Source organism: Diaporthe citri, assembly GCF_014595645.1.
Source record: "Diaporthe citri strain NFHF-8-4 chromosome Unknown scaffold_9, whole genome shotgun sequence".
Classification (NCBI taxonomy): Eukaryota; Fungi; Ascomycota; class Sordariomycetes; order Diaporthales; family Diaporthaceae; genus Diaporthe; species Diaporthe citri.
In genome coordinates, this window is record NW_025064854.1 from 384,364 (window position 1) to 450,968 (window position 66,605).

Genomic DNA, 66,605 nt, shown 5'->3' on the forward strand with positions numbered 1-66,605 from the left:
ATATTAAATTTTATATAATTATATTATAAGTTTATAATGCAAGAGGACTTTAAATATATATTATAAGCTAGCTTTAAATTATTTATTATAAGGTATTTAAATAAGGTTTTTATTTAAAGTATAAAGGAAAAGGTTTATTCTTTATTTATATTCACGCTAAAGTTTATTTTTATAAGGCTAAAGCTTATTAATAAATTATAATAAGCAAAGCTTAAACTATAATATAAATAAATTAATAAACTTTTATTATAAATTATTTTAATTTAAAAAGTTTATTAAAATATACTTAATATAATTTATTACCTTATATTTAATATTACCTTATATTTAATTTTCATTAAATTTATTAACTTTAATTAATCTTAATATTTATTTAATATAAAGAAATTAATTAAATTTAGCATTAATTAATATTAATTACTTTTAATTACTTATTTTTAATTTATTTAATTAATTTAAAGAAATTAATATAAGTATAATATTAATTTAAAATAAGCAACTTTTAATAAGAAATATATATTTAATATTAATTAATATTAATTATATTATTAAAAAAGCAGTTTATAATAAATTAATTAAATATATATATATATATATTAATATTAATTAATATTAATTAATTTAAAGAAAATATAATTTATTTAAACTTTAATTTATTAAAGTTTTTTATATCTTTTTTATAAGTTTTTATATTATATTTAAGCTTATTATAATTATTATATTATTAAATAATTAATTTGCTATAAATTACTTTCTTAGCATTATTGCTTATTTTATTAATTAATTGCTTCCCCTTTTATTTCTTTTAAATAAAAACTTAAAGTTCTTTAATAATAAATGCTTTTTTAAGCTATATTTAAGTTCTTTTAGCTTTTTAATATTTAATAAATATTATATTAGCATTTTTAAAAATATAAACTTAATTTTTTAAAAGTATAATTTTATTTATTATTACTTATATACTTTTTATTATTTAATTAATAGCTTTTATAATTAATATAAAAAAGCTTTCTTAATAAATAAAGATTTTGCTTTTAATAAAACTTAATTATTAAATAATTTATTAAGTATTTAATAATATTTAAGATTTTTATTTTTAAAGAAAAATAAAAAGAAATTATATTAAACTTTATTAATAAATATTAAGCTTAAAAATTATAAAGTTAAGATTTTAAAAAGAAATTTTAACTTTTTTAAATATAAATTTAATATTATTTTTTATAAAAGTTTTATTATAAGCTGCTTTAAATATAAGAAAAAACTAAATTTAATAATATAATTAATTAAAACTTAAATAAAGAAATTAATCTTATTATTATATATATATTTTAAGAATAAATATAATGCAATATTTAATAATTAAAATAAGTAAAATAAATGCAATAATATATTAATAATAATAATTTTATTATCCTTATAATATTAATTAAATTTAATTAATATATAACTTTTATAATTATTTATAATTAATATTTAATAATTAATATTTAATAATTAATATTTAATAATTAATATTTAATAATTAATATTTTTCTTTAGCTTAATATGCTTATTAAAATATTAAATTTATTTTAAATTAATTTTATTATTTATTTATTTATTAAAAATAAGCTTAATAATTTAATTATTTAAAAACCTTAACTTTATTACTTAGCTAATAAGGTAATAAATACCTTAAATAATTATAAATAATAAAATTTATAATTTATTTATATTAATATATTTAATAATTATTATTTATTTTTAATTATTAAGTTAAATTAATTTAACCTTTTTATATTTATTAATATATATATAATAATTATAGCTAAGGTAATTATATTTATTATAAAGCTAATTTTATTAAAATTATAAAAGTTATTATTAATAATTTAATACTTAATTATTATATTATAAAGTAGCTTAAATTAATTTTTAATAACTTTTAAATTTTTATAAAAAGCCCTTTAATAATTATAAGAATAATTGAACTTAATTTTTAAGCTAAATTATATATTTATAAAACATTAAGCTTAATACTTATTTATAAATTTAGCATTATATAAAGCTAATAAAAAGTTAATTATATTTTTTATATTAAAAAGTTATAAAGGAAATCCTTAAATATCTTTCTTAATAATATATTAATTAAATATTTGCTTTTTAATTAAGTTAAGTTTATATTATTTAATATATAATTCTTTATTATTTTATTAATTATTTATTCTTTTATATAAGGTTTATTTAAGAATATAATAAATTTATATAATATAAGTAATACTTAAGGGTTTTTTATTATTTTTTTTAAAATCTTAAATAGCTTTAATAATTAAAAAGATTTAAGATTTATTTAATAAGAGAAATATATATAATTATTAATTCTTAGCGCGTTAAATATTTAAATAAATAAAGTAATATAAGATTAATATAAAAAATAAAGATATAATTTATATTAAAAACAAACCTGCTTATTATAAGTTAATTACTTTAAACTTTAATGCAATTATATTAACCCTTTTAAATTAATAAAATTAATTAAAAATAAATAATTAAGAGTAATTAGCATTAATTAATGTTAAATTTAATTAATTTCTTTATATTAAATAAGTATTAAGGTTAATTAAAGTTAATAAATTTAATAAAAATTAAATATAAGGTAATATTAAATATAAAGTAATAAATTACGTTATATTTATTATTAAAATAATAATCTATATAATTATTTAAATATATTTAATTTAATTTATTAAGTAAATTCTTAATAAAATTATTAAAAGGTTTTTAATACTTTATTTTATTTATTAATAATTATATTTAATTTTATTAAGTTTACTTTATTATTTAAAAAAATAATATTTTAAATATTATTAAAAAATTCTTAAATATAATTAAAACTTAATTTAATATAAAAATTAAAATATTTAATTTAAATAATAAAGATAAATATATAAATAAGATAATTATTATAATATTTTAAAAATATAAAATTATTTATAAGAAATTATCTTTTTATTATTATAAGTTAAATAATATATTTAAAAAATGTATATATATTATTATTATTAATATTTATATAATAATTTATAATAAAAATTATTTATTTTTATAGCTTAAAGTAATTTCTTATATAATATATTTATAAAATTAAAAACTATACTTAGCCTTATTATATTAAATAATATTATTTAAGGCGCTTTATAAATAAAAGCTTAATATTAAATATTTTTAATTATATTTTTATTTTATATATCTTTATATCTTTATTAAAACTTATAAATTTAAAATAAAATTATTAAATAAAGTTAAAAAGATATATTTTATAAGATTTAAAATTAAAAATAAGATTATTTTTTATTTATTTATATTATTTTAAAAAGTTATTATAATTATAATATTAACTAATATTATTTAATTTAATTTAATAATAATAATTATATAAATAATTAATTAATTAAATAAAACTTTATTACTTAAAATAAAAATATTATTAATATTTTAATTAATAAAACTTATTAATAATATAAAATTTATAAATAAATTACTTAAATTTATAAAACTTATATAATTATATAATTTTTAAAAATAATAAATTTAGCTTTTATAAAAAGTAAAAGAAAATATAAATATTATTATAAATTATTTTAAAAATTTTAATAACTTAGCATTAATTAATATTAATTACCTTAATTAAATCTTTATTTAAGCATTATTTATTAATATAATAAATATTAATAATATGCTTAATATATATATATAAGTTATAAAAAATAATAAAAGAAATATTTAATAATAAATTATTAAAAAAAGCTTAAATTACTTTTAAATATAAATATATAAGTTAAAGTACTTATTATTATAAATTAATATATTATTAATTTTTATTAAGTATATATAAAGAAATTTAATGCTTTTAATAAGTTTATTTATTATAAAGCTTAACTTATTACTTATAAATATATATAAATTTATAATATAAATTATAATAATACTTATAATTTAATAATACATTATAATAATTTAAAATTAATTATTATTATTATCATTATAATAAGTTAATAGCTTTAATAATTTAATATTAAAATAATATATTTATATAGTTATTTAAAATATAATATTTATATATAATTATTATAAGGGTATTAAATATTATTTAATAATTAATAAATTATTTTAAAACTTTTTAATACTTTATATAAACTTAAATAATTAAGTTATAAATAATTTAATATTCTTAAAAAGAAATTAATTAAATATTTAATAAAAATAATATTTAATTCTTATATTTTTATTAAAGATTAAATTATTATTATTAAAAGTCTTTCCTAAGTTAATAAATTTTGCATTAAGCTTATATAATATTTTAAATATAAAAATCTTAATTTTATATAAATATTTATTTAAATTAAAAATTATATAAATTAATAATAAAATTTATATTTCTTAAAAGAAATATACTTAATAAATTTTAAAACATTTTAATATATTTAATTATAATTAAATATAAACTTTTATAAATTTAAACTTATTTTTATAATAAAAAAAACTTAATAATATTATAATAAATATAATAATATATTAATTATTTATTAAATTTATTAATTTTCTTATTATTAAAATAAAACTTAATTTTATATTTTTATATATAATGTTTTTAATATTTAATATAAAGCTTATAATTTATTATTTAAATATTATAAAGGGAGTGCTTTAATATATTTAATATATATTAAATTATATTTTAAGATTTTTAAAATAAATATTATTATTTTAATTTATTATACTTAATATATATATTAATGCTTTTTATAATATTAATTTAAATAATTTAAAAGTATTTAATAAATATATATAATTCCTTAATAATAACTTAATTACTTAATTATTAAAGCGTTAATTTATTATTATAAAATTTACTTATAAAATAAAATATATAATATATTTCTTAATATTATTATATCCTTATTAAATAATTTAAGCATTAAAAGATTTAAACATTGAATATATTAAATATTTACTTATTTTATATATTAATAATTAATTAATATTAAACTTTATTTAAAATTATAAAATTAATGCTTAATTAAAATATATTATTATTTATTATTACTTTATTTATAAAGGAATTAAAAAATATATAATGTTTATTATATTATATTTAAAGATAATCTTATTAATATTTATATAAAAGCATTATTTCGCCTTATCTTTAAAAAGGCTTATATAAAATTAAAATTAAGATAAATATAAAGTTTATATTATTAAATAAGTATTTAAATAATTCATTAATAATAATATAAGCGAAATATATAAATATTAAATAATATTTATATAATAATTTTAATATAAATTATAATAAAATATTTAAACTATATTTTAATTATTATATATTATATTTCTTATTATTATTAAATAATAATACTTGTAATAAGGGATATATTAAAAGGTGTAAGGATTATATACTTATACGCTAGCGCTAGCTTATAAATAAGCTCCTTTTAAGCATTTAATAGCGGAAAACTTCTCTCCTTAACACATAACAATCAATTATTATTTGCTTCATTGCTTCATCAGCCTTTGGCATTACACATCCCAATTTCAAAAATCTGTTTAGTGCTTGTGTTACACTTAAGATCTAAAAATCTAAGCTTTAATTCATTGATATTTCCTGCCTGAATCAATAGTAAGAGGTTAAACACAAACAGCACAAACTCATCTGCCACCCATGTATTAGCCAATATCAGGGCTAAGTTTTATATAGTCTGCAAATTTAATCGAAGAGCTACGCAACGCAAATAAGTAGTCTTTACAAAGCCGTGACTGCTGGAAAGCAGGTTGAAAGCAACTCTTTTCTAAGCAGGATTAATCTTAAGCTTTTCTAAGAAGATTGTGCTTCTTAAGCAGGCAATGAAAGACATAGTTTGTCTTGCATTAAAAGCATTTAATAGGAAGTTAAAAGCGCTTTCATTGCTCTGAAACCTTGATTTATATTATTATGTAATCAAGCGTAGTCCCGGTTGGACACACTATAACATACCCTCACCCGATTCCAACCACCCCTAATTCCAACCGCCCCACACCCACATATACGCATATACGCGTTAGGACCCACCCTATATATACTCCTTAATATCTTTATAAGGAATTTTTCTTTAATTATTAAACTTCTTCCTTTTATTCATTTAATTATAATAAAGCTATATTTTAAAGCTAAGTTACTTAAAGCAATTATTATAATTAAAAATAATATATTAATTTAAAAAGCTTTTAAAAAATAATATATTTTTTAAATTATATTATATAATTACTTTATTAATATATAAAGTTATTATAATGCTATTAACTTTTAAAGGCTTTTTTTAATATTAAAAGGATTAATTAACTTTATTTATATTTAATTAAAATATTTTAAAGCTAGCATTAACTTACTTTAAAATAAAAGCCTTTATAAGTTAAATAACCTTTTCTTTCCTTAATAACTCTTTCCTTAAAAAGTAATAATTTACTTTCTTTTTTATTTATTAATTTTAACTTAAAAGTCATTAAAATTAATATATTAAAGTTAAAAGATTAAGAGTATTATTAAAAGTTAATATTAAGCTTTAATTTAACTTTTTTAAATTATATATTATAAAGTAATTAAGTTAAATAATTATTAAAATATTAATAAAAAAAGTTAATAAAAATATATTTTAAAAATTCCTTTATTTTTAATTATATAAATAATAACTTTATTTATTAAGAAAATTATAATTTAAAAATATAAACTTTATATTATAATTTAAGCTTTAACTTTATAAAAATAAGCTTTAATATAAATATAAATAAAAAGCGCATTTTTTTATACTTTAAATATAAACTTTATTTAAGCACCTTATAATAAATAACTTAAGGCTAGCTTATAATATATATTTAAAGTTTTTTTATATTATAAATTTATAATATAATTATATAAAACTTAATATAATAAAACTTAAAAAGAATAATAATAATTTATTAAGCTCTTTTTTATTTTAAAAATATTTAATAACTTAATTAATAAAAATAAAAATAAAATTTATAATAAATAAAGAGGTAATTAATATTAAAAGAGCTTAATTTTTTTATATATTTAATTAATTAAAAATGTTTTATAATTAATTTTTATTTTATATTAATTTTATAAAAATATTTAAAAAATAATTAAAAAGCTTTTTAAAAAAGGTTTATTTTATATTTAAAAACTTTTTTAAATAAAAGTATATTAAGCTTAGCTTAATTATATTATAATAATGCTATAAAAAGAGAATAATAAAATCTTTTACTTAATTTAATTAATTAATTTATATAATAAAGGCTTAAAGTTAATTAAATAAATATAAAATATTATTAATAATTAATACTTTAATTTTTATAATAAAACTTTAACTTAATTATAAAAAATAATTAAAAATATTTAAAGCTTTTTACTTTACTTTATAATAATATAAAGATATTTTTAATATTATAATAAAAAAAAGATAATATTTAATTTTAAAATAATAAAGTAATAAATATATATATTATAATAATTTTAATAATTAAAGTTAAATATTTTATATATAATTAATTTAATTATTATAAATATAATTATTTTAATTATTATAAAAAAATAAAGATATAATTTTTTATTATTAAAATTAATAAAGAAAAAAAATGTATTTAAAGAAGTATAAAAAATTTTCTTATAAAGTAAAGCTTAAAAATAATATTAATTTAATATTAACTTAAATTTAAAATAAGTTAATTATATATTAATTAATTTAATATTATAAAATACTTAAAATTTAAAAATCTTTTATTAATAAAGTAAATTATTTATAATTTATTATAAGCTAGCCTTAAGTTATTTATTATAAGGTATTTAAATAAGGTTTATATTTAAAGTATAAAGAAAAAGGTTTGCTCTTTATTTATATTTATATTAAAGCTTATTTTTATAAAGTTAAAGCTTATTAATTAATTATAATAAGTAAAGCTTAAATTATAATATATTTTCTTTTTTTAAATTTTTATAGCAAGCTTTAAAGAATAATTATATAATAAAAAATAAAAAATATTATAATTTAATTATAAATTAAATATTATTTTTTATTTAGCTATTTAATTATATTTTAATACTTTTTAATTATATTAAAAACTTAATTTATTATTTATAATTAATATACTTTAATCTTTATAATTTAATATATTAATTAAAGTAAGTTAATAAAAAATAATTATTTAAATATAAGCTAATAATTAAATTAATAATATTCTTATAATCCTTTAATATAAATCTTTTATATAAACTTTTTTATTTAAAATCTTAAAATTATAAATTTATTATATAATTTATAATTAATTAATACTTAATTATAAGTAATTTACTTTATTAATAAAAATTTCTTAAATTTTAAGTATTTTTATAATGTTAAATTAATTAATATATAATTAATTTATTTTAAACTTAAGTTAATATTAAGTTAATATTATTTTTAAGCTTTACTTTATAAAAGAAATTTTATATCTTTTTAAATAAATTCTTTTTTTCTTATTAGCCTTAATTAATAAAAATTATATTATTCTTTTTTTTTATAATAATTAAAATAATTATATTTATAATAATTAAGTTAATTATATATAAAATATTTAACTTTACTTATTAAAACTATTATAATATTAATATTTATTACTTTATTATTTTAAAGTTAAGTATTATTTTTTCTTATTATAATATTAAAAATACCCTTATATTATTATAAAGCAAAGTAAAAAGCTTTAAATATATTTAATTACTTTTTATAATTAAGCTAAGCTTTTATTATAAAAATTAAGTTATTAATTATTAATAATATTTTATATTTATTTAATTAATTTTAAATCTTTATTATATAAGTTAATTAATTAAATTAAATAAGAAATTTTATTATTTCCTTTTTATAATATTATTATAATATAATTAAGCTAAGCTTAGCATACTTTTATTTAAAAGGGTTTTTAAATATAAAGTAAATTTTTTTTAAAAAGCTTTTTAATTACCTCTTAAATATTTTTATAAAATTAATTATAAAAAGTTCTTAGCTAATTAAATATATAAAAAAATTAAGCCCTTTTAATATTAATTACCTCTTTATTTATTATAAACTTAATTCTTATCTTTATTAATTAAGTTATTAAATATTTTTAAAATAAAAGTTCTTTAAAATAAAAAAGGGTTTAATAAGCTATTATTATTCTTTTTAAGTTTTATTATATTAAGTTTTATATAATTATATTATAAATTTATAATATAAAAGGACTTTAAATATATATTATAAGCTAACCTTAAGTTATTTATTATAAGATATTTAAATAAAGTTTATATTTAACATATAAAGGAAAAGATTTGCTTTTTATTTATATTTATATTAAAGCTTATTCTTATAAGGTTAAAGCTTATTAATTAATTATAATAAGCAAAGCTTAAACTATAATATAATTAAGCATTAATTAATTATAAATTATATAATAAATATATAATTTTAAGTTTTTAAATAAAAAAGCTTATATAAAAGCTTAAATTAAAAAATTATAAAAATATTATTAATTTAATTATTAACTTATATTTAAAAAATTATTTTTTATTAATTTACTTTAATTAATATATTAAATTATAAAGATTAAAAATATATTAATTATAAGAAATAAGCTAAGCTTTTAATATATTTAAAAATTTTTAAGATATAATTAAATAATTAAATAAAGAATAATATTTAATTTATAATTAAATTATAATATCTTTTATTTTTTATTATATAATTATTTTTTAAAACTTATTATAAAAACTTAAAGAAAAAAAATATATTATAATTTAAGCTTTATTTATTATAATTAATTAATAAGCTTTAATTTTATAAAAATAAGCTTTAATATAATATAAATAAGGAATAAATCTTTTTCTTTATACTTTAAATATAAACCTTATTTAAGTACTTTTTAGCAAATAACTTTAAGCTAGCTTATAATAAAATATAAATAAAAAGCGGATTTCTTTCTTTATACTTTAAATATAAACCTTATTTAAGCACCTTATAGCAAATAATTTAAGGTTAACTTATAATACTTTCTTTATAAAATATATATTTATTATAAATAAAGCTTTATTACCTTTTATATTTAAAATATTAAGTATATAATAATAATAATTTTTAATTATTCTTAAAAATTATAATAATTAATAATTTATAATAATAAAAAATATATAAATAAAAGAAAGAATTATTATTAAATAACTTAAAAGTATATTTATTTTTTAATTAATTATTATAAACCTTTTTAATTAATATTTACTTATAATTAATAAATATTATAACGTAGTTTATTAATAAGTAAAACATATTAATAAATAAAATATTTTTTAATTTTACTTAATTTTAATTAACCTTAATATTACCTTAAAGCTAATAAATAAATAAAAAGTTAATATTAATTAATATTAATTACTTTTAATCTTTTATTTTTAATTAATTTTTTAATTTAAAGTAATTAACGTAAATATAATATAAGTTTAAAATAAGTAACTTTTAATAAAAAACTTATATTTTATATTAAATAATATTAATTATATTATTATAAACATAATTTATTATAAATTATTAAAATAAATATATTTATATTAATTAATATTAATTAAATTAAATTTATTATAATATAATTAAAATTTAATTAATTAATTCTTTTTTTATCTTTTTTATAAGTTTTTATATTATATTTAATCTTATTATAATTATTATGTTATTATTTAATTAATTCGCTATAAATTACTTTCTTAATATTATTATTTATTTTATTAATTAATTGCTTTTCCTTTTATTTCTCTTAAATAAAAGCTTAAAATTCCTTAATTATAAATATTCTTTTAAGTTATACTTAAGTTTTTTTAACCCTTTAATATTTAATAAGTATTATATTAACCTTTTAAAATATATAAACTTATTTACTTATAAAAGTAATTAAATATATTATTACTTATGCTTTTTTTATTATTTAATAGCTTTTATAATTAATATATAAAAGCTTTCTTAATAAGTAAAGATTTTACTTTTAATAAAACTTAATTATTAAATAATTTATTAAGCATTTAATAATATTTAAAACTTTTATTTTTAAAAAGAGATTATATTAAAGTTTTTAACCATTGGGCAGTTGTCATCCCAGCAAGGTATAACTCGATTAGGATGTGTCTTGTGAATTTATCTTTGTGAATTATCTTCTGATAACGATATAGTTTCACAACCCTTGTGGCTATAATGCCGGAAAAGCAAGTCAGGGTGCTTCCTAAGTCTATGCAAAGATCCATGGTGAAAGGTTTGGGAAGATCTTGCTATAGTGAAGGACGGGGCAATGCCAAGCTTTCTGAACATGCATTGTGCACATGTGTTCCTTCTTGTCGTCGTTGGTGGCAAAGCGCTCATCACAGTTGATGAAATCACACTTATAACGTGGGTATTCAGGGTGTTTCTTGCATAAATGCTGCATTCTTAGCTTAGGAGCACTTCAAGAGCTGCTTTGCTTATTACAGCCTCGCTCAGGGCATTTAAAGATCTAACCCAATGGCTTAAACGGGACCCGTGGTGGCTCTTCTGTCTGTGTCTTCTTTCTGCGTTTCGCTGCGGGCAACACAATGTCAACAAAGTCCATAGTTGACGTTGCCGCATCAAATCTTAGGCGCTTGGACTTATGCACATGAGCGTTTGTCATGTGTTCTGGGTCTAAAGTTAACTTACTTTTCTGCCTAACTGCGGCTCCACCATTATGAAAACTCGCGTTCCAACAGTTTGAGAGTAGGTTAAGGGAGAGCTTTGAAGGGCATTTTGGCTTCTGTTAAGTTAGCTGTAGGCTTGTATGTAGGCTCTGGTACTTACCTACGATGGCCTTCATGGAAGCTTATTATATGTGTGTTGATGTATATGGGGCAAGTTTTTGGCGAGGTGCTTGTGAAGGATTGCTACGGTTTATGTAGGGACCATTTAAGACTATTTTAGTCTTTGCCATACAACTATCTCGCCGACTTTCTAGTTAACGGCGCCATTAGAAGTGATTCTCGCTAGCCTTATCTATGCGGCTGCCACAAGGCTTTTTAGCCTTGTGCCATACATTGTATTATTATATACTGCTATTAATCTTGTGTTTTTTTTTAAATTTTTTTTTTAAATGCTGGGTCTTTAAGCGTTTAGTACTGTATGGAGGGACTGTGTATAGCTTTGATGTATATGGATTGAGAACAAAACCACTTAAGGAAAAGGTTGGTATAGAAAAGTGCTGGAGCTCAATACATATCGACTGCACTTTGTGCGGATGTTGACTGCTGCTCCTATGATTTCTCTGAATTGATGGCCGGCCGAAGCAGTAACGCCCCGCTTTACGTGAACTCTCCCCCCACCAGCTCTCTGTTTTGGCTATGTCACTGCAAATCACAATGAACAGCTATCTAAAGTAAAGCTCTCGGAATAAGTAAAAGGTCTTGCTGGATTTAATATTACTTTATTCACTAAAGACGGCCTGTGCCTGGGTCTTGGCGCACAGTAATCCATCCTACCTAGACGCTCAGCTCAGGGTTTAATCACCCTCGTTTGCTCAGGGTAAAGCAGCGACAGCTCAGGCTTGGCGCTAAAATTGGATTGAGAAGCTAAGATTTGTTAGGTATAATTGTTGATATCATATATTAGTAAGATTAATCATCTTGTAACCACAATCCAGGACTCGGAGTACCTCTGTCCCTTGTCCGCCAGGAAGCCATGCATCTGGCCATGGGATAGGTCTAGTGTCGTCTGAGTCATTGTTGGCAATCTACACAGTAACTTGGCCCAGGATCCGGGCTGCCGGCACGTCCCAATGCCAGGCATGCTTACACGGGGCAAGTCTAACCGGGTCTAGCCATATTCAGTCAAGCTCGCTTTAGACTCACCCCCACCTCACTTTAGCACAGTTGTGTTCTGACCTCGTGGCTATTCCAGATTTAGGGGCAGCTCAACAAGAGGGGTGAATATACAGGTAGGTAGTGGGGGAAGGTGTCTATGCTTTGTTGCATGTGAAGTGTAGAGCCATCACCTTTGGCATTTTATGCACCAAACGCGGCGTTGTTTTGCTCGAGTCAGGGAAGGAAGCTTGGGAAACAGCTGTGAGCTGCAACGACGCGTTTGTCCTCCGCCCTGGCCCAATGACCGTTGGCACATTCAAGTGCTTTCATCCTTTCAACCATCCAGCTACGCGACAAAGCACCTCGGTCTGATCACACTTCCTTACACATCAAGCTCCCACCCCTTTCAGCTTCCGTCCCTCCTTCTCCCACTTTGCCCACTGCGACAACCACCTCCAAACACCCTCCGACACCGAGATGACAGACTACGCGAGCCTCAAGGTCCCTGACCTCAAGAAGTTGCTCCAAGAGCGCGGCCTTCAACAGTCGGGTAACAAGGCAGATCTCATCGCGCGACTGCAGGACAATGACAAGAGTACGTCAACCCTCCATACTACCACCTCTGTGCCTATCCTCAACCCTCTTGTTCGTGCGCCCACGGAACGTGCAAGCTGACCAGAAATCTGCGACTCCAGACCAGGCCGAGGACGTGATTGACTGGGACGACGATGACACTAAGATTGCCTCTGCCGCCACCAAGAAAGAAGAGCCCAAAGCTACCGCTCCTGCTGCTGCCAACGCAAAGACTGACACTGCCGCTGCTCCACCATCTGCGCCTGTCGAGGCGGAGCCCGCCAAATCAGTCACTGCCCCTGCTGTAGAAGCCCCTAGCAATGAGGCAAAGAAACAAGATGATGCCTCAAGTGCGCCTGCAGGGGCTGACACCTCTGCCCCAACCGAGGAGAAGCCCGCTGAACCCTCCCAGAGCTTTGCGATCGGCCTCGAGGCCAGCAATGCCGACGAGGAGCTCAAGAAGCGCGAGGCACGTGCCAAGCGCTTTGGCATTACCACTGATGCCGACTCTGAGGAAGCCAAGAAACTCGAACGAGCCAAGAAATTCGGCACCGACACCGCAGCAGTCGTCAAGGGTCTTGATGCGGCTCTGCCAGAGCGCCGCCCGAAGCGTGGTCGTGAGCAGGGCGACCAGGCCGAAGGTGGAGGGAAGAGACAAAACTCAGAACGGCGCAACGGAGGACACAACAAGCCTAGAGGCGGTCGCCGCGGCGGTGGTCGTCCCAACAGGCACGAGGGCGGCGGCGGCGGCGGAAGCAAGATACTTGCCGACCCGTCCGAGAAGGCGAAGGCTGAGGCCAGGGCTAAACGTTTCGGCGGCGGCAATTAGGATATGTCGTCACAAGGCGTTCTTTCCAGTGCTTCTGAGCAGATCAAGGCCGAGGCTAGAGGCCGACGATTCGGCAGCAGTGCCTACTACCAGCCGACGGGAAGCATCTTGGATGACCCTGTGGAACGAAAGAAAGCTGAGGTTCGAGCCAAACGATTCGGTGATGTCGAGTAAGGGGCCGCGCTGCGCTTCTCCCGATGGTTCCTGGTCTTTTGGGTCTGGCGGCAACAGCATACCGTCGGACGCCTTTGTCAGGCGAGCTCTCCGACTGGACCATGCCACGGGCCCGGCTCGGTGCGACGATACCAGATTTACGCATCAAGAAGGAGCAGCACCATAGGCCTCGTTGAGAGATGCCTTTGTACTTTAGAAGGATTATCACGACTAGGAAAGACGGCGGATTCTGTGGGAGTTCGGGTTTCGCTGGCGTAAAAGGACCGCGATTCATTTTTAAGAACCATGGACAGGATCAATGATTATACCCGTTACTTTACTTTGGCCCCGGCCTTTCCACAATGTCTCCCTCTGAGAGGAACCACCTTCATTTCCCCAACTACCCGTCATAAACCATTGCTATAATCGCCAACCAAGTCCTTGAGGCGGGACTCACATCAGAAATACCAAAAGCCGCTGGTGATGAATTACCGGGGTTGAAGAATCAGCATGGACCAGACCAAAGGTCGCGAGCTTCATCGATGCCCCATACCAATGGCGGGATCCAAGCCGCACCTTGACGCGGGAGGACGGGTGGTGAATCTATCCCATATCGTTGAATACGCTCATTGAATACGCTCGCATCGAGCAATGACAGAGCTCCCTCTCGCCTCCTGATCAGCAGCGAAAAGCTGCAGTCAGGTGAGGTCAGGTGCGGCTGAGCCACCAAGCGCAGAATGACGGGCGCTCGTGACGGCCAGCTTCAGCCAAATAACGGAAGCCGTCTGCTACCACTCTATGCTTGCGCAAGAGGGCCTCCGTATCCATTGGGAGGCGGTTGGCTACCTATGGCGCCCTCGGGATTCCAAAGGGGTCCCGGGGACCAGCTGGTGCCTTCTGTGCAATGAGCCAAATGGCACTTGACTTTCTTAACTCAGCGACCTCGAAGGGCATTCGCTGTAAAATTCAATCCCTTAGGCCTGGCTAGGGCGTGGATGACGGCTTTGGCGGCGCCTTGTCCACCTTGGGGACGGGTCACCCCGAGGAGGCAACCTCCACGATTCGAGATATGGCTGAATGCCTGTAGGACTCAAGCTCTGGCAAGGGCATTTGTGATGTTTCCAGGGCTGTGTCTTTCTCACCTACACGGAAGCAACCATGTTCTGTCCTCTCACATATTCGACCGAATCGGTTGGCTCTGCAGGCTTCCGCGATGCGGCCAGGAGGGAGCTTCATGGGTTACATCCCTGACAAACTTCAAGTCGTCAAAAGACTGGATCTGGTGACTTCATGTGATTTCAGCACAAACCGTTACTCACGTAGAACAGGCTGGGAATGATCGCGTGCCCGACGGAAAATTCGTACAGCTTTTCACGAGTGACTTCGAAGCTACTTCGACAGCTTTCCGCCCGTTCCGACGTTCCGATGCTCATCTGCTTCAGCTTGATAAGTTGAGCAAATGGCCACGACCTACGCCACTATTGATGAAACCCGGCATTCTGGGTTAATCACCTGGCAAGACGTGCGAAGGGCAGGCCGTGAATGCCCATCAACGAGTGCATTCACTGTCAATCTCTTTCCGTCGCATAGGATAAGAAAATGCCGACCAAGAATACGATCACACAACTAATTGCTGTTACGAACGCTAATCTTTGAGAGACGCCAAGCGAAGGGCAATAGGGACCTTGAGGTCGGCCACCAACAAGAAGGACCTGTTGAAGCCCTCGTGGGCGTGAATGCTGAAGCCAGACGGATACCCAGGGACTACAGGAGGTGTTCCAGAGAGGCCGAGGGACGCGGCGCCAGATCTAGTGGGCTTTGCGTATCCCACACTGTGAGTATATCAGCGTGAAATCCGTAATTCTCTCACGAAACCACGATGCCTCCGATCTCCCATATGTCGCGGGGGGCGCGGATACAATTTCCCTCGCTTGACAGGCCTGGACGGAAGTCATCTTACACGATGGAGTAGTACCCACGGCTTATTGACGTTCCTTCCAAGCAATAGCGAGTCGCTAGTTTGCGCTCGACGAAAATACCCCGTCGCTCATGTGAATCCATGTCGCAGCCTATGAGTAAGGCTGCAAATCCCGTGACTGCACACGCGGGCGGGCAAGTCGTGGGGAGCATGCAGGACTGGTGGACACAATTGCAGTCAAAGTCAAGTTTCTCCACCTGTCACAGCGGATCCTTAATATGCCTTGAGCAGAAACCACCATGGGAAATGACCAGAGTCTACTTTGTGAGTGCATGCTTGCCGTGTAGGCGCTGCCCACACAGGTCACATGTGGGATACGCAGTCGATCTCTAGAGTCGTTCTCAATCTCCGACCCAGGAGAACCGACATCGGACTCTTCTCTGTGCGAAAGCATCGCGCAGGAGGAACATCAGGATCCAGAAGGCCAACCGGCAGATGGGAGATTGGCACACAAATAGGTGCCATGCGCGCAGCAGGATACCACCGTTGGCCACAGACGATATGAGCGCAGGTGGGTAGATATGCTCGATCTCAATCTCAAGGGTGCCGAATCAGGTGACCCAACCTTCATGTGGTGCGCAAGCCTCGTCACGCAGCGACGTGCGTCCCTATCACACAAGTTCGAGAGAGAAGAGGGTGTAGTGTGGGCAGGGTGGGACATCCGTCGGCAGCGACTTATTTACCTAAGCGCTGGGTGTGGATCACCACTTGCATGCATGCAGCCAGCCCCGCAGCGGGGCGTCGTCGACGGAAGGGAATGTGGGCTGCCCACACCCTGTCTAGTCCGGATACTGTCTGTTGATGGCCGTTGGTGTGTGTATGGCAATACGATAGCCCTGGGGAAGGATGGTGGGCCTCGAGATGATGCTATTCGCAAGAAGGGTGTTGGTAATGGGAGTGTGGATACCCCCCAAACGTGCGGAAATGATCGGTGCCCACTCACACACCCAACGGCATCTGCCACAAGAAAACCCAGAGGAATCCCTGCCGGGGCCAGCTGAGGGCCCGGGACCTATCAAAGTGTTCAGATGGCGCATCTGAGATCTCATAGGCCACTAAGCGGCTGCTCCCATCTGCGGGTCGCCCCTTTTGGGTCAGCCGCTGTCAGAGCCAGGCAAGACCCGAACTGTAGGAGATTTGTTGACATGTGGGGAGTGATGAGGACTGATTGCGAATCTGTTTACTCTTGGCCAGCAGAGTGGATATGATGGTAGGAACCGCGCATGGACTGCCATCAGTCTCCACACGTGGAGGGCCATAATGTCTTGACTGCCGGCGTGCAGAGTATTGAGGGTAATCCAGCAGGACTTCCATATCCAGTAGTTCCACGCCTACTGGGCGCAACTGATCCCTCGCCTCACTTCAACATCCCGCCCAGTTTCACCCCCACGGCCCCAGCGTGGGAAAATGACCTCGGAGAAGACACGGTGACGCCAGGCTTCAGTCACCATGGAGGGGGGCAGGATGAGACTTCGGCGTGACTTCGGACGAGCCTGGACGGTCACGTTCCAATCCCCATATCGCATGAGGTTGTACCCATGGCATGCGGTCGCGCTTCGCTGCCGTGGAACACATGACCTCCAGATCTCTGGGAAACTCACCGCTCAAGGATAGGTTTCCTGGGTGTACAGAGACGATCATAGTCCAGCCCAGGGACCAGCCGAGCCGAGGTGAGGACGACCTGCGAACGTGTCTCAGACAGAGAAGCTCGGAGTGCGTGGATTGGCGAAAATGACGCATGGGCTGGACCCTGCTCACCGAGATTGTCCTCGTGACACCGGGCTGTGAAGGAGCGGCGGCAGCAGGAGCTGTACCACTCACTGCGCGCGCGAGAGGGGCCTCGTCTCATCCTTGGGTCCCGCTACTGCGGTCCATATTTGCCTCGCGATACACGGCAGATCAGGGCAGCGACGTTGCATTAAACGTGCTACAATTCTTTGCGGGAGAAAATTTGATGTTGCGGGTGGCGGTGGTCATCACAATGCCATATTGCGCATGCCTGGCCGGACTGAGTGAGGTTGAGCCTGTCCCCAGAATGACCACTGCTCGGGAGGACTCCAACAACGGGGACACCCATGCCCGGGCGCTTAAGTTCGGCTATCCAATGGATTGGGCTTGACAACCCCTGCTGGCGGGAGAGCTTATGAGTGGGGACAGGCCCCAGCTCGAGAGAGACCAGGATCGCCAGTCGAGATCTTGTTCTAGTTTTTCGAGGGGTTCGGGCCCTGGGAAGGGGCTGACAAGAGGAGCCGGACTCAGAGGATCAGGAGACGAAAATGCGCATGATGATGGCAAGACGTGTCATCATCTCAGAAGGGAGTTGAAACCTTGATTTCTCTTGCCTTGCCTCGCTGTTTCTCTGGATTTCCCCTGTGCCACGTCACCAGCCTCAGCCTGGTCAAGTTCCGGCTTTCAACTGTGGCGGAGCAGAGAGAAGGACCCCGGTAGTTGTCAACTTCTGGTACTACCATGCAGTGCACTCGCCACAACCCTCAACCCACTTTCGCCGGCTCCGACGGCGAACCCAGGCTCATGCAAGACGTGCACAAGTGCTGAATTGCCATGCAGCAGGGCGTCGTGACGGTACGGCAAAGCCTCTGATCTGCCTTAGTAGCTGCAATAAGGGTCCCATTTTTGCAACCGAGACTGCAGAGATTTCTTTGGTTTCTTCTGCCTGTCAGGCCTGCCTGCCTGCCCGTCTGCCTAGGCGCAAACGGCGTGTTGCCAGCGCATCACAGTTGCCACGGGCTATTGAACTCACTCAGCTTTCAGCTTGCCTTGCTCGCTTGGCCTGTCAGGCGTGGCATCCTGCGAACCAGATGGACCGGTACCTGCAGATCATGAGGCGTCGAGACCCATTCAGCATGGAGCGTCAACATGACAGCCGCGTTGGCTTGCGAGCGCTGGCCTTTGATCTATTGGCATTTGATGACACAGATAGACCCAAACAGCTTGCCGCGCTTGACTGCACTGCCCAGATCAGTTTTCCAAGGTCGGCAGGCGATCGATGGATCTATTCTATTATTGTCAATTGTTGCAGGTCGGCACATCGCCCCCTATGACAGGTCAGATGTGGCTAAGGAGATCACGCCTAGTCGCGATCCACCGGGACGAGTGGTTCGAAACCTCAGACTGTCCTTGACCATGATCAATGACATGTGCAGGCTTTCGGCAGCGTCCCCCGGGGTGCCTTCGTGTGAATGGGCGGTAGTCGCGTACATGGTCCTCCACGCCAATATCACGCCGAATTCTGGCTCAACGCGTGTGGGACGCCCGTCGCTCCCACAGACCTTCTGCGAGCGAGAGAAAAGGGTCATGTCCACACCCTCTTCGGAACCCGGGAGAGTGCTTCCAAACCGGTCCGCATCCGCGGTGGGTGGCAGGATGTTTCGATGAAGAGTGCGAGAAGCGATCCCCGGGCTTCAGTCACGTTTGACTAAGGTCGTCAAACTTTTCAGGTGCTGTGCAACAGATCGCTTTGGGAACAAGAGGGGAGCCTCAACAGGAGGTGCCAGGGACAAGAGCTTGATGTGAATCGCCCGATTTGGCACAAATCAGGGGTGGCAGGGGCCTCTAAAACCTGTGATTGGAGGCTTAATATCTCCTGCGAGCCAACCAGAGCGCGGGGTTGCTGCCTTAATTCGAGCTTGGCTTCCTCCAAATCCACGGCGGCGTCTGGCTCCTCCTTCCGGAATGACGGGTTGTAAAAGGGAAACTCGAGGGGAGCAGTTCCGGTCTCAAGGAATCAAGGAAGCGGGCTGGGTGAATTCGTGTATGTACCGATCAGGGGCTCGACAGATGAGTCATCCGCATCTTGATGAGATGGAGCATCTGCGATGCCCTGGGCTGGAGATGACGAGCGCTCAACGTATGTCAGAAGCCCTGCGGCTCCAGGTCTTCCGCAAAATGGGGCGTGCCGCGGGAAGCGCCAGACGGACAGACGCACGGGTGCGATCGCATTTCCTGAAGGGCTGGTACCTGCTGGGCCACAGATGCCAATAGGGATAGCATGTCGTGTCCTCACGCTGCCATCCCGGGTCCTCACACTTGAGTGGTGACCGAGACCTGGAGTCCCCTGAGTGAGAAGACGAAGACGGTAACGGCTCCCGTCTCTGGGCCGCGCTGACCACCCACTGGACTTCCGTGGACCGCGGGCCTTGTCCTGGTCCCGCAGCGTGCGAGCACATGTGTGCCTGGTATTGTATTGTGTGTTAGTGATGATGCTAATTACCAGCTGATAAGAAAGCCTCGGGCTGCATCTGTCTTAGACCCTCCCAAGCAGCCGGGACAGGCAAGGAAGGAGCGAATCTCGAAAGCTAACAGGCAGTGACCCCCCGATCTGGCCAAGCCACCAGGCCACCTGCAGGAGCCAGTCTCCAAGTCTCTCAGTCTGCCAGGCTGCCAGGCTGCCAGGCAGTAAGGCACAAAGGCAGGAAGGCAGGATGCGTCGAGGAAAACCCTGTGCTCAGCCGGGCTGGGAACGCCGTACAAATGCAGCGTCAGCTACCGAGGATCATCCTAGCATCAGTCAGCCATCGATCATCAGTCTCTGTTCCCGCCGGCGGACTAGTCTGCTAGTCTACCCGTTGCGAGACCAACTGCAAGAGTCAGAACACGACAGGCCCCGGCGCTTGTGGGTGGCCGTTGACTGGCGCGAGTCCATACCCAGCGATTCCCCTGCAACGGGCGCCCAAGGATCGCCGTCAAGGGTGAGGGAATTGACCGATCGGCGTGCACAGAGTGAGACATTGTCTAAGACATGCATGCGAACTTGCTGACCTTGCCGTGCTGAGGTTGTTCACGGTCTTTGGGCCCGACCCCTGCGCACGTTTTTATGGCGTTTCCATGTGGCTTCTCGACGACGTGATCGGGCTCTCTTCATCAGCATGTGGTATGATACTGTATCACAGCATCAAGCGTGTCATCATCAACATGCTGCTCACGACTTGAGCACTGCTTGTGGTCAACCGCCGTTATCCGTGCGACTGCCCCTCACCGTTCGCCTCTCCCCTCACCGACCCCGGCCTCGTCTCGTCTCGTCTCGTCTCGTTTGGTAGCAATTCCCCTCCTCGACTGACCAATTCTCTCATCGCACCTCGCTTCGCCTCTATCCAATACCGCAATCAAGCGAAGCAGCAAGGTCCATGATGATCGGCGCCACTCACCAAGCACAAGATGGTCACGGGTCTCTGGACCTCCGCATTCTCCTACTCCTAAGACTGGGGGAGAACAGGTCGACAAGGACTGGTTCTGTCTGCATTATGGACTCTAGACAAGCCCCGACAAGACCCAACCCAGGGGACCGTCGTCTGGTCGGCCGTTCGCCATCCTCAGAGGCGAGGGCTTTTGTTGCCCAATGGCAACACCAATCTGCAAACTCGGTGCTCCCATAGGGCCTCGCCTTATGCACAGTCCAGGGCCTCTCCGGGGGTCCCTCTTTTTACGCGCATGGCGCAGCGTCTGCTTTCTGCAGCAGCAGGGCCCGCCCTTTCAACCGGGACCAGGATAGGCAGGATGCGATGCTGCTCATTCTCGACTGTCGCCTATTACCGCCCAACAACCGCTTGCCCTTCACACCCGTCCCACAGCCGATCTGTCTGCCCTGTCCAACTGCTTTTTTTCATTTGTGGCCGATGGAACCCCGCCACGGACGGACATTGAGGAAGAGGCAGAGAAAGAGAGGGAATCTTTTTGCGGCCCACCTCCAATGGTATCTAAATGGCTCAGCCAGCACGCAGCATGTGACGTTGTCCAGTACATTGTACACACACATGCACACAAACAAAGTACAGTACATCGCACAGGGCAGTGTGCGGCGCGCCGGTACATAGGGAGGCCTACACCGTGTCTCAGTCGACCTCACCGTTCGACCCGTTCCGTGGGCTGCCGGGTGGGGTTTTACGACAGCAACTCGCTCGTCACTCAATAATCGACGTGCAGCCTCCGAGGTTCCCTCTCGGATCATCGCTCAGAGCCTGCGCCTGACCCCCACTGCACGTCACGTAGCAAAGTCTCTGCCCAGCTGTGCCCACCGCGCATGCCAGATACTCCATCTCACTTATTGCTACGGATGGGTTCTGGCACAGCACAGCAGCCAACCAGCACTTCGACGCCACCTCGAATGGTCAAAGATAGTATACGGGCATGCGGGACAGGGCAGGGGGCTGTTAGCATCTTCGCCTGCAGTTGGTGGGGAGTCATTTGATCTTGCGTTGCCCGTCAAGAATCCTGGGCCGCTTCCCCAGCTCTGACGACCCCTGCATCCTGGTGCGGGTTATCGTCCGCACATCCCTCATATTATTATCAGGGTACTGCGACCCAGTCAGTCATCCTCCATCGGCACCGGTATGGGCAGGATGCATACGGTCGGCTAACCTAAATACCTCGTCTCCTCGAATTCAGCACATTTTTAAACGCCCGTCTGGACTGCTCCATCACAAAAGGTGCCACCACCCACCCCATCACCCTTGGCGAGCTTGCACACGCCTGTCGCTAGGGACATCCTTGTTTTGCTCACCACCCTCCAACTCCCTCCACCAAGCCCTCGGATGTTACCCCATCCCACCATCTCGACTTCTTGTTGACATTTTACCCTTTCCTCTTCGGTCGTGCGCGCTTTTGACTTCAATACTCTTTATTAATCCCGTGTGCCACCGTGGTGGGACATTCAACGCCCTCGCCTGCTCTTTTCGGCTTCCAACCTGCTCCACTTACACGCACATGTCTGGCACATAATACGCTCACCTCGCATCTGTTTTGGACATTTTGTGGGCGGACTCGCCACCTCTGGACTGCGTTAATCTGCTCGGGACTCTCACACAAACACGGTGAGTGGGTTTCCTCGCGGCACGTCAGCCTTCGATCTTGTCTTGTACGACCCAAATCCTTCCTCCCATCTTGGGGACCAGGGCCATGTGCTGACTACCGCCACGGCATGCTTTGAAACAGATGATGGTTGGACCCCACGGAAAGACATGATGTGTGATTGAGTGCAACAGCAAGTTGACCTGACATGGAATCCTCGAGATCGAGGATGGCGGGTCATGGGTCGACAGGCACAGCAGCCCAGCCTAGGCGTATGGGCGCCAACGTGACTACGCCTCCAAGTGACTTCACACCTTCACTGAGTCGAAGGGCCCGGAAGGCGGCAGAGAATGCCGCTATGCCTCCCTCGGATGTCCCATCTCGGAACGCAAGCAAGATACCCCAGACTTCCTCCATGCGGACACCTGCTCAAACACGTGGACGGAAACCAAGCCTTGGCTCACATGGGCACTTCTGGGGCTCTAACTCCAGTAATGGGTCTGAAGATGCCCTTTCAAGCGTTGCCAGCTCGTCCGGTCCCTCGAGCCGATCCCAAGAAACATCGAAACAGTCCAGGAATGTCCTTCGGAGAAAGCATCCCAGAGTGACCCCGGAGCCTCCCAGCATGCCTTATCATTCTCGCAACAGCTCCATGAGGACCGACTCATCCTCTTCAGTCCCTCGGTCAAATGTCTCACTTGATATACCACAAGACGCAAACATGGACCGCAAGTTTACTCCTAGTCCAGCAGGATTCACAGCTCCCCAGAGACCCGAGCCTCCAGCAACAAACGCGCAGCCTGCCTCAGTCTACCCTGAGCTTGACCGGTACCGAGACTTCGAGCCTCAAGAATCCTACCGGAACTACTATGCTGAAGTGCCCTACCCAATATCGACCGATTTACCCCCGCCAACGCCACTGTTTTCAAGCACGAGCAGCCAACACAGCGGCTTCAGTGGTAGCCCGTCCACCAGGTATTCCGAATCACCGGGAGGCGGTCCGTACAGTCGAGACACGACCCCAACCTCTATGTCATCTCAATCGCCCGGTCTTGTTGCGCCCATGCGACTCCCCACTTCAAGGCCTAAGCAGAGCAGTCCTGCGGATCCCAGGCCACCTGTGACCCGTAGGAGAGCTGGCAGTGCCTCCAAAGAGGTCCGAGACGAAAGTACGGAACCGGAAGGCCTCTCCATGGTTCGGGAGTCTGTGAACTCATCATCGTCAACCTCCACGGTACGAGATGCTACCCTCAGGGAACAGAGACAAAAGAGGCTCCTTGCATCCCGCGCTCCCAGTCCGCCTCCGCGGATGTCCTCTGAGAACTTCAAGAAGACTAGGGACCCGGAACCAGCACCCACCAGGAAGACCCACGAGCCAAGCAAGTCCGTTCCTGTCATCTCACCCACATTCAGGCTCGCGAACAATGCTCGTCAGACTGGCGAATCGTCAGGCGCTCCTACACCTCGACCAACGCCACCTATGAGACCGAGCAGGGAGGGGACTCCAGACCTACATTCTCAAGTAGGGTTGCCAGTACCAGTTGTCCACAGCAATCTGTCTTCGACTCAGCTATCGGAAAGGAGGCGAAGCGGACTGATCCCCTCTACCAACACTGCTCCTTCCTCCCGTTCCAATACACCGTCACAAAGCGATCGACCACAACAGTTGCCCCCGCCCAGGGTTGGCAGGGAAGCGACTCCAGTCCCTCAAGGTGCCGGTTCAGGTCCGACAACCCAGACAGCCAAGTCAGACCCTCGCAAGCCTCCTCGCACTCCGAGTCCAAGTGTATCCTCGGCATTCAAGTCCCGATTTCCTCTGTTCAGCCGCAAGAATAAGTCTATTTCAGAAGCTGCTCCGACCAATGTCTCCGAAAAGAAGGAAAGACCACCTCGAAAAGGCCCCGCCGCAGGAACCGGCCACGAAGGATATGGGCGGCTTGGCCACATTCGGCGACGAAGCGGCAGCATGACTAACAATCCTCGTGCAATGCCTGGGACCATGTCTTCACAAGAGAGCCTTGCGAGCAGCCAGTCAGTTGACCCATTTCTGGCCGAGCGCATGAGTCCTGTTGTTATAGCAGGCGGCTCGATCATCGAGAACAGGAATGTCAGCTTCGATGCCAGTCGCACAGCGAGCGAGCAAAACCTGGCCTTGCCCCGACCTAGCATTGGTTCAAGGAACAATTCGGGGTTGTCTCTATCGTCCCAAGAAGACCGCAACACTCTTTGGCCCTCCGCAATGCCCCACATACCCGTACCAGGGCCCTCCATGGGACCTCGGCGGCCTTCTGATAGCAGCGACTCGGAGGGTCTCAATATGAAGCCGACTTTGGCACTCCGGCGATCACTTCAGAGACTTCAAAACGCGGATCAAGGAAACATGCGTCTTCCTCAGCCCCTCGTTGTACGATCGGGAATGAGCACACCGGCCATGACCAGCCACGATACTTCCATCTTGTCGGATGATTCGCTATACGACCCACGAAGAACGCATGGCCTAGCTAAGATAGACGCCGCACATCCACCACCGAAGAAGTTGTTGAAGAAGCCGAAGTCACCCCGTAAATGGAGTTTGTTTGGTCGTTCGACGGCCCAATCTGCCAGCAAGACCAAGGAGTCAGAGACACCAAAGCCCGTTGCAGCACCAGCAGGCGGGCAGAAGAAGTCTGTGGCATTCTACACGATGATGGATGCTTCGGAACAGGAGGAAGTCCTTCCGGATGTCAAGCAGGTGCTTCGTGAAGCCCAGGCTCCAACAGCATCTTTGCAAGCTCCGCAGGTTCCAAACCAGCAGCGACCTCCAGCGCTGCGAGAACAGCCTCGTGCTGATAAGGAAAATACGGTCCAAGCCAAGCCCCCCAGAGCACCGCAGGTCTCAAAGAGCATCCCGGCTGTGGCCCCGAAGGTCGAACCAAGAAAGTCTTTGGGCCAGCCGACACGGACAACACCGGCCCTAACAACAGCAGCATCATCAACGAGGCCCCCAACCACTCGCTCGAATCGTTTGCCCCAGGTTGGTCGTATTCCGAAGGTCGCTAGCACACGTGCAGAATCAAGCAGGTCTTTCTCCCGACCGTTCAATCGCACCAGCATGCATCAGCAGCCCCCACCCAGCGTACAGGCCTCAGCCGCAGAATTCGTTGCGAAAGGGCCCAGCCCTGCGCAATCTCTGACCTCAACCTCAGAGCCCAAGACTGAGGAGCCGAAGACTGTTGAAAAGGGAGAAAATAAATCGTCGTCGGCCTACAGGCTATCCAGGGATGTTCCGTCCGAAGCAAGCCGCTCACAAAACGAATTCCTGTCTTTCCCTCCACGCAAGGATTCTGAAGGCACCTCGACCACATCTTCCAGCTGCTCAGGCCTCCTCAGCTATTCTGACGCCACAGCCGTCATCCCAGGACCAAATGCTCCTCTGGCTGAGGATGAGGTGTGGGACGAGTACAATGATCTCATGGGCGAGGATGCCCTCAGAGTGCCCCCCTCGGCAGGCTCATCGCAGGGCAAGCCGTTCCATCTCGAGATGTGGGCAAGACACCTTACCAACGAGAAGAACACTCAGCTGGAGTCACCAACCATAGACGCATACGTGGAGTCGGACTGCGAGACAGAATTCGAGGCGGAGGCCCAGGATGAGCCTGCGCCCATGTCCTCCAGCGGTTACAGCTCCGGTCTCACTGCAAAAATTGACGAGACGTTGGAGTCAATTGGAGGGGCGGCTTCTTCTTTCAGCATTAGCGACTTTGTCAGCGGATACGGCGATCGCAACAACAGCCTCAACTCTCAGTCTCAGCTCCAACGCACAAGCACTGCATCATCTCAGAAGGCACGGGTTATTCGAGATTCTCACGCCAGCGGGAGCAGCCAAGGGTCCGATGACAACTCAGCCGTGTCGCAGGTCAACCTTCGTGTTGGCTCGATGACTGTGAGCAAGTGGCTGACCTTTGGTCATGTGCTCTTCAGCCCAGTCAGGGACGAGCTGATTCCGATGACGGGCTCTCTCAAACGACACTCTATCCTGGTGATCGACGGGCTTGGAAATGACGACTGGTCTTTCTACGCGGCCGAGACGTACCCTGCGGCTACGTTCTTTAACCTCTCTCCCCGCTCACCACTACCGACCGAGAGCCAGGGTCCATCATCCAGCGCTCCTCTAAGCCCGCCAAACCACCACCAGATCCAGTACAAGTCACACATGGACAGGTTTCCCTTTGGCTCTCAGAGCTTCACATCTGTGGTGTACCGATTCCCCTCCGCTGTGCCCGAGTCTCACTACCGCAACATCGTCTCCGAGGCTCGTCGCGTGCTGAAGCCGGGAGGTTATATGGAGCTGTCGATCCTTGACATCGATCTGAACAACATGGGGAACCGGGGCCGCCGTGCCGTCCGGCAACTCAAGGAGCGTGTGCACATACGCTCACCAAACGTCAGCCTCGCCTCCAGCTCGGACCTGCTACTACGTCTCCTCGGTCGCAAGGGTTTCACCGACATCAAGACCTGCCGCCTAGGCGTGCCTGTGGCGAGTGCTCTCGCGCCGTCCGAGTCATCTACGTCGGCCTCGTCCTCTGCGAGGACCGGTACCAGGACCGGTCCCACCAGATCCACGAGCGGCAAGGCCAAGAGGGACACGCGAAGTCTCGCCGAGATCATAAGTGATGACGGCCCCATCGCCGACGAGAGCATCACCAAGATGGTTGCCAAGGTCGGGCGGTGGTGGTACGACCGCTGCTACGAAAGCGTCGCGCCTGCTCCTGGCGGCAGGAGCATGTGGAGTGACCCAGCTCTACTTGCCGAGTGCGAGGAGTGGAGGACGACTTTGAAGCTGATGGTGTGCCATGCACGCATGCCAGATGCCCGTGGTCGCCTCGCAAGCATCTGAGAGCCCATCTCACTGGGCCGTCCCTCCCGCTCTCAACTTACTTTCATTTCGAGCGTGCATAGCGACACTTTACTGTTTTTTCTCTCTCTCGAATTCGCGCATGATTTCTTCCAGGCTTTCAACTCATTTCGCCACAGCACTGCGATAGCTGTGGCACCCTCCAGTCCATATCAAGCAGTACGGAGTATCACCAGCATGCGAAATCAAGAACCTGCCATCGCAGGAATTCATAATTAATTCCAAGGGGAAATAAAAACACAAACCAAGATCAAGAGGGCGCGAGCCCGCAAATTACTACCAAGGGTTCACTCTGCGAGGAGTGAGCCTATTTCATGGTGGGGAGTTGAAAATTCACGCCGAGGGAGCGGTTGTACGCACAAAGGCCACCGGTGACACAGGACAGTGGACCTCGAGGCATTGGCAGGCCAACGAACTGAATATTTCCAACCTATGGGCTGGCACCAATACATATTTGTGGTGCGGCAGTCCGTCGAGGCTCGTAGCTTGACGGTACCACCTTCTTTTCATTCCTTTGCTGCAGGATGGCGGGATCGACTTCAGCTGGATTGAGGATTATAGGGGGGCTGTAAACAGACTTCCACACGCCAAGCAACATGGTGTGGAGATGTGGGAGTTTGCACGGCAGGAAACAATAATGATGGGTAATATGATGGGTTATGGGCTGGATCCGTTTCACACTCTTTCTCCCCCTCAGTCAATCCGGTGCCATACTCACCTCGTCAAGACACGTTCACACACACGAGGAAAACCCAATGGATGGCCCAGGGATAGGACAAGAACACACGCTCAGGATGAAGCTACGGATTGTATTTTGCGGTGTGACTTTGTTCACTTGAACAGAGCAACGGAAGTGATCGTGCAAGTTGTTATTGGTCAAGCAAAGTCGATAGAGATACCCCAGTCATTCAATGCAACTGTCTTTACAGTCTCCACAAGATTACCCTACCATCACATCTTCCCATGTGTGTCGTGTCAGAGAATCGCAGTGAAGTCAGGTAGGTACACACTGATGAAACCACATACAATGTAGTCAATTTAGTGATCCCTATGCCTATCCACAATAACACTGTCTCGCCGCCCGCGCCAACCCGATCCGTCTCACTGATACACGCTCCTCCTCCTCCCGCTCTCCCCATCCCGCCGGCCCTTCTCCCTCTCCTTTTCCGGGCCGTCCTCGCCTCCCGCCAGCGACATCCGCCGCGACGCCCTCCAAGCCGGCCGGACCTGCGGGAGCATCTGCTTCTCGATGAAACTCCTCGATACACCCAGGGCCGCCGCGTCTGCCATCGCTCTCTCCATGCGCGGCACGTACCTCGCCCTGATATCGCCATCGCGCACGTGGACGGTGCTGGCGTACACCAGGGCCCACACAGGCTTGACCCCTACCGCCCTCTCGCGGTCCCGGGCGGGCGACGGCGACGGGGCCCGCCTCGTCCTGCCGGGGATGCCGAGGAGCCCCAGGATCGAGCTCCTCCACCCGCCGCTGCCCACCGCCGCCGAGGAAGAGGACGTGGGCGGGTGGCCCACGCTGGCCGCCCGCCGCCGGCTACGATCCTGGTGATGACGACTGTCCCGGCGCCGGCGCTGCTGGTCCCCCTCGCCCTCGCCCCAGGACCGCGCCCGCCTCTCCTCCCTCTTGATCCCTCCCTCCTCCTCGCGCTCCTCTCTCACGGCCTTAGCCACGCTTGCCGAGGTGCACCGCGCGAAGACGTTCCCGCGCACGGGCTCGAAGTCGACCCACAGGTTCTGCCTCTCGTACCGGCCCTTGGCGACGCCCTCGTACAGGTCGAGCTGGCGCTCGTCCTCCGCGCTGATGGCGTATATGAGGCCCTCAACGACGGCCGCGTCGTCGTCATCGCCGTTGCCGTCGCGCCCTCTTCTTCTCCCTTCCCTGTCCTCCTGCGCTGAACGCCTCGGCACCCGCACGACGTTGGCCACGCCGCGCTCGTTGACCTGCCACCTGTGCTCGGGGAGGGTGGCCTTGCCCAGGAAGATGCTGTCCGGGCAGCGGTGGGCCATCTGCTCCGGGCTGAGGTTGCTGCCGTAGGCGAAGTAGAGCCTGTCTGAGGCTGTGATGAGGGGGAGTTTGGATAGCATTGTCTTGTCTTGTTTTTTGTTTTGTTTTCACACCTTGAGCGCGTCTTCCTAGGAGAATTGCGTACGGCACGCAGACAGGTCCCAGGACTCCTCGTGTGTTGAAACAATATCTCGGCGAGGCGACGAGGGTGGGCGTGAGACAACACTGCCGAGCATACTGTATGATATATGCGTAACACGGGGGGCGCCTGCTGAGGGTGTCGCAGAGGACCTCATCGAGCGACCACTGGAGAGACGTGGTCCAGCCCGGCGGCTTCAACCCACAAGCTGTTTCAGGAGCCTCGCATGTGATGGCATTCATCAAGCGCGACTTGACTTCTGACGCTCGGAGGGCTGGTCACGGCCTGGGCCGGCCGGGCCCCGGCCCGGGCTGACTGCCACCCATCTGTGACGACAACGCGGAGCGGACAAGTGCCGCAGTCGAAACGTGAACCAGGTAAAGCTGAAAACCAGTTGCAGTCAGACGTGAAGACGAAATAATGCACTGGTGTGGCTGGGCTGGCTTGGGCCATGACGTTGGTAGCTTGACAAGGTTGACTGACAGCGAGATGCCGTGACCAGCTCCTACCTCTCCAAAGCCCCTCCAAGAGATTATGGGTCTTTCCTGCTTGGAGAATTCAATCAATAGTGGAAGTGCTAATATTTTGGTTGGGGAAAAAAAGCCCGCCTTTTCCTCCAGTCAGGGGCGAATCCGGATGGAAGCCGCCTACCCGTCCAGGGGGCCGTCAACAGACGGCCAGGTAAACGATCAAGTGGACACAAGTGCACGAGTCTCTGAATAATGCTTCTCTCACCGAAGTTTTTTTTTTTATTTATTTATTTTCTGTTCTCCTGCCATGCCTGGCCAGACCAGCATGTATATCTTCTCGCTTTCGACTTGGTCTCATCTCATCAATCATCACCAAGCCTGTGAAAGTTGAGGGACCGAAGACGAGGAAAGGGTGCTGCAACGCACCTCCAAGTTCTTGCAGAGAAGAATAGTCTGTATCATTGGTATCTGGAACGCCGGGCTTTTCCCGCGCGTCCCGCCAAATGCCTCCTCCTTGCTACCCATTAAATATCGCTGCCACTTCTTGTACGCTGGAGCCGATATGTCCTAGACAGGAAGATTCGAACGCGTGAAACAATTGCGTCCCAGGCTAGGCTATGAGGAAATCCCACCTCAGCTGCGCCAATATGATGATGATGTCCCTTCTGTAGTCATCGTCTTCACAAAAAAGTTCCAGAGGCTCATGCATAAGCAAAATAATAAGACGGTTCAAACATGACAGCCAAAATTCCTGCTGGGGCCCCCCTTTGCGCCGCAAACTCCGTTGTACTTTGCTTGGTCCCGCAAGAGAAAGTCAAACGAGTCATCGCATGCCGCGTAAAAGTGTGGATGGATCCACCGGGTGTTTTATCCGTCATCTCGCCAACCCGCTCAGTCCTCCATGGGCACCGTAGGCTTCCCCGCATCGACGATGATCTGCTCGTCTATCTTTTGCTTCGTCTCGCCCCACTCGACCCGTTTCCAGGTCGTGATCCGCCCATCGTTCAAGTCGAGATCAAAGATCCTGATCTTGCGGTGGAAGCCGCCGTACCCTCCGTAACCGCCGAAACCAGAGCCGCCCGCGTAGCACATCCAGAGCTCAGGCTTCTTGGTGTCTGGGTTGGCAGAGAGGGCGCAATATTCATTGGCGTGGTCGCTACGATGAATGTCAGTCTGGAGTTATTGGGCGAACATGAACACAGTAACTTACTGTCCACAGCTAACCATGCTCACGCCCTGCTCGACCAGGGCATCACGGAAGCCAGAGTTGTAATTCGGCGCAGTCACGCCTTCCCTCCACTCGCCCTTGAAGTACTGTTCCGTGTCACGATACTCTGGCAAAGGAATATGAATAAACGCAATATTCAGGTGGAAATGCGTGTACTCCTTGTGCTTCTTCTTCAGGCCCTGCGCCGTCTGCCGGAACCAGTCGATCTGATTCTTCTTGATCCAGTCGTAGCCCTTGAACCGGCGTTCGTCGGGCGAGTACGCATGCGAGTCGAGCAGGTACACGGTCACGGCCGAGTGCTTGGAGCTGCCCTTTGCTAGAATCTCCACGTAGTAGTTGCCTACCCCGTCTATATCTTCTGGCCCGGACTTGGACAGAGAGTAGGGCAAGGTCTCGACCAGCGCCATCTGATTTGCGCGTGTCAAAGCGCCTGCTGCGCCTTCGTCGTCGTGATTGCCGAAAATAGTGACATATGGTACCTTGTGCTTGATCAAGAGCTGCGCGTACTTGAAGATGGCCTTCCAATAGTGTCAATCAGTAGCGCTAACAGTGTAGGTGAAATGGAGGGCCCAACTTACCGACTGCGCGTCTGGGGCGGTATCTCCATTAATCTGATCACCGCTCAAAACAACCAGGTCCGGCTTCTCATCCTCCAAGACCCTGGTGACAAAGTCCAGCGTCCTCGGGTCAGCCTCACACCTCTCACCCTCCGGGCTCTCCGGCATGGCTTCTCTGCAAACCCCGACCCCAGTACTCAGGTGCATGTCCGACACCTGCATGACCTTGAATTTCCCATTCTCTTTTATCCTGGGCTGCGACTTGTACGGATCCTGCTGGCTGCCTCTCCTCACTGTGATATGCGCCGAAGGCACCTTGGGGCCCGCGTCCAGGAGCAGTGGCGTGCCCTTCTCAGGCATCTCCCAGCCGTCGCGCGCCTCGACCGCATCGTCGCCAAACAGGACATCCACGGCGGTGATCGTCCGCTTCGAATCGATGGCGACCTTCTTTGCTGATCTTTTGATCCATAGCCCAGCTTCTCTGGGCTCCCACCTCTCGTCCGCCTGGCCCTTTCTGTTGGTGCCGGGGTCAAGCCGCCCAACGTTGACATCGATGATGACCTTGTCGTCCGAGGTAAGCTCCTCCTCTTTCTTCCTCCTCACATGGATATATGCGCTCGACACCACTGTCCTGCCCAGGTACAGGTCTTTCTCGATGCGATGCCACACGTCCGGGTCGAGGCGACAGGAGGAAAAGACGTTGATGGACGAGCACTTCTTGATGGTGATGTCGGTGATGAGGAGGCCGGCATGATGCTGGGGCATGTACTCATGGATGGCTGAGGGGAGAACGCGGAAGTTTCTGTCGAGGAAGAAGACGACGAGGAAGGTGACGAGGGCAACCGAAGACACTTGGACAATCGTCCTGACCTGTGCCGGGGGTTAGAACATTTGAGGGGTCCCAACAGCACCAGCACACCGGCGCAACGTCTGTGAAAGAAGAAGGGCGGGCGGGCGAGCTTACTATTCGGCGCGTCATGGTGTGAGGTATATGGGACACTTGGGCAGTAGTCACCCAAGCTCGGCTGGTGGCATTGAGGTGGTCAATCCGAGGCAACGAGTCGAGTGGGAGATAGCAAGGCGCGTTGCTTCCAGGGTAGTCGCTGTCAGCACCATGTCCGTGCAAGGAGACTGGGAACTAGATCATTCAAGTACGTATCTAGTAGTCTGGACTGAGAAGAGGATGATGTGGAGTGGACTGGGTGGCGGGTGGACTAGTGTATACGTGAGTGCGACGCAGCAGTGGATGCTCGTTTAGGCGCTGCTCGCCAGAGCTGGGCGGGTCGAGGTTTGAAGATGGGGACGGACACGGTTTGACGGACACGGAGCAGACGGAGGCGGACGGAGGCGCGAAGACTAATAAAGCTCAGCTCACGGGCGAGATGGCACGTCGGGACGTTGGGGAGATCTGGGCTGATCTCTGCAGTGTGTCATAGGTGCTGTGTGCTAACAGGTGCGAAATCATGAGCTACGCTAGCTCCCCTTGTGCTGGCTGCGGCCAGGTCCTTCCTCCTCAGAGCTCTCCTTCCCCCTGCCAGGTCTGCCTCTCTCTCCACACACCACCTCCTGGCAGGCTGGGCACTGGGCACCGGGCACTGGGTGCCTATACACCTAGGCGGTCTGCCTGGTCTGCACGGCATCCCTCTGTCCTCCAGGGCTGGGTCTTGCAGGTCAGAACTCAAAAAAGGGGTCGCCAACCAGGGATCGCCCACGCTGAAATCTGGGGTAGTGGGTTCCCTTACGTGCCGCCGGTGGGATTCCAGGCGCTCGGCCGACTTCCGTGCAACATCGGCTCCGTTTCCACTACCACCAGGCCCAACGGCCTCTTCAGTCTTGACCCTTGTTGAGCTCTGTCTGCCCTGCAAGGGTCTCTCACCACAGGCACCATCTTGCCAACTACAACCTCAAGGTGCTCATTCGCTATGGTCGGCCGGCGACGTGCCGACTTCGATCAACACAAGGACCTGATCATCAAGCTCTACCATGAGAAAACACCATGGTCCAAGATCGAGAGCATCCTGCTCAATGAGCACGGTTGCAGAGCGAAGTCCAGGACAATAATGCGCCGCTTCAAGGAGTGGGACCTCGACTTCCACCGCGTCCAGACAAAAAAATCTGACAACCTTAATGACCAAATCAGATCCTACTGGGAGGACCGGAGCAGCCGCCCAAAGACGGACGAAGAGCTGCTGCAGAAGCTGCTCGCCGACGGCTTCACGGTCAGCCTGAGCGCCATCATCCAAATCCGTAAGGAACTGAAGCTCTACCGGCGGTGGGACGAGAGGCTCGGCAGGTACAGGCCCGACTCGGAGCTCGGCAAGAGGGGCAGGCGGAGGCAGAAGCACTCCGTCTTCACCGAGGCGAAGCTCGCACCTCCGCCTGACGCCTCCGATCCGGAGGATGCCGGGTACCCGGCTCAGCGCGCCGGTCAGCACGACGTGGCACAGCAGCCTTGGAGTCCCGGGGTGCAGAGCATGCAGAGTGATGGTGAGGGCCCGCGGCGGCCTGAGCAGAGCATTCAGCTCTCGCCCCAGGTGGATCTGGCGGCCAGCAGGAGCGCAGACCCAGGCATCACAAGCAGAGATGCGTAAGTGTCTCCACGACCCCGTGTAAGATATGACCGCTTCAGCAGCCCTCGCTCATTTTTGCACGCTGATCTACGAGTAGCCGTATAAAAGCCCTGCTAGACCGCGTCACCATCTTGGAACAGCACTGTCTAGCAAATGGAATCGGCCTGCCGTATGCGGGCACAAGTGCAGATGTGCCTATCCCAGGAACATCAGCATCCCCGGCGGATAGGGGACCTTGGCAGATTGGTGCCAGTTTTCTGCCCTGATCACGGAATTTCAGACCAGACTCTCAAAAGCGTCAGTGACCCTTTCAGCATCCATAGAAACTCACGTGAAAAAAAAAGAAAAAGCCGCAGCGACCCTGTGTCTAGGAGACGCAGGATCTTGTCAAGAGACATAGCGAAGTGGGTGATCCCAATGTCGGAGGTCTGCGGGCCGAGCAGACACGTGCAAAGTGGACGATGCTGTCAGACCGCATTATTAGAGAGCGCTGTCCAGGTGCATGCTCTCCTTGGCTCGCTCAACAAAGTCGTCGGCCTATTACTACCAGGAACCTCTAGTTTGGATTTAAAGAAGAGAACTCAGGGGTCTTCCCACCGTTGAGTTTTAGGACATCGTTCTCCGTGCAAAACATACACATATAGGGAGAGGTCTGAACATGGACCGATGTTATCATACTGGGCACCTCGGCATGGATATATGTAGTAATGCTGTGCACATACTTCAAACAGCTTCTCAAATTTGAGACAGAGTGCGCATGGGCACCATCGATGCTACAGCTATTTTTCAGGACCGGAACCCGGAGTTGGACATATTTGTCATTGTGATATTTCTTGACACACCGTTCGACCCAAACCCAATTCATTCAAAAACTCCACCTTCGCCGTGCAATCCTACCGTTCGATGACCTCTCATGAGCCAGAAACGACGGCAGGGCTAAAGATGTCAAATCAGAACTCCTGTGCTTCCCTGCCGTTCGGGATTGCGCCCTTCCTATTGCTTGCTATCGCTCGCGCTGTGCTGGTGTTTGCCGCCTTTCAAAGCTCATCAAAGTAATTGTTCAACTGTGAATTGTTGACTCTGGGTATTTCCAATGCTCTTGTCTCCCCAACCGCTCTTGTTTGCTTTTGCTGATTGCTCTTGGTTATGTAAAAGACCCTGCCACTTGAAGTCAGGCTCCAGCGACGTCTTGGTCTCCACGGAGCGCAGGAACCGGGTGTGGTGGTAGGCCCCTGTGGTACGACGATTCGTTCATCGTGCGGATCTAGCGCTATCACTGCGATCACGCCCAGCTCCTTGTCGCAGAGCATCACTGTAACTCGGGATCGGAGGCCCGTCCGGCTGGGTCGTGTTGCTCCTACTTCGCGCAGGCACAGTGACTGACGACGCCCCTCTACTTCTCGAAATGCGTATCAAGGGTGTATGCTCGCTTTCGGAACTATTGCGTCGGCTCCCAGCATCCGATGATGCAGGGCTGCTGTAGTCAGGTGGCGGTTGGTTCGGCTCCTGTAGGCCCAGCCCGGCCGCGGGATGCACCGTGGTTCCTCCAGCAGTACCGGCAGCAGCACTGCTAGGCTCGCCGCCGTCATCGTTGGGCACCAGCTGGGCGAGCGAGATGTCAGTGGGACTCCGAGCGGGGCCGGGACTTGTCGGAGAAAGCACCCTAAAGTTTCCAGACCGCGTTCGGCCGTGACCATGTTGAGGCTCGAGACCTGACTGATGCTGTGGCCTGAAGTATGTCTGAACTGAGGGGTTGTTGCCCTGACCCTGGGTTTGCGACCCAGTGTAGCTATCCTTCCTGCCAGCCTCCAGCAAGATGCTGCCGGCTTCGGAACCGTACGGGGGCGGAGGAGCCAGCGAACCAGTCATTGGGGCCAGGCCCCATTTCTTCACATTAGCTTCGATGAAAACAAATCCAGCTTGACCGAAGTTGACGTGGACGGTTGCGGGTCCGTTGGCGCCGACAGCGGGGAAGAAATTCTGATTCTTCATCCCGTGGCACACATCGTCCAGCTTCTTGCCGTTCCGAGTGAAGAAGACGCAGCCTGTTCGGGGACGGTACCCGCAGCCGATGACATCGCCTTGAACGATCTGAGGCCCATAAGGCGTGTGGTTAAATGGCTGATTAAGACGCCTGAAACCGTTTGAGAAGTAGGCTGCCGAGTGCTTGTGGAAGCCTGTCACAAGGTTAGCAATCGTGAAGTGGTGTTCGCGAGGGATATCGCCTCAAAGCGCATACCTGGTAGCCTGAAGAGCGGATACGGCTTGGTGGCCATACCGATAGCAACGAGGGTCGCCTCGGGTTTCTCGTACACCTTGGCCTCCCAATAATACACCTCGTTCTGCTTCGGGACGGGTAGATTCGTCATGACAGTACATTCGGAGTCGAAGAACTCTATCTCTGTGCGACCCTCGACAAAGCAGTTGGCGATCTCGAGTTCCGGCTCGAACTCCCACGCTGAAACACCCTTCTCTTGTATGGCCAGATACTGCGAAAGGGAAATATCGGTTTGGACGGACTCCGGGGGATTTGCCGTGATGAATGCTGTCCTGCTGTTAGCATGGGCGGCCCACTTGGGAGAGATTAGAAATGATGCAACGCACCTTTGGCCCTCAGGTACTCTGTTCGCTGCATATCATCCATAACCTCCAGCGCCTCGGCCTCCTCCTTTGCAAAAGCCTGCTCATCATCGTATTCACCGGGCCTTCCGATCCGGTCGAGCAAGATGCGGCCGGAGTTTGTGTACTTGAAGAAGTAGATGATGACGAAGATGAAACCGATCAGCACGGCGGAGCCGAGAGACGAGAGAAGGCCGATAAGGACGCCATTGAGGGCGTCTGGTGAGCGGCTGGGCGGCATCTCGAGATCTTTGTTCGTGCGACGGTAATCGGATCAAGGTATGAATTGGGTTCGTGGTTGATCGGGTCCCAAGAAGTTACTTCAAGGGTGGCGTTGCCGCCGTGACGCAACCATTCGATAAGAGACTCGCTATGCAGGAGGGACAAGGTGCGAGAAGGAGCAAGCAATCGGTGCTTGGCGGGCAGCCGGCGTCGACAGGTGAAATGAAAACAAAATTGACGCAGTCGTGGTAGCAGAAAGAGATGGATCGTGTGAGAGGGAGTGGCGTGGTGCGCTTGTTGTCGTTCAAAGCGGGCGGGACAAAGTGTGATGCGTCGGTCGGTCGGTCGGTCGGTCGGTTGTTCTGGCTATGGCTCTGCCCGCTGGCGCTGGGACACTGGGGCACTGGGGCTCTTGTGGGCTTGGCCGGCTGGTTGGTTGGCTGGGTGCCCAGGCAGGATTGGTGCGGCAGGGTCTGGAATCAGAGGGACTTCAGCTGCAGGCTAGCGCAGCAGCAACAGCGAAGGAGGGTGGAGTCTGAGAGCCCGAATCTGAGGATGAGGTTGAGATCGAGGGCGTTACGGATCAAGAGCCGCAGCGAGTCGCTCGTCACAAAGAGAAAAAGTGAGGCTTGGGTATCCTAGGGCAGCGAGAAGAGAAGACACAGGCAATGAAGTGAAGGCGATCCGCATTACAAAGATATCGACGGGGGAGTGGGTGTGGATGTGAGGGTGATGGCGAGGAGAGAGTTGGGGAGGGTTCCAGAGTTGGAGACGCAGTCTGTGTCTGTCTGCCCAGGTTGGATACGGATAGGCGGGTGGGTCATGATTTGGCTGCGGTCCTGTCTTTGAACTGCGGGTGAGCCACCGCACTGCTGGCGTCTGGGTGTCTGGGACGGGGCCAGTGGCCAAGGAGGAGCCTGCTTCAGACCCTCAGAGACGCCCTTGCTCTGTCCTGGTGGGCCGCCACTTCTGTTCCGTGTCCCCGTCTGGGCCCGCTGTTAGGGACAGGCTGTTGCGAGACATACCACCACTATCAGGGCACAGCCGCCGGATAGTGCAGGGTGGTGTGCCAAGAACGCAGTGACGCGCTCCTCCTGCGAGGTGGATCTCGAGACATCAGCTTGATCAGCTCGAGCTCCCTTGCTCACCTTGCCTGAGTGTCAAGACTCTAATACACAGGAGAGTAGACTAGATAGCCATTACGGCACGTGTCTGCCCACTAGACTGCACAAGCACGCACGCTATAGGACATCTAATATCAGGGAGCAATGACGACTCACACTCATGCGCCGTCACACAATATCCCGCCAGCCCACACTCCCTAGGACCCGCGCAGTTCATGCCCGGTTCATGCTGTGGGCTGTCCTCCCTCGCACCCGTTTCTGCCCGCATGAACCCCCCCCCCCCCCCCGGCCCTAGCTGCGGGTCTGACGACCACGGCCTCGACAAACTGGACGGCTCCCACGGCCAGGTTTCATCAGCCGCAGCCTGTTTCGTGAGTCGTGTACACTGGCTGAGCTGTGCTGGCGTTCCACACATAAATACGGCAATGATGGAAGTGGGAGTTGGCCCGGTGCAGAGCCATTCAGCCCTGGACCACCGAGGCCCGCCCGCGCCTATAATTAACCTCCGTCCATCGTGGTCCAAAAGCCAGCCCATCAACGACCTCACCCGCCAAACCGCCGTTTGACATATGCTTTGGTCTTGTTTCTCCTGCCGCTCAACCAGAGCCACAGCTGCTGTGCACGGCTGGGAAGGAGGCGCAATGGTGCCTGTCCATCGAGCCGCCTCCCTTTGCTAATAATACATTTAAGCTTATGCCTCCCGGCCTGTCACCTCACACCCTGCCCATTTCACATGGCAATTGACGGCCGCAGATCTCAATCTAAACAAGTTTCGAGCAGCTCAATTGCCCTTTGCCAGCGTGTGTCAGAGTGTACATGACAGCCGAGACAGCGATCGACCGCCCTCGTCTCCTGCAGCCAATGAATTGAGTGAGCGCTCCAGCAGGCCGAGGCCGACGGGACATCTAGGAACCAAAGCAACACTGGAACATCAGCTCTGCTGCGGTCGATATACCTCTTTTCTCTCGCACCTACGACCGTGCATCCGCCTGCACAGCACACAGCCTTGTCGAAGGGCCGTGGTTTCCGTTCAAGGTCAGGCGTCTTGTGATTAACTGCCGGGGCTGACATCTCGTTTGGGCCGTGGAAGCCTCACCTAGACTAGGCAAATTGGATTCTCACCCACGGTAGAGTTCCTGGTCACCAACAACCACCACCACTGGTACCACCGTCTCCTGTTACTGGTAGAGCTTAGGTTGAGGCTCATGGGGAATCGTAGTACCATCAAAACCTACAGTATTTGTTACTGCTCAAGTACACTACACTACTCCTCGCCTATCATTATCCTAGGTTCTGCTGCTTCGTAGGCGACGACATACCATTCTCTCTGTTCTATGCTACCGGTATTCTGAGCTCGGTTCATTGTCCATATATCATGATAGTTGCGTCTATATTATAGTAAGTAACGCAACCGGGCCCATTCCAAGCCTCCCTTACGCATTGGTGGACTTCTGTATAGGATAAAACAGGACGAAGAAATTGTTGGCAGACGACTCTAGCCCGGGCAAGTATTATGCCAGAACCTTCTTGAGAGCTGCGATGAACAACTCGGCGATCGTGGCCACGGTAAGTTGGGTTTCGGCCACGCAGCATATCTCGTTGTCCTAGAACCGTAACATCATAGAAGGCCAGACGTCTAGTGTGTATTTTAGGGACCCCGGAAGATCTCGCCGAGTATGGACGGAAATGGCGGAAGCTGTCCGCAGAGCCTGAGAAATACCGGTATTCGAAACATCGACGAAGCAGGTTGGGCGTTTGGACGATGGAATGTCGCTGAGCAGATCCATTACGTTGTTCAATAGGGCGGGCTTGATGATCAAGTTGGTGCCCTCGTTCTCGAGCCACGCAGTGGATACACAGCTCCAGTGGGTGTTCAGTTCCATACGCAGCCACCAGAGCAGCAAACCCTATCTCTAGTGCGTACTGGTACGTCAGCTCGATGTTGTCGAGGTCAATGAAGCCGAGGTTCACCGCCCTTCCCTTCCCAACAAAATCGTGGTACTCGGCCGCGAATGGCTTGAGGCTTCACTGGTTGGCTGATAGTCTGATGAGACCTCATTGAACCACGGATGAGATCGGTTGGAAAAACGTAGATCCTCATTGGCGTCCATTCACTTCCTGTTGAGCGCGCTTTCAACACATTCCATGTTGGCTTTTGGGCCACATTCGCTCCGGAGAGGAGAGCGAGACATAAACAGTTTCTGCCATCTTAGGACGTATACTTTTCGTGGTTACTGTGCATGGTGACATCCACTCAACCTTGCTTGATCGCAAACTGGCCGTACCACACCTGGGCAGTCATGTCTAGGTATACTTCTACAGACCATAGCAATGCGCCCTTCTTATTGTTCGTATTGATCATAAGCCCTAATGTGGGTCCGTTGTTCTTGATGTAAACGCGAACAGAAGAGCAATTGCTCTTTGACAGGAATTGAATAGATGGCGAGTGGGCCACACGAAAAAGACAGGTTGATACGCTTCTGAAGATCAAAAAGCTAATCTATGCTTCAACTAAATGAGCAATAGGTAATTTATGACCTGGTCGGCGAGCAACCCACACTGGAAGCTGTGGACATCACAGGAAGGAGTGAGTTAGGTGTGTCCAGGTGGGAGCCTGGAGGGCTTCGGTGGCCGGAAGAGGCAGTCTGATGATCTTCATGCGTGTATATACTTTGGGTCTGGTAGCAAGCTTGGCACCACCCACACCATAACATACGATTTCACTTGACCTTTCAGGTGCGCAAATATTAGCCTAAAGCATGGCTTTCATGGCATTTCTATCTAGGATTGATGTTCAAAGTGAGTGTAGCTAATCATCGAAACAAGATCATGGCAAGCAGAAAAGACAGTGTTCCAAGGCGTCAAAAGATTCTCTGATCTGTGCCAAACGAAGAATTGTGATTAGACATTGCCAACGTGCCAGGGCAGCCCATTTCAAACCGTCCAACTCAGCAGACGTCAATCACCTCCAAGGCGTGGGACGATGGCGTGTGGCTCGGTTCCTTCTTCGAGAGCTTCACCGTTGATTGTGAGGACCTGATCCTGTGGTGGGTCACCAGAAAAAGGGTCAGGGGCATGGCCCAGATGGCTGCCGTTCCTGGTCCTGCTGCAGGTGACGTTGTAGTGGGAGCCGCTGCGAGTGACTGAGCACTTGAGTTGAATCATGCCCGGAACTGAGCCTCCGGCGTATTGTGCATAATCAGAGGTTACGAGCCAGTCGGTTGAAGTGGCCAGCTGGACGTCCTGGGCAGGTAGCCAGCTGGCGTCAGCAACCAGAACAGTTGAGCCGACATGGCCCAGCTCAAACTCTATGAGGACATTGTCCCCGGGGACAGATGGAGAGAGCAGTCAGAGCAAATATGTCCTCGACTCCAAGCTCCAAGACAGCAGTAGCGAATTTGTTGATGAAGCTCTCGTGGTCTGACAAGTCCATGCCTGGCTCAGTGGTGAACTCGTAGGCAACCATTGTTCCACCAGGGGCAGCCTTGAAGTATTAGAGGCCGCGCATATTGGGGCACTTCTGCGGAACTCGGGGGCTGCATAGAACGAAGCCACCATGAGAATTCCCCTGGACAGTTTCGTAGACCATAACTCGTCCATCAGCAATGTTAAAATGCTTGTGGACGAGATGGATAGAGAATTGCTCAGACAGTCCATGAGCGGCAATGATGCCCAGTAGGATGGCATGTTCCTTCGGATGACTTGCTGCGGCATCCTTCATGTCATCAATGTGAGGGAGTTTGTTGTATTCAGTTGAGGCGAAGGGGCCTTCATGAAGGTTTGTATTGTTGAGGCAGTTGAGAGTAGACATGGTGGGCAGTCAACGGTGTAGAACGGCAACAGGAGCTGTTGGCTTATGTCTTGATGTTGGAACAGGACACGAGATCTTGTGTTCTTTATACAAAGATGGAATCGTGTGTAATGACTGACACAGCAGTCTATCTGCGCAAGCAGTGGCCACGATTCTGATCATTGCTTGACATCTGGACACGCAGTTGATTTCAAGGCGTTTCGCCATCCGATGACACGATGAGAGATCTATTGAAGAACTAACACACACCATTGTGCCACAGACTAGTTGATTCAACAGATAATTCTACAAGTAGACTGCTGCACGTGTTATGTCTAATTCTCGCGAGGCTCTCTATTGTAGGTTGGAAGCTCTCTTGTCTTGGCTACGATTCGTCCGAGGCCATCGCTGTTGGTTGATTGACGCCACATCGACGTTGCACTTCCTGAAGCTTACCCAGGTGTGGTGGCATCGTGACTGTTTCCTGCCTATTAAAAGTTGCGCACACGGCTTGCCTTGATCATGAAGCCGCCTTCCCTAGCCTGTCTGCCTTGGATGTATAAAATGTTTTTGTTCAAGTACTGTTGGGGAAGTGTTGTCTTATAGGCTGGTTGATCCCTGGACGGGATGGAATGCCTAGGCAATGTGATGGATACAAGCCAATCGGATACGATCCTGAATCCAACCGCTCCACAGTATTTGGACACAGAGTACGACCGCCAAGAAATTTCAAGGTCCTTCGGAACCCTTACCAGGAGCTGGCCCCAGATTCCAACTTCGATAGCGCTTTCGACAAGACGGCCAACACAATTTCGGGAGTGACTCGACTCGCACGTCCTCACCAACTTGGTAACTGCAAAAACGGAGAAAAAAAGGAAGCAACCAGTGGAAGCTCATCAGGAACTATTCACCTTTCTTTCTGAATCCTCTTGGAAATCCTTCATAATGCCGATGGTTACCTCTGACAAAGACCTGCCTAAGCTGCTCGACACCCCCACGAAGCAGGTCAAATGGATAAAGAAGCTGGTCATGGAGCACCTAGGTAGTGCCGCAAAGCGTTTCGACAAGCCCCCGATGCAAGGGATGTTCAGCAGGACCATGTTTGTGACTCTGGCAGACGCTCGTGAGGTAGTGGTACAATTTCGCACGGAACCGCTTGACGTCGACGCATTTAAGGTGGCAAAGGGCGCTCTTGGTCCGTTTGTCCCCGACGCAAGAGCTCTTGAAAGCAAGGAGCTGGAGGAAGAAGGTGCCTGGGCCTACTCATTCCCACACATGCCAGGCAAGATGTGGCACCAAGGAGTCGCTGGCCGCGGTGCTGAAGGACGCATTGCGGTCAACAAGTCTCTCGGTCGTGTCTTTTCAAAGGGGTGTCTCGCGGAAAACAGCAACGAGGCTGTGGGCAAGACGATTCGTCCGCATCTGGACGCAACCCTGGCGTCGCCGCTGCAAGAGATACAGCCATTCAAAGACACTCTTCAGGGCTTTGTCGACAAGCTGGACGACTTGGTGCAGCCACCCCTGTGGGTCGCCCATTACGACCTCAACGACGTCAATGTACTTATTGACGACAACTGCGACGTCACCGCGTTGATTGACTGGGAGTTGTCTTCCCCACTACCTTTCGGCGCTGGATTCGGCCGCATCCACATCATCGCTGGCGAATACACCGGGGGCGAGTTCTGGATGCCTGACGAATTCGAGGTTGCGGAAAGAGGTTTCTGGGAGGAACTCTTCGACGGCATGCCAACGCGCATCCGGGACATGCTGGAGAAGCGACTTGGACTGGTGCAGGATGCAGTCACTCTCGGAACATTGCTCGACTGTTTCTTCCTCGACAACGGGACGGTGGGCTGCAGTCAGGTTGCTTTGAAAGCACTTCCTAAGTTTCTGACATATGAAATTCCCCCAGTCAGAGGGCAGAAGAAGCCCTACCAAGGGTGATGTGTTGATTAAAATCTAGGCATGGTTGGTCATGTAACATAGAATGGTTTACACGTGTAGCGTATTTGTAGAAGACTCAATGCGAATCTCTGTATTCAATTAAAATACGATGTCAAGAACGAGTCGGTGGTATAACTTGAGTATCACGATCATATTGTCAGCCGATTCCATCCCAAATGATACCCTGTCCAGGAACTGCTAGCTGATGAGCTTCGCAGTACATGGTGAGAGCGAAGCAGGTCTGACCAGGTCATCTTGAATTTAACGAGCCCGATCTCTCTGCCAACAGGTCTTTCCCAGTCCTGCTTGTGGTTTTATGACTGTGGACCTTGGAGGAGTTCTGGGATAGATAGAGTCCGAATCACCTCCACTCGTCCTCGGGAATCTCTGGGTCAAGACTTCCACAGCGCAGAGAATGTACGGCGTTCGAGACGTCAAGGCGGTCTCAGCTTTGACCGATGAAATCGTTCAAATTCAAGCCTCGAAGCTTGGCCTGCACATGCGACATGTATTTTTTAAAGAACAGCCCTAGGCAGCATCGATGAGATGAAGAAGAACTGCCAAGGGCATTCCAATCTGGTGACTTGATATCAAGGGTCATCCGGATGGCCTCTCCAGCGCTGAGCCCAAGAAAGGGGCGACTGGGTCGGGGGCTGAATATGCCCTGGGCCATCATCTCCCTCACAAGTTGCCCCAGCAGAATCGAACTACAATGGTATACATCGCAGTAATCTCGAGTGCCGAGATACGCCACCAGATCATGGTAATGGCCTATTATGACCTCAACGATTGCCATTCTCGTGTCGTCGATTTTCTCTGTAATGACTTAGCGTCAGCAACGAGAGCGGATCTGCCAGCAGGGCCGACCACAAACCTATTAAGCCATCAGGAAATGGGAGGCCTAGCGTCCGAAGAGGTCCTCGGGTTTCCCGCACCGCAAAGAGTGTCAAGAAGTGAAACATGTCGTGTTGGGCAAAAACGCAGGATGTAAAAAGCCGCAGCATAAAGTTCCTGGTGTATTTCCGAGGAAGATCATTTTCATCATAGATTCCTGTGGTCCATGTGTCGGAGTAGAATTTCACAATCTTGTGGCACTTGTAGTAGTCAACCAGGACGGCAATTTTGGCAAGCAATTCCAGGCTCATCGATCTCGGGATCCTCTCGCTGTGACCGTGGATTATATTCATCAGCACAGTCAAAGCCTCTTCGTCCCAGTCGCATGCATTGATTGTGTACATCGAACCAGATCGCGAGGAGTTTTCCTCCCATGGCCCGGTCAACATGGCTCTGAAATAGGGAGAGGCTAATATCAAGTGTCTTGAGGAAAGCCGGAACCGTACTTCAAAGCCTTCGCCGGCGACACTTGCAGGATTTCTCTTGTGTTTTTTGCGCCGAGGCTCGCCTCGTTCTGGTGATTCCGGCGCAGCCTCGGTGGTACTGCGACAACTTATCCGATAGGCAGGGTCTTCGAATATATAGTCGTAGGCCTGCTCACTCTCGGTGTCCAGAGGCGTTGGTCGTGAGTGCTCCCAAGCTTCCTTCTCACCCCAGACAGCGAATGGCCCATTGGGGTTCTGAAGTACCAGGAGCACGTCCCCTTCGACGTCCAGGTCGTGGTCTATCTCAGGCCCCATTGCTTTATCGACTCTAGGTGCTTCGAATGAGACTCTCGCGGTGGATCTGGATGAATAATTGTAGGCTCGTCGAGAATTGCAACGGTACAGCAGTTGTGCGGGGTGCGAAATTGAATTCAGGATGTCAAACGCGTGGTGTTTACAGTCAACTTGTCAACCCCTGGGTCTCGGCAAGCTGCCGCTATGACCTGCACTCCCAAGGTTTGATTCGGTCAGGGCTTCCATACAGCTGCCCTGAAGACAGTGAGACACCCATCGGACCGCCTGGGAATGCATTCGCCGAATCCTGTTGCCTCACTGACACGGAATTGGGGCGGGCAGGCCACAAGTAACCGCAATGTAGACTCCGAGGTTCCTCCCTCCTTGTACAAGCAACTTTGACAATAAGACATCCAGTAGCTCATGAAGTCAAAAGAGAAGCATGCTATGAGAATTGAGATGCATCTTGATCAGGGAGCCTAAAAAATGGGTAATTTTCTTTTGGATTCTTTACATTATATTGACAATGCTGCTCAATTTCCCAGTCAACAAACGCCTTGAATGTTGTATACCCAAGCCAGGCTGGTTTCACCTGACGACGACACAAAGGAGATGTACCACCGGTCCCTCGTAAAAACCCCCTGCCAGCCCAGATTCCTTCCGTATCATTTGCCTTCATCACACATACCGATTTGATCCCTCACCATGCTCTCCAAGAACAAACAGAGCATTCATGACAGGTTCAATCCTTCGTGCATTCGCTCGTAAAGTCTCATTCGCATCCATCACAAAGATATCCCGTCATTGCCCTGCAGCGGCCGTGGCTGCTCCGAAGGGGCGCCCATGACATACCGCAACAGCGAGAGTGCCTACCTCTCCCGCCTGTACCCGGCACCGCCCCTCCTCTTCCTCTTCTCCTCGGCGTAGTCCCTCACATCCGAGCCACCGATGGATGATCCGGCGCCCGAGTCGGACAACCCCGGGATGACGTGTCGGTACGATTTGGTGCCGACCTCGCTGCCGACGTCGCTCTCGGCCCAGCTGCCCGGGATCCTAGACTCGACGTCGTCGCTGGGGCCGTAGGTGCTCGGCGCCATGGGCGTGTCCTCGTCGACGCGGTTGTTCTGCTGCCACGAGAAGTTGCGCCGGTGGGACGATGACGCCCCCGCCGCGGAGGAGGCGGCGGCGCGGCCCCTCTCCTGCAGCTTCTTGGCCTCGGCCCGGATGCGCTCCGCCTCGCGCGAGTCGCGCTTGTCGGCGGTCGAGTAGACCTTGCGGATGCCGCTGGACTTCTTGGGCTTCTCCGGGGTGTTGGTCGGCGTGCGCTCGCGGTCCTGCATGAGCTCCGAGGTGACGCTGCTCTCGGTGTAGCCGCCCCTGGAGGACTCGGTCGGGTTCGTGGAGCCGTCCCACTGACTCGAGTCGCTCTCCTTGTTGATGCCGCCCACGCGTGCGGGCTTCTCGTGCCGGTAGTTGCGGAGGTACTGCTCGGCCTCGGCCTCGGCCTCCTCGTCGACGACACCGCCCTCCTCGGCGACCTTGCGGCTGCGCTTGCGCTCCTTACTGCGCTTCAGCTCCTCCTTCTCGCGGCGCTTCTCCTCACGGCGCTTTTCCCTGTCACGCTCCTTTTGCTCGCGTCTCCTGCGCTTCTTCTCCCGCCCGGCGTAGTCGCTCACACCGCCAGTAATGCCAGTTGTGCCGCTGACGACAGTGGTGGTGTCCTCGGTGCTACCGTCATCGACGTCCTTGTACACACTGCCGCCGCCGAGGTCGGTCTCGGTGGTGGCGCCTGACAGGGTGGTTCCGTTGGGGCCCTTGCGACGCAGCACGGTGGACTTGTAGTCGTCCCAGTCGTTCTCTTTGAAGTAGAAGCCGCCATTCTTGGCCCAGAAGAAGAACCAGATGCCGACGACGATGAAGGCGGCGCCTAGCAGACCGAACAGGACGAAGAGAAACTTGTTGTTGAACTGTTCAGGGTGGATGATGCCGGCCTCGGGGTCGGGCCGTTTGGGTGCATCGTCGCGGGCCAGAAGGAGGGACCGAGCAGCGATGGGGCCGAGTTTTGAGAGGTCGTCTGGACTGCGGGCCTCGACGTTGGTGGACAAGGCGTGGCTTAGAAGTGAGCGGGCGTAGGCAGCAAATGCTGGCGCCATGTTGTCTTTGGTGGAAGCAGGCCCGCTTCACTGGAATTTAGATGGGAGCGTTGACATATGAATTGGACTCTGGCTGGTATTAGCTGGCAGACCAGCCGAGGTCGACGGCGCTGCAGAGTCGATCAGCACAAACGGAGGTTATGCTTCTTCTCGTCGTATGTGAATGTTTGTCTCCGTGACAAACTGTGAGGTGGATAGGTCGGCGACGAATGAGTTTGGTCACCGACTGAGTGAAGAATAGATACGTTGTAGACAGATGGACGGTGACAGAGTCAAGCGATCTCTGGAGGTTCAAGACTGTGTGCAGCGTGTGAGACGTGGTTGCTGTGGGCGGGTGGTTTTGTTCCTGTGGAAACGCGATGGCTGGGGAAAAGCGGTGGTTGGGACAGGCCACCCCTGCCCCTGCCGCAGCAACGCTCCTTCCAAGCAGAGAACAGGAACAATGGACAGCCTTGTTTACGTTTACGTTTAATACAGCACACAGCCCATGTTGATGAAATAAATGCCTGCATCCTTGGTAGCATCCTGCTGCATCCATAATCCACCACCGTGCTGGGATGTGTGCCTGTTAATGCAGCCCTGCGGTTGTTGACGGTGACTGTCAACAACCGACGTCATCGCCTCGGGTATTGGCGAGACAACACGCACTGACTGCCTTGGACCACCTACCCCGTCCAGTTACCCATCCGGCCCCCACGTTTCCCACCCTGACAGATCGGAATGGGGGGCCCGTCCCGAGCAACCGACTGCTCAACTCAAGAATGAGTCCAGCCCAGAAAGGACCCCTTTCCCACCACCTCGCACCACCAGTGAAGGGGGAGGGGGGTCGCATTATCAATCGCCCAACCGCTCCAAACCCTGTGAGACTCGAGACGTGACATGAGTAACAAGAGACGAGACTGCTGCCGGGGAGCTCTCCAGTGGGCTAACAGAGAGTCAGTCAGCCAGCTCAGCTCCAGACCTGCAGGCGCCGTTATTGGTGGGCGGCCCCTCGAGAGGCGCCGAGTGAGCTGCGGACATGTGGCATGGCATTCTCGAAATAAAAATGGCTCAGCTTTCCCCCTGGGGTTTACTCGACACAATGCTGCCACATGTACCGTTGTACCGTACAACGCAAAACCCCCCCAATCATCTACTAGCAAAATAATACCAACGCAACCCAGTCTGCCCAACACGAGCGAGATACAGCTTGTTTCAGGCCTGTGTCAACCAGCCCTTCGTGGCGCCGAGGATTCCAACAAAATTGCCCAGGTTAGGAAGAAGCCCGGTATCGTACCCAGGTATCTGGGGAAAAAGAAAGACCCAGCGGAGCTCCGCTGCTCGTCCCAAGCTCCGGTCCCTGGGATCCGCGCTCCCGCCGGGCTGGGGGAACGACTACCCAGATCGGAAAGCCATCCCTCGCAGAATGAATCGGGGAGCAGAGATGGCGAAATCCCGGCTGGGCTATTCCTGGGACTACAGTAGTGAAGACAGGCACACTTGCAATACCACCCTGCAACTCCGGACGAAACCCCCCGAGCTAGCTCAGGGATGTCTTCCAGAAACACGACCTTCTTGTTTCGGGTTACCTCCATCGTGGGGCCCAGAGCAGAGGTGAATAAATGCACGGCATCGGTGGGTCCCGCGGCAGAGACGGAGGCGTGCGGCCGGGTACACGGGGAGACAGGGAGACGGATCCGGCACGAGCCAGCCAGTCTACGGTACCAGTGCCACTCTTGCATGAACACGAACAGTCTGTGCAGGCATTCTTCCAAGCCGGGGCGGGACCCTGTCCTTGGTACATGTCGCGAATAAGGGTAGGTAGTCCGTGACAGTGGTGTGTAATATGTGTGGTATATCATGACACATCTCAAGAGACACCGTCCGGACTGCCTCAATCCAGATGCCTCCACTGTCAAGTGAAGGCTCCGGAAGAACATTCTGTTCAGGACATCCTTCAACTTGCCCTGGCTATGCAACACGGCACAGGATATCCGTAGACTCCAGAAATCTGCTGTCAAAATACACAAACCCATCTCCGCGCCACCGCTTGCGCTGTTATTCGTCCCGATTCGGAAGGATGCCCTTTGCCCCATGTAGACTCTCACTAGATTCGGTCTGGAGCGTATCAGGTTTGGCAGAATTCAAAAAGCCATAAATGGAAATGTAATATATGTGGAGAAAAAAGACTTCTGATGATGGCACAGCAACATCAAGCAGGTGACCAGTGTAGGTAAACTCTTGTCTCTCCGGCGCCCAAGCCCCCGGCCAGCGCGCAAGTAAAACCCGCTTCCCAGTGCCCCCCTCGTACATGTATACACAAGCCAGGCTCGAACAGAGTGCGGTAGCCCGCCCACATGAGCACTCTGGGGATACACATCCAGTGCACAGAAAACACAAAAGAATAGCAAGGACAAGAAAAAAGGTGGTCCCCGAGAATTCAAGGCGAAAAGCGGTGTATGACAAAACGGGAAGGGTATCTCTCTCCGCTCAGCAACCTTTTTGCGCTCTTTTCTCAGGCAAGAAATACAGAAGTAAAAATCGCTGCCCCGATGACAAGGTGGAAAACCGGCGTAGTCCGCCGACACCAGTCGGCCGGGGCCGGATGAGTGAGGAGAGGTGTGTCGTGGACATCGCAGCCCATAATTATAAACGTCAGAAACCATCGCTCGCTTAAATCGTCCAATCGATCTCAAATCATCAGGCCGGTTTGAGGAAGACCTGTTAAACAGCCGCTAAACAGCAAAAGCCAAATCATGCATCATCCCGGTGGTCGTCATCAATCTTGCATCGTCGTCGTCGTCGTCGTCGTCGTCGTCATCATCATCATCATCGTTCTTATCGTGTGCGTCATGATGTATGCCGTCGCTGTCCACGTGCGCTCTCAGAGGTTATAAGTGTAAGGGGAGTACGGCGCGTGCGGCATCGACATATACGGGTTCCCGTAGTAGTCCACTTGTGGATGGGGCGCGGGTGGGGGAGGATGAGGAGCCGGCGGTGCGTGGTGCGCGAAGCCCCGCGAGTGCGACCCTGCCCGCGAGCTCGCGCGGATGCGTGCCTGGGGCCGCTCGAACCTCGTCGTACGACTGTCGTCGACGTACGCCGTTGAGGCATTGTCACTGCCGCCGCGCGAGTTCCTCTCGCTCCCGTTGGTGCGGATGGCGATCTCGGCGCCGTCTTTGATGTCCAGCTGCGCGTTGCCTATGGTCAGGGACCCCATGCCCTTGACGAAGATAGTCATGTCGTCCGGGTCCATGCTGTTCCTCGAGGCCGCGGAACGCCCGTAGCCGCTTTCGCCCTTGCTGCCCGAGCTTTTGGTGCCCTTGCTTGGGGTCTTATTGATTCGCCGAAGAGTATCGGCTGTCAGGCTGTTCGTTGGGCCGTCCACATCCTCCTGGTACTTTTGCGCCGCCTTGACTTTGTCCTCGACGTCTCGCTCTGTCGATCGCCTGCGCGCTCCGTAATGAGAGTTTCGTCGACTTATCCTGCCCGCCACCTCAGCATAGCCGTGCCCTGTGTCGTACCTCGTGGTGGAGTCGATGCTCGGACGACGGGCTCGGCGAGGATATCGCTCGGCGGGGGATGTACCACTATAGAGAGAGTCTTCATCGAGAGACTCGTCATCGTACAATGACCCGACGGATCCAATCGATTGCCTCTTCAGAGCCGGGGGTGCAAAAGACGATGTTAACTGTGGGCGCATTGTGCTGGGCCGCGGTGGGGGAGGCATGCGAATGCGGTCCGGGTCTTGCCTCGTAGATCTTCTCCTGGTCAGGGACGGCCGCCGTATGAGAACGCCGCCTTCCTCATGGTCATCGTACTCCGGGCTGTACTCGATGCCATGGCGTCCCATGGCTGACCGCGGCCGAAGCGGGTCGAAGCGGGCTGCGAGAGCATCCTGGCTGGTGAGGTAGTCTACTGGCGGCTGAGCAAAGTGCTGCTGCTGCTGCGGCGGCGGGAAGGGAGAATGAAACTGTGGGGCACTTGGTGGTGGGTAGGGCGCCTGAGGAGGAAAGGATGTACCCAGGACGGGATTGGGGTGTTGCCAGAACCTTGCGTTGGACGGCGGCGGCTTCGACGGTGTACCATAATAGCTGTTTGGCCGTTGATTTGCCGTGTATGCCCTCGGCCGTGACGAGGTGGCGGCAGGAGTAAGGATTGGGCTAGTGGCAGTAGGACTGATGCCGTAGAAGCTGGACTGCTCCTGCGACCTTCTCGTTGCAGTCGTGTGAAGGTTGGGCAGGGTCTTGGACGACTTCGCAGTGGGCCTGACAGGAGCATGTGTGACCGTTTTCTTGCCCGACGGCCTTTCCTTGTCCCGAGATTTGGTCTTGGGCTTCCTGGAGTCCTGCCTGAGTGGGCTGCGAGGCTGGGCGGTAGAGTCGGAGTCGGTATGGAGGTGGGTTGGGTTTGGCGACGACGACGACCCCCTGGTCAGGGTTCGGTTCCTCGTCCGCGAGACGTTGGCTGCCTCTTTGATGCCAGGCGGTACTACGGAGACATATGTCCTCGTGTCGTCGATAGGATTTCCATCGTCATCAGCGTCCTCCATGTATGCCCGCTCAGCGCTGGTCGTCATGGTTGGTGACAGGCTGTACCGGTATAGAGTGATTAAGGTATCCCTGGTCGAGTCATGGATGGATCTCGTATTGCGTCGGGCCTAGCAGCACTTTGTAGTTTACATTCACTGCTTGTCTCGGTCGCGGTGGCTCAATCGCTGCCGGTGTGAGTAATCGTTAGGCCGAGTCGGGGCGGGACAACGAGCCAAAGACGGTTGGGTCATCCGAGTGGAGCCGTGTGGGAACCTTGGTAAAGAGCTCGCAGGATACTGGATGGCAATAGCTGTAATGGCTCAGTACACGGACAACGATGATGATGAGCAGGTAGTAGTAGATAGACAGCGGTCGGTGTTGAAGTCGCAGCCAACACAGTAGCAACTGGACAGTCTGGGGAATATAAAAAAAGATGTCGGGTGGAAACGACCGGGGCGGCTACTGGCGAGTTTTATTGTGCGCTCGATGCAACGCTCTCTGTGCCTGTCCGTCTGTGTCTTTTTTCCTTTGGGGGAGGGTGTGGGAGACAGAAAATGGCAGGGCAGCAGGGATGACAAGTGCATGCCGTGGAGAGGACATGGTGGGGAAACAAGGCGAGTCAAAGTGGGCGGAGGGTGGCCCACAGAGGGAGTGGGTGTGCGCCGCGAAAGTCTTGGTCCCCGTCGCCCGTCAACACCACCGCACCCCCCCCTCCAGGGGGGGAATATCAGGGCTGAAGGACAACGAATGGAAGAGGTGCAACGTGAGACCTACAGCAGGAGGCGGGAACGGTTGGCCGGGTGCCAGATGCTCAGATGCAGCGAGGCGCGATGCCACACTCCTGCCAGAAGCTTGGTGCGACCTTCTAGTAAGCTGTTTCTCTTTCCGGCCCCCCCCCCCTTCTTCGATATTTACTGTGTATTTATCAGACCAATCTGTGCCTGCGGTGCACGCTTCGATCCCTGCTTTATTGATGCCGGAATCTGATGAGGCAACCGACAGACACACATGCTCCTGCTCAGTACGACTTGATTGTCGCGAACTTCCCCTCCATTGCGGACCGTCTTCCGCACGACGTGGAAGCTACGGACATTCTCCAAGGCTCTGCAAGGCTCTGCAAGGCTCTGGGGCCGCGCTGGGGCTGTCCTCACCAACCCTGGCCCCTGCCACAGGCATGGCATGATGGAGCAAAGATCCAGAAGTCCGGGATGTGGAGCCCGGAAACAACGAGCATCCCCGGGATCTCAGTCACAGGATCGCGGCGACGACTTTGTGCAGATGCACCCTGGACGACTCCATGCACCCTCGCCCGCTGCTTATCGTCAGGCCCCAACTTCAGGCCCGCTTGCCTCCCGGCCTTGCTCACCCACTGGACCCAGAGCCCGTCTAAAAACTTGCATGCACGGCAGGATGGTCGAGGCCTAATGAGAACACGCGGGTGGCGTGTGCATGACAGGCGCCCCCTACAGCCAACAGAGCAGCCCGAGTCTTACCTTAAGGCAGAAGTACGGCGTCAACTAAAACATCCAATAGAGTGAGCACACACTCGGCCATGGAAGCGATGTGTCGTGCCGAGGACGACGCGTGAATGGGCGGCAGAACACAGGCCGGCGGCCTACTCTGCAGTCTACATCCCACCCTCAAATGGCGTGGCCTAGGCCCTGCTCCCCTCGGTGCGTTTCTTTCCATTTCTGGGTGGCAGCGGCAAAAGTCGGGCTTGACGATGAGGCTCAACTAAAACTCCGTGGGCTGGGAGAAGACCATGGCCAGAACAGGACACGAACAATCCTGCTCTCATGCCGAATGACGCCGCCCTGCAGCTTGCTTACACTGCCATTGGCGCTGTTTCCCCCACGATGCAGAAATTTCGTACCTCATGGAACCGCGTGCAGGACGACTCCCTAGCCAACGATCACCAGTCGTTCGCACTCTTGAGGAACTGCAGCAGTCGTGTCAGAACTAAGCAGACAGACACATGAACATGTCCTGCCTGCTACGGTTCATGTCGGAAGCGAGCAAGACAAGGTTTCGCGTGAACCCGCTACCCACCTAGCCTCGTCCGTCGACTTCGCGATAGACTTCTCGCCAATCCTGGCAGCGGCACCAATAACAGGCGGTACTATGTCAGCAATTGACGGCGCTGTCGTCTCCAGATCCGTGACAACCGGCTGCTGACTTTAGCATTTGCCTCCACGCATCATCACCTTCGGCACTTGGGCCATGATTGTACCACAAACATGAAGGAACCCGGCTGTTGAAGTTGTGAGATTTCTGTCCAGTCTATCTGGCATTTAACATTCACTGGCAAGATGTGTTTTTAATTGCACCGCAACGTGTGAGCTTTAGGAACGGGGGGGGGGGGTTTGCCATGAAGGGCGCTCAGCTGCCCAGGGACAGTACCGTCGACAGCTCAACCTGCCGCATCTGAACAATGGGGGGCCTGCGCATCTGCAGCACACAATATGCTGTATGCCACCAGCGGCCGTATTTGTGTCTCCTGTCACGGGCCCGATCCAATGCTATCTCCCCGCGTCCCACAGCCTCCACAAAGACGCATCCGGCAGCGCTGTCCCTCCCTGCGTCATGGTTGGGTGCAACCTCGACTGCAAGTCAGAAGGGTCTACAGGTGGCTCAGCCGTCGGGGGGTTCACTGAACCTGCTGCAGGCCATGCGGCATGGAATGCAACCTGCAACCGCAGGGTCGATGATTATTGTCCCTTCCGGGTAGAGGCCGAGGATGGGTTTGCTGGCATGGCCCGGCGGAACGGTTCGGAGCTCCAATGGCAGCACGTTAGGTGCACACCTCCATGACACCTGTGACGACATGGAGAAAACACGTTGTCAGTCTTCACAGGCCTTCATGTTGTCCACCGTGCTTCCCCAGGTCGCCTGATGGGAGCAAAGGCCCACAGATGCAGTTTGCCGTCGTGCTGCCCGTCAAACCACGACATGCCCGGCATCTCCGGAGCGTGTCCAGAGCAGCCTGTTCTGAAAGCAAGGTTCTGTATCATGTTGACGACTCAAATGAAATTGCATTCGTTACCTTTGGAGGCCGGCATGCGCGTGGAATATACGATCTCGCCTGCTTGCCGTCAAGACGTCCCTGTCTGCCCCTTCACAAGCAACCGGATCTCAGGGTGACCTCAGAGATGGTCTCATGCGCAGGCACATGAGCCGCCCCTTTCTCCCTCACAGGAAATGACCATTCTGGAGAGATATGACTGGTCAGTCGTAAATTCTGATGAAATAATGCAGTCTGTGATGGTTTGCGTTCAACAATAGCACTACTGCCCGTCCCCCAAGCTCCACACCGCCATTTTCTCTTCGCGGACGCCAGAGCACCTGCATGAGATCTCCGCGCCAGATCGGTGGCGCTAGAATGATCTAGAGGAACATGCTTAAGATGAGAACTTATGGTGAGGCTCTAAGAATCATCCCTGGGCACGGCAGGCAGGCGGCCGCTCGTGCATTGGTGTTGTCTCTTGCTTCCGCCCAGTGCGTTCCAGAACCAGGTCCTGGGGTGACAATCACGACATATTGGACAAGATTGCAGGAGTCAAGACGTTGTATGCATTCAACTCTGCTTTGCTCCCGTACCCACGACCACTGCATCGGCATGTGACTCCTCTAATGAGCACGTCACCTCGGAAAGTCCAGGGAGAGGGGAACGTAGGCCTGCGCTTGCCTGCGCAACAAACACGCAACCTATTGTTCTGCGCGAGTCGTGATTCCCCATGACAGAAGTCCTCATGGAGAGGCTCAAATGGAGGGTGATTGTCCTCTGACCGGGATCTCCACGTCTGCCATTACCGCGCGGTGATCCGAGAGAAACACCCCATCGTCAAACCGATTGGCCAAGACCCCGTATGTGAGGAACTTGATGTCTTTCGTGTCCTTGACGAAGAGGAAGTCGATCCTCGACGGCTCGTAGTCGGGCTCGTTGAAAGAAGTGTAAGTCAACGCGTTCCCATATCGCCTCTCCTCCGGGATCAGAGTCGATATGTCCGTCATCCCGGTCTCCGGCGCCGTCATGGTCTGGTACGCCTTGTCCTCCGGCGTGCTGTTGAAATCGCCCCCGAGAAACACCGGCGGCTTACCCTTCCCCGACCGGCCAGACTCGCCCACCCACGATTCCTCCAGCTTCAGGATCAGCTTTGCGCTCTCCTCCCTTGCCTTGAGCCCGATGTGGTCGAAGTGCGTGCTCAGCACCACGACCCTCGCGCCGTTCTGCCTGTGCTCGAACTGGCCCATGGTGACGATCCGCGGGAGCACGGCGTCCCAACCCGTAGACGGCTCCTCCGGCGTGGGGCTGAGCCAGTACGTCTTGCTGCGCTCGCACTTCCACGTGTCGACCTGGTAGAAGACGGGTGAGAACTCCCCTGCGGCTTTGCCGTCGTCCCGCCCGACTCCGATGTGTGCCCAGGTGGGGCCCAGTTCCTTCTGGATGTCGTCTACCTGGCTGGCCAGGGCCTCCTGGAAGGAAATGAATGCGGAGCGGCCGGCTGTGTTGAAGCGGATCTGTGTGCAGAGCTTGGGGCGCCTGACCTTCCAGAGTTCCTCGTCAGGGACGGGGGACGTGGTTGCGTAGCGGATGTTGAAAGTGATGACGCGCAGTGGCATCGTTTTCTCCAATTCGTGCACGCCCATTGTGAAGACTGGTATTTTCGACTGTACGGGAGCTCAGTACCTCTCAAGTGCTGGCCGAGCGAGTCTTCCAACTGTCTATCGGCTCCACCTCGTTGACGGTTGTTCTTTGGTCTTTCAACCTGAATTAGTGTCTCTGTTTTGTTTTCAAGGACAGATCGAGGCTCAATTCCAAGGGGTTGCCTCCAACATGCGGTGATCAGTTCAGAACATATCCGTCGTAGGGCAGGATAACAGCTGGTGAGGAGCCTCCATACCTAGATATATGATCCTGGATGTGAGAGTCACACCCCAGGTGAGCTTCTCCTTTCCACAGACCGCAGACTACTTGCCCCGTACGTTGTGAATCCAAACGGTCCAAACAGTCGCGGCACAGGGAAAGAAGATGAAACTGTTGTCAACTGTGTTTGAAGCTGTGTCTGAGCTGGCATGATCAGCCTGGTGAGGGGACAAACAGGCTTATGTAATCCGCCAACGTAAACATTGCATGTGCAACAATCCTTCCTTCCTTTACCCCAAGTACATACCTAGGTACCTTAATTTGAATACAGACACTGAGTTCACAGTAGGCGATTAGAAGACGCAGCACTACAATACAGAATTACTAGTCGATTTTTGGCACAGAGGTATAAGATGTAAATGTGAAGAGTGCTTACTCCAGATTCACAAAACTGGTTTGTCTACCCTCATTCAGCTTATTTTTTTTGAGAGAGTGGGGCGGACCGTAGACGATGCATTTGCAAGGGACCAAGCGGCTCTCAACAAACGTTCCTGTGCGTAACGGACGGGGAATCGGTCCCGGTTTTGTCTGCATCTTGCGCCCTGCATGCAAGTCTTTTGCGTCCAGTAATGCAAGTATAGACATTAACTACATTCTACGTAGCAAGTGACGACACAAAATGGGAACAGCTGGCGGCGTGCCTAGAGTCTCTCCGCCCCGTGGCTTGAGCGCAATCTATACAGCTCTCGATCCGCACTTGACCGAGATTCGAGTGCTGAAGCTGCTGCCTTCAGCAAGCTTCGACGCCCCGCTAGAGTGCCGACTGGTTCATCGCCTTCTCTACGGCGATGATGATGGATACGAAGCCTTGTCATACGTATGGGGAGAGAAGAGGTTTACTGCAAGGAGTTTACTGCAGAGATCATTCTGGACAATGAGCCGTACTTCATCACTCGGAATCTTGAGATGGCTATGCGCCATCTGAGGCGCCCGTCTGTCGAACGCACGCTCTGGGTCGACGCGCTATGCATCAACCAACGTGACCCCGTGGAGCGCAGCCAACAGGTCCGCCTGATGAGAGACATCTACGCCCGTTGCACTGTTGATCTTGCCTGGATGCTGACGGCACAAAACGTGTCAAGGCTTCCGGCACGGATTGCTGAACTCCACAGAGCCTTTGAGCTAATGAAGAGAATCAGTTTCAAGGATACCGAGACCTTGGCCAAGATGCGCGATGGGCCATCGCATGCACACAGTCGGAACACTGTGCCTGGGGCTTTCCTGCTCGGTGTTGAGGAACAAGAAGCACTCATCGCGGCTTTTGGCTACACGGACATCTGGTACCGCATCTGGACCATGCATGAACTTGCGTATGCGCCACAGGTGAGGTTGGTGGCGGGTCCTCATGAGCTAGACTGGGCTGTGGTGGCCACATTCCTCGGGGACAGACCCTACGCCGACGCGTTCCATGCGGCCTTCGGCCATCGTGGCGGTGGCAGGGCTCTTGATCTTTTCTTTTCGGGATCTGTGAGGGTGCACGATCAACGGCGAGCTCTTTGGGACGGAAACTACAGGTCAACTCTCCTGGATGTCCTCGCCCGGTTCCAGCAAAATGGGGCTACTGACCCGAGAGACTGCGTGTACGGCATCCTGGGCTTAGTGACAGACCAGCACGGCATTGTCGTTGACTACACTAAATCAGCTACGCAAGTCTTCGTGGATACAGCGGTCTCACTCATCAAGGCCTCGCAAAACCTTGATGTCCTCTGTCAGACGGCCTGGATGGCTCGTTCTCGCTCCGAAAGTCCGCACGAGCTACCAAGCTGGGTGCCTGACTTCTCTGCCCGCGTCTACTCTGACGCACACGGGGCAATTCTTTTCGCCCAGCGCGGCATTTATGCAGCTGGTCGGGCATGTCTCAAAGCTCGATGTCGTCCCATCAACCACCAATTCTTGCCCGTCAAGGCAGTGGTCCTCGGTTGCTTGCGCGGTGACTACATCACGCAATCCAGTCGTTACACCTTAAATTCGGTCGAAAAATGTCGCAAGTGGCTGGTAGATGGGTCTTCCAGCATCAAAAACCGAGTATGGCCCTTATTTGGGGCGCCGTTCGAGTGGCTTGAGACGTCTGGACTCGGAGTCGACATATTGGACGGTGAGATACCATATAGAAGAACTGGAGAAGCTGCAATCCGAGCATATTGGCGCACGCTGGTCATGGATTGCGGTGCCTATCCTATCGAACGACTCGCAGAGCAAGACAAACTGCAAACTGATGTTGCTTTCAAAAGCATCCTTGAATTTTTAAACGACAAGCTCAGAGCTTCAGCATCGGGGGAAGCTCGCGGAAGACCTATGGATACAAAAGATCCTCGCAAGCACTTCACATGGAGTGGAGACGATGAGGTGTCCAATGAGACTTTGACTAGCCTCTGGGAAAGTATGCCGAAAACGGTATCGACGATGTGGTGTCGGAATTATCAGAACTGGATGTTCTCGGTGACGAATAATGGCCTGTACATAATGGTTCGAGATGCAATGGCTGGAGATACGATAGTTTCCGTCGAAGGAGCCAAGGTGCCGTTGATATTGCGCAAACTAGGAAGTCACGATGGCGTCAAAACATACAGCCTTGTAGGGACAGCCTATGTGCACGGATTCATGGATGGGGAGGCATTGAACTTGGTGGAAGAAGGGGCTTTGCACGAGGAGGAAATTCTTTTGCGGTGATAGACGGACTCGGTGTGTCTCGGATCGTCCTCAGTCGCTTTAAATGGTTGAATCATTCGGAGACAGACTGGTGCAATGGACTATGGCATTGGCCGGCAAGGATGGATATGTTTGCACACCAGTGTAGTGGCTCTAATGATTTGAAGACGACATCGAAACGGCTTCCTGAGATAGTAAGGTCTACATATGGCTGTTTCCCTTAGATCTGTTGAGTTGATGTACTCCAAATAATCCACGGGCAGCAATGTGCTCTTCCATTCAAGTCCATCTTTGCTTCTCGAGGAAGTTCATTTGTCCTAGGATTATAGACACTTAACATCATCCGTTGAGCAAGCACTACGGACCCTGAATAACGTCAGATATGACAAGCCAGCGATGTCTTATGAAGTGGTGTTGCTCGGAAATGACTTTTTCAAATTTTCTTGAACCACAAAACTGCACTTGTAGATTGAATACAACGCAGCCTTTCTTGAGCATTGAGAAAAAAGAAGAAAGAATTCTAAATTCTGTCTGAACTGTATGAGTAACGGCCCTATGCGCTCCTTGATGTCCATCGCACACTCCCGCCGACGGCATTACCTCCGGTCGCTTTTTTACCAATCGCAGTTCCTCCTATGCCACTGACTGCCACCAGCGAGACTCCGCCACGGTAAGAAGGAGATGAGACCTCGTTGTTCCCTCCAGTGGCCGATTTACCATCTGTCTCGCCGTCTGGGGGACTAGTACTCATTGCATTTCCGCCGACAGCTCCACCACCTCGGATACCCGCTGCAGAAGTGAGCCCGACAGCAGAGGCACCGTCATCAGGCCCATGCTCATTCAGGGACGTCACTAGGCACTTTCTAATCTGGTCTAGACAGTTCATCACCTGGATATAACCCGAGTTGTGCATGTCCATGAGCCCTGCCCGTCTGATCAGACCGGCTGAATCGTCCGTGACAATCTATCCACTCACGGGTGTCAGTCAGCTTCAGAATACCCAAGAGTTCTGTACATTTTTCAACCCCAAAATGATCACATTTTCACAGAAATCTTGGACACTCGCAGTGCATTCATTTTTCACCACCGATGTCTCCTGTGCCTCGTGCAGACATTCAATAGGAGGTGCGCGTTTGAGGGCAGCGGATTGCTGTTGTCTTGGAAGGAGCCTGTTTGGCCTGGCTGTGATGTGAGGAAGTAGCAGAGAGCCGTATCAGGAAGTGCCTATCAGCACAACTTTGAAGGCTGCGAGGGAAGAGCAACTCTCAAATATCTTGAAAGCCCAGCGCTACCTAGACAGGTATGAGAACATGGCAAGCGGGCAGTGCGAAGAGCGTTGGTCTTGAGTGAACGACGGCTTGGGAAATGTGTCTGTCCATTTTGATCGACAAGGTCGTATGAAGCATTTGAAGTCAACATGATGTGGACCTTCGGAGATGGGAAGCTGATATGAGCGCCTCGCCGTTACTAGTTGTCAACGTGATGTACGTAGTCTCCTGATTTGGTTGTTGAAGTGTGTACCTGGGTACCTCCCTAGGAAGATACAGTTTACCGAGCAGTCGCTTGGCAATGAGACGCACCTTCCATACCAACACCTGAAAGTGTCAGTCTTTCTGTCTTAAAGGGGTTCCCACTCCTCGTCCGTCCGCCCAGGTGACACAAACCCAAACAACCAGCATCGCAAACCAAGTTTCAAATCGCACCAGTCCTTAACCTTTCTCACGTACATCAGCAGCCAACATTGTATCACACAAAATAACTTGAAGACCTCTGAACATCATCATCTTGAAGATCACCATGGTTCTCTATTTCATGATTTCTATTCTTCTCCTCGCCACTCGCGGTGCTAGAAAAGAGCCCACAAATAACCCAATGGCTCATACTTGTCCAAATCCTCGGTGTCTCGTCACAGCAAGCCTCAACAGTCCGGATCGAAACCACGCGACCGACTTTGAGCAAGGAGTTTGTACACCAGGGGCACAGACGACCACATTCCAAGGAGATTCGAATTTAATGGGACAGGGCCACTCTTCCCCCATCATGCCGGAGACCGGGCTCGATCGCATCCCAGAGATTCTGGCGATCCTGACCGAGACCGATCGCCTCGCACCACACCTGGTACTATTCCTCCAAAAGAAATAATATCAAACCACAAAGCAAGTTGCTGACCAATTCAATGCCATGATAGACAACCATTTCTGCTCAGCAAGCCTCACGTCCGGGAGGGCGGCCCACCTCGGTCAAGACGACCGTGTGGATCGAAGCTGAGTAGCGGGGCGTGGCGAGGCCAGAGAGACATTACAGAGGGGATCACGAAGAGGATCGCGTCCGTATGCAACTCAGCTTGGCACAGTGTTTCCACGCCAGCGTCGAGCCCGAGCCAGTGGCCCCCATTGAGGTCCTCTCCACCATGGTCCACGAGATGGCACACGCCGACACATTTGCAATTTTCCATTATTGTTGTACTACATGTTTTCAGCAGGTCCACCGGAGCGATGGGGGACTCTAGTCACTGGGTGCGGATCTGCCGTCACTTGCAGAGCGTGCTGAGAGAATGAGATCCAGCCTTCATTTTTTCTGTGGACGCCAATGGATGCCGTCGGAATCAAACACGGCGGAGACTTCTGGCGCATTCACGGTCACAAAAAGGAAAAGAGAGAGCGAAGGTGCAAGAAGTTGAGAAAAGTTGGGTTGTTCAGAATGACACTTGTCAGTAAGTTGATTGGAGAACGAGCGAGAACACAGCGGATTAGATAGCAGCTATTGAATCCAACCAGTTTCTTTCACCAAAATCAACAAGTTTGATTAGCCCCGGAAATTAACACCTGCCAAAAGTTCTATGGCGTGAGTTCTGATCAACTTTATGGACCGGGGTGCATGAGACCTAGCACCCCATGGCCACAGGCGCAGCGAAGGAGGCTGAGCTTGGCGAGAAGAGGGTCAGCACTACCTACTTGGCTTGCTCCCTGCAAGCCAGTCTTTCTCGACGTGGGTGTCTAGGTTTCGGCATTAGACAGATCCCGGTCGGGTCCCAATCTGGGAAAGTTTCTCAGAATGCAGACGAACGGAGGCTAAGAAACAAAAAGGTGGTAGTCAGCTGAGTTGGTAAGCTGATTTGAGGCTATAAAAGTCCCTTTCCGTTTTGAGCAAAGGCCTCTATCTAAGGATCATCGAGGGATATCTTAAGTCTTAATGCTGAGAAACAGCTGAAAACACTGCTGCTCATGGGGCCGAGACAACTGTACGCAAGGGGGCACTGTGATCATGGGATTGCACATCAGTCTCGGAGTGGTGGTTTTGGCCGAAATATCAGTGGGAAAAATCTAAAATAGTAGCAGGAATATTTGTGGTTCAGAGAGTGGTAACATTGACGCTTGAATGGGAGTGGCGAGGAGAGTGAGTACCAGCAAGCATAGGGAGTAAAGCAAAGGAGGAACGAGATTTGAGTGCCTCAATACGGCATTTGTTGATATTGTATATTTATTTGCGAAAGTATTACTCCCAGTTACGTTCCTCCTCGATGTGTTGCGTGAGCAATCAATCTAGTTATGCAGTTGTAAGAAGGGCACCAATGTATGCTCCCAGAAATGAAACCGTGACCCCGAATAATGCTTCCTCCGATATGAGATGATGATAATGATGATGATGAGAGCGGACCATTCGTGTATGCGGTCCATGACCCGTGTGTGTAAATGCAAGGCCGAGACCCAAGAATGAACCAAAACCATGAAATCCCCCGCGGCGCCGTCCCAATGCAAGGACGTGAGTCCGTCGTAGATATCCTTGTTCAAGGAGCCCCTAGCAGCCAGAAATGCAACGGCCCTACCCACCAACCCGACCACCACCACCTTAAGGGATCTCCGTGACGGGCAGCGCAAAGCGCACCTTCTTTCCCGCCTTGTCACCGCCGGGGGTCATCGCCTCGCTCTTGTGGCCGAGGGTGTCGACCTCGACGCTCCCCTCGCCAAACTCGCTCATCATCTCTGCCTCGGGGTCCTCCTCGATCGACCAAACATCTGGGCTGGGCTCGCCACGCTCGCGGCGACAGGCGGTTGTTCTCTCCAAGGGCCCCGGCGTGCGTGGGGCCAGACCAGCTACGCGGCCGCTGGACCAGTCGTGGACGGCCCCTCCCACCGGCTGCGGTGGTTGACCTTCCTCGAGTGGTCGGCGCCGTCGGAGGTCGGCCTACGTGAAACGCGTCGGGCGGGAGCAGGAGGTTGGCGGAGGAGGTCGAGGGCCCGTGGGCCATCATCATGCCCACCCTATCGTTCTTGTCCAGTGACCTCTGTGCCCTGGCCTGGGCTGCGGCGGCCGCCTTGCGGCTGGCACCCTTGGACTTGGAGCTTGCGAAGTTGTGGTAGAGGCTGAACGGGGCGAGCGTGCCGCTCGGGGTGAAGCGGACGTAGTCCTCCTCGTCGTCGTCGTCATCGTCGTGCTCTGTGGTCGGCGTCAGGGCCTCAGGGGAGTTTCTTGAGGGCGGAGACCTGGAGTTGGATCTCGCCTTGGGAGGTGTCGGAGATCGGATGGGCAGAGGGAGCATCTTGGGCAGTGCGGACGGTGGCCGGCTAGGCCCAGTCAGGTCGGACGGGCTGATGCTCCGGATGGTTGGCTGGGGGTGGTGAGGGTCTTCGATGCCGGCATTAAACATGTCCATCTCCAGATCCATCGAGTCCATATCGTCGTCCGTGTCGCCATCGTCTAAGAGGGGCGTGGGTGTGAGGAAGTAGTTGATGGGGTCGTCATCCTCGAGGGATAGCTCATCGTGGTTGGGATCGATATCCATCGCCGTGTCCTCGGTCTCGATGCTTGGGTGCAGACGCATCATGGTCGGCGGCCATGAGTCTCGCCGTGAGACCCGGTGAGCCATTCTTGCTGCTGGCATTGTGGAGGTGTTTGAAGTGACACGCTCTGAATGGGTGTTTGAGGGCGTTGAGGAAGCCGGCACTTTTTGTGTTTGAGGAGTCATGGATGAAATGCCGCCGGCTTGTTGGGCTTGGCCAGTCACTGTCCTGCCAGCTACAGGCAACCAGTGTGACAAGGCAACTGAAAAGGGAAGAGGGGGGAAAATAAGGCAAAGTGCCAACCGTCCGTAAAGAACGCGGACATCTACCGCCGGCCACGCCGGCTCACTTGACTTGTCAGAAGCGACCGTGAGAAGTCAGATATGACGAGGCTACAGTTCCTCCCCTTGAATAAGTGACACAGGATGGAAGCAGTCCTGTGGTTGCCAGGATAGAGGAAGTGTAAAAGGAGACAGACAAAAGAAGACAAAAGAGAGTGGACTCGGACGGGGGACTGAATGGGAATATATACCAAGGTGCTGGGTGATGTTAGGTGTTTGATGCTTGAGCCACGCGAACGCGCACACCACCCACACCAACCCACGCCCATCACAGGCATCAGTAGGACTTTGAATACGTCGGGTGTAGGTAGCAATAGTGGACCCCACACCCCAGCCAAGAGACACAGTGCTGATTACCTGGCGAGTTAGTGAAGTCACCACCCTTCCAAAAGCGGAAAGCCTTCGGTCTGGCTACGAGGGCTGGGACCCTGGACGCGGCTGGGAGGCGAGAGGGTGGTGGTCACCGGCCAGCCGACATTGCTCTTCACATTCCAGAGCCGGCTGGGCGAAGCCTCTCAGCTGGCCAAAGGTCTCAAATCTTTTTGCGGGGCGGCCTGGGCCTCCCACGTGGGCCTCACCAATGGGAGCGGCGAATGCAGCGAGATGAATCACCTCCCAGCTGCGCCTGCCGTGGGCGTGTGTGTGAAATCATCACGGTTGGGGCCCATGTCGGCCTCGGAAAGCGTGAGACAGCAGTAGATTTGGAGGAGGCGCATGAAGGGCGATTCGGCCCAAAGCGGCTTCCTGCGTCGCGGGGGGATGTTGTGCCCGGCAGGCTCCACCTGGGCAGCGATAGATATAATACTACGACGCTGTAATTCCTTCCTGCAGGCCGCATTAGGCCG

The 66,605-nt window shown here is 47.9% G+C and overlaps 15 protein-coding genes across 15 annotated transcripts; 6 read left to right on the forward strand and 9 right to left on the reverse strand.

The window, feature by feature from the left end:
* Positions 1-13,351: 13,351 nt before the first annotated feature.
* On the forward strand, positions 13,352-14,276 carry INS49_015270 (uncharacterized protein; the record flags this gene model as incomplete). Its single annotated transcript, XM_043175952.1, has 2 exons — positions 13,352-13,469; positions 13,570-14,276. 2 exons carry the CDS (start codon positions 13,352-13,354, stop codon positions 14,274-14,276), a joined length of 825 nt encoding a protein of 274 aa, XP_043019407.1.
* Positions 14,277-25,642: 11,366 nt separating this feature from the next.
* On the forward strand, positions 25,643-28,087 carry INS49_015271 (uncharacterized protein; the record flags this gene model as incomplete). The annotated part of the gene is made up of 3 exons (XM_043175953.1): positions 25,643-25,990; positions 26,074-26,224; positions 26,397-28,087. The coding sequence occupies 3 exons, from the start codon at positions 25,643-25,645 to the stop codon at positions 28,085-28,087; spliced, it is 2,190 nt and encodes a 729-aa protein (XP_043019408.1).
* A 1,119-nt stretch (positions 28,088-29,206) lies between these two features.
* INS49_015272 (uncharacterized protein) lies at positions 29,207-30,205 on the reverse strand (the record flags this gene model as incomplete). The annotated part of the gene is made up of 1 exon (XM_043175954.1): positions 29,207-30,205. The coding sequence occupies one exon, from the start codon at positions 30,203-30,205 to the stop codon at positions 29,207-29,209; it is 999 nt and encodes a 332-aa protein (XP_043019409.1).
* A 1,420-nt stretch (positions 30,206-31,625) lies between these two features.
* INS49_015273 (uncharacterized protein) lies at positions 31,626-33,498 on the reverse strand (the record flags this gene model as incomplete). The annotated part of the gene is made up of 4 exons (XM_043175955.1): positions 31,626-31,890; positions 31,945-32,480; positions 32,541-33,389; positions 33,484-33,498. The coding sequence occupies 4 exons, from the start codon at positions 33,496-33,498 to the stop codon at positions 31,626-31,628; spliced, it is 1,665 nt and encodes a 554-aa protein (XP_043019410.1).
* A 943-nt stretch (positions 33,499-34,441) lies between these two features.
* Positions 34,442-35,355, forward strand: INS49_015274 (uncharacterized protein; the record flags this gene model as incomplete). The annotated part of the gene is made up of 2 exons (XM_043175956.1): positions 34,442-35,106; positions 35,187-35,355. The coding sequence occupies 2 exons, from the start codon at positions 34,442-34,444 to the stop codon at positions 35,353-35,355; spliced, it is 834 nt and encodes a 277-aa protein (XP_043019411.1).
* A 781-nt stretch (positions 35,356-36,136) lies between these two features.
* On the reverse strand, positions 36,137-37,949 carry INS49_015275 (uncharacterized protein; the record flags this gene model as incomplete). Its single annotated transcript, XM_043175957.1, has 4 exons — positions 36,137-36,321; positions 36,529-37,266; positions 37,329-37,634; positions 37,694-37,949. The coding sequence occupies 4 exons, from the start codon at positions 37,947-37,949 to the stop codon at positions 36,137-36,139; spliced, it is 1,485 nt and encodes a 494-aa protein (XP_043019412.1).
* A 4,063-nt stretch (positions 37,950-42,012) lies between these two features.
* On the reverse strand, positions 42,013-42,865 carry INS49_015276 (uncharacterized protein; the record flags this gene model as incomplete). The annotated part of the gene is made up of 3 exons (XM_043175958.1): positions 42,013-42,297; positions 42,362-42,538; positions 42,602-42,865. 3 exons carry the CDS (start codon positions 42,863-42,865, stop codon positions 42,013-42,015), a joined length of 726 nt encoding a protein of 241 aa, XP_043019413.1.
* A 924-nt stretch (positions 42,866-43,789) lies between these two features.
* Positions 43,790-44,788, forward strand: INS49_015277 (uncharacterized protein; the record flags this gene model as incomplete). The annotated part of the gene is made up of 1 exon (XM_043175959.1): positions 43,790-44,788. One exon carries the CDS (start codon positions 43,790-43,792, stop codon positions 44,786-44,788), a length of 999 nt encoding a protein of 332 aa, XP_043019414.1.
* A 672-nt stretch (positions 44,789-45,460) lies between these two features.
* INS49_015278 (uncharacterized protein) lies at positions 45,461-46,422 on the reverse strand (the record flags this gene model as incomplete). Its single annotated transcript, XM_043175960.1, has 3 exons — positions 45,461-45,464; positions 45,538-45,604; positions 45,663-46,422. The coding sequence occupies 3 exons, from the start codon at positions 46,420-46,422 to the stop codon at positions 45,461-45,463; spliced, it is 831 nt and encodes a 276-aa protein (XP_043019415.1).
* An 848-nt stretch (positions 46,423-47,270) lies between these two features.
* INS49_015279 (uncharacterized protein) lies at positions 47,271-48,554 on the reverse strand (the record flags this gene model as incomplete). The annotated part of the gene is made up of 1 exon (XM_043175961.1): positions 47,271-48,554. One exon carries the CDS (start codon positions 48,552-48,554, stop codon positions 47,271-47,273), a length of 1,284 nt encoding a protein of 427 aa, XP_043019416.1.
* A 2,714-nt stretch (positions 48,555-51,268) lies between these two features.
* Positions 51,269-53,112, reverse strand: INS49_015280 (uncharacterized protein; the record flags this gene model as incomplete). Its single annotated transcript, XM_043175962.1, has 2 exons — positions 51,269-51,416; positions 51,470-53,112. 2 exons carry the CDS (start codon positions 53,110-53,112, stop codon positions 51,269-51,271), a joined length of 1,791 nt encoding a protein of 596 aa, XP_043019417.1.
* Positions 53,113-56,824: 3,712 nt separating this feature from the next.
* On the reverse strand, positions 56,825-57,712 carry INS49_015281 (uncharacterized protein; the record flags this gene model as incomplete). Its single annotated transcript, XM_043175963.1, has 1 exon — positions 56,825-57,712. One exon carries the CDS (start codon positions 57,710-57,712, stop codon positions 56,825-56,827), a length of 888 nt encoding a protein of 295 aa, XP_043019418.1.
* Positions 57,713-58,895: 1,183 nt separating this feature from the next.
* On the forward strand, positions 58,896-60,659 carry INS49_015282 (uncharacterized protein; the record flags this gene model as incomplete). Its single annotated transcript, XM_043175964.1, has 1 exon — positions 58,896-60,659. The coding sequence occupies one exon, from the start codon at positions 58,896-58,898 to the stop codon at positions 60,657-60,659; it is 1,764 nt and encodes a 587-aa protein (XP_043019419.1).
* Positions 60,660-62,678: 2,019 nt separating this feature from the next.
* Positions 62,679-62,910, forward strand: INS49_015283 (uncharacterized protein; the record flags this gene model as incomplete). The annotated part of the gene is made up of 2 exons (XM_043175965.1): positions 62,679-62,756; positions 62,827-62,910. The coding sequence occupies 2 exons, from the start codon at positions 62,679-62,681 to the stop codon at positions 62,908-62,910; spliced, it is 162 nt and encodes a 53-aa protein (XP_043019420.1).
* Positions 62,911-64,487: 1,577 nt separating this feature from the next.
* INS49_015284 (uncharacterized protein) lies at positions 64,488-65,505 on the reverse strand (the record flags this gene model as incomplete). Its single annotated transcript, XM_043175966.1, has 2 exons — positions 64,488-64,775; positions 64,828-65,505. 2 exons carry the CDS (start codon positions 65,503-65,505, stop codon positions 64,488-64,490), a joined length of 966 nt encoding a protein of 321 aa, XP_043019421.1.
* Positions 65,506-66,605: the final 1,100 nt, after the last annotated feature.